The sequence below is a fragment of the Triticum urartu genome, chromosome 7A (assembly GCF_056163025.1).
Source record: "Triticum urartu cultivar PI428250 chromosome 7A, HENAU_Tu73, whole genome shotgun sequence".
In the NCBI taxonomy this organism is placed as follows: Eukaryota; Viridiplantae; Streptophyta; class Magnoliopsida; order Poales; family Poaceae; genus Triticum; species Triticum urartu.
Window position 1 is genome coordinate 300,027,894 of NC_141879.1, and position 72,089 is coordinate 300,099,982.

Genomic DNA, 72,089 nt, shown 5'->3' on the forward strand with positions numbered 1-72,089 from the left:
GATTCCATCAAGCTCACGATCTCTCGCTCTTTTGAGCTGAGGTGTACAAAAAGGAAAGAGAAATAGCTAGCTAGTGTGGTGTGGTGTGGGTGCAGTGCACTAGATTAGATAGACTATAAGAGAGAGTACCTGAGGAAGTAGTGGTAGGGGTGGTGGAGGAGGGCTGGCCGGCTTCGCGAGGGCGCTTGAACGGCTCGGCGGAGGTCTGCCCCTGCGGCTGCTGGTGATGTCGCTCGCGGCGGCGGGCGGCAGGGACCCACGTCGACTTGACGTGGGTGGCGCAGTCGAAGCCGCGGCTCTTGCAGCAGGTGCGGCAGCGCATGTGGGGGCAGTCCTTCTTGGCCTGGTTGCCGCAGTCCTGGCAGCTGATTGTGCCCGCGCCCGCGCCAGCGCCAGACCCTCTCCCTCCGCCCCGCGACGAAGACCCGGATGCGGCCGGGTCATCGGCGAAGCGGATGATGCTGGAGGAGGCGCCGCCGTAGAACTGGTGCTGCTGCTGCTCGTGCTGCGGCTGCGGCTGCCCCTGCCATAGCTGGAACCCGCCGCGCGATGGGGTGGTGGCGTAGAGGAAGGCGGCCGCGGAGGAAGACGAGGAGGGGTTGATGCCGGGAGGGTGGCTGCCGTCGTCGTCGCGTCCGCCGCGGCTGTGGTGGCCTCCTCCGCCTAGAGGGAATCCCGCCATGCGCCCAGATCCATAGATCGCGGCTGTATCGCCCGGCCTCTACTGTCTACGCCCGAGTCCCCGCGGCATGCGTGAAAAATCTGCGCCTTAACTACTCCTTGGCAGCACCTACGCGCCTGCTCTTCTCCGATGTCTCGGCGCGGCAGCTTGATCGAGCTGCTGCCTGCTGCCTGCTGCCTGCCGCGGCTACTGGTAGCTGGCTCGTGTGTAACCGCGCGCGGTGGGTTAAATTTTTGGCTTGTCTGCGCGTACGGTGGTGGTGGGGGTGGGGAGGACGGGGACGGACGGAGGCAGCTTTTTGGGGGAGAGGAGAGTGATGGAGGAAAGGGAAGGGAGGGAGTTAAGATAGGGGAAGGAGGCGACAGAGAGGGCCTGCCACGCCGCCAACGAGCCTGCTGCACGCTCCCATTTATTTCCCGAGCCCGCCGTCTCGCTCTCTCTCTACCTCTGATTCTCTGATGGTGCTGTCAACTTCGGAAAACAAAACACACGTCGCTGTTGCAAAAACAAATGAAAACAGGTGCGGTGCAGTGAAACAAAACAATTGCTCCGACTATGGAGCAGTACGTACGTAGTACCAGCTGAACAAGACCCGTTTCGGAAAATGAAACGTTTCCAACCGGCCGAGTGTTGTGTCGGTCGCGAGGGGCTCGTTGGATCTCTTCAGATATGAAGATCCTCGTTTTGCCATGTTTCCATTTGAACGTCCTACACGTTTCTTCCACGGTTTTTGCTGCAACCGTTCACAGAGGTTGCAAAACATTTCGTGTGAGGAATAGAGAGGAGCGGGGGCGGTGGGCAGCGGTGGCGCCTGGAGATCGGGTGTGGCGGTTCGTTCGCGACTAATGACGTCCCCGGAAGGTAACTTTTCTCGCTCTCCCCTTGTTTCTCCTCTCCTAACCCCCCCCCCCCCTCCCCCCTCCCCCCCCCCCCCCCCCCCCACACACACACCACCACCCATACTGGTGTTTCTGATGGTGGGGGTCGCCAACGTTCTGGCAGGGGGCGGAGATGATGGTTTCTGGTTATGCTCCATAGATTAGGTTTAAAGCAGAGGATTGGGCTTTCTGGGGATTTGTTCCTCCATGGTCCAGGGTTGAATAGATCTCGCTACAAGTAGGAGTGGGGTTTGGAGATTGTATTGCCAAAATAGATGCAACATTTTTTATACTACCTGAGATGATCTTCTATTTTTTGTTGTGATGATGTGATATTATATGTCAGGAATATCCTTTGTGCATAGAGTGTTTTGGATATGATTTTCTATGATGTTGAATCGTGCATGTAACATCCTAAATTTTCAATTTGGAATGTTATACATTAGGTCATCATGCATATCATATTTTATTTTTCTTTTGGTTTTGATTCTAGAAAATCCTAAGCAACTCAAGGACCCACGGAGAGAGTTGGGGATTTCGTTATTCACATATTTGAGTCTTCTCAAATTATGTAAACAAGATCATTTAATTTTATTTATTTTATCATTAATTATTTCTATTACAAAAATATGAGAGAGGGAATAAAATGACTTTCCCAAAATATAGAAATATTGAGGATTTAATAAAAAAATCAAATAAATTTTATTTCGGAGTTTTTCGGTATTTTATTTGAATTTAGGAAAAATGCGCGTTTTTCAAAATTGCATTTAGGGCCCAAATAAATGTTCACTTTTTCGGGCTTGATTTTAGAAACCCGGGAAAATTTATTTCGGGATTTTTGGAGTCCATTTAGTATTTCTTTTTATTTTTCTTCCGAGCGGAATTATTTAAAAAAACGCGGAACCGACTATGGGCCGTACTCGGCCAGGACTCCCTGGCCGGGGCCTTTATAAGTCGCCACCCTGGGGCGAGGGAGGCCAGCCGCCCAGCCCGAGAGCCCAGCCAGCCGAAACCCTAACCCTAGCCCAGCCCCGCCGCCGCCGCCGCCCGAGGTTCGCCGCCTCGACTTCCGTGCTGTTTAAAAAAAATCCGTTCATCATTTTTCTTTTTCGTCGGATTTTTCCGCGGTTATTTTCTGATCGCGATTTCTGATCCGATTTTCGTTTTAGTATAACTTTTCGCTCGTTTATCGGAATTAGGCGATTCAAGCGCCTGGAGTTTCGTTTCGAAACCCTCTTTCCGAATAATCAACTTAAACAAGTTTTTGCTACTGTAAAATTTGCCCTAGATCCATATTACTAGAACGAAGTTGTTTTCTTTCGTCGTTTGATTTCTTTTGCTTCGTTCGACTTGATTCTTTTTCCCAAACCAGGGTTCTTAAGTTGAACTTTCTGGTTAGATCTTCTATTTGAGTTTTACCTATGCATTAGATGAGTACTTATTGTATGCTTGTTTGTTTGTCTGCGATAGAATACCCGGAGTGCGCCGCCTGTTACTTCGAATCTCTAGGTTTCGCGAATCATCAGCAAGGCAAGTAACACCTTGATCATACCTTTTTCTACAACCCAGTTTTATTGCATTAGATCAAACCTCACACATTGCATGATTAGGAGCTAATTAAATTGTGGGATGGGAAGTATATGAGGTAGTACCTATTACTTGTTTATTATCAAACCTTTGGGAGTTACTTCTACGTTTGCTTATGCCATGCTATGCTAGTAGACGTGGATTGGGTGAGTGATATCCATGACAGATGTGAGATTGTTAATTAAGGGTTTATCTAAGGTGGCAACCTAAACACACATCTGGGTGGATTGAGGCACTTGGGGTTTCCAGGACTTGCCTGTTTTTCTTTGGACCGCCACCCAGGCTCAAAGGGATCATGAGATTATTCATACTAGAAACTTCCGTGTGCAGCCACAAGCCATTATGGGCTCTGGCATAGTTGAGTAAGTCGCGCGAACTCTTACAGGGTAGACTAGCAGATGTAGGGGAAATTAGGTGTACCAGTCTATCCATCGTAAGGTGCTAGTGCTTCTGAAAGACTGTGTCTCGGTCATCCGTTTCTCAAACACCATGTAGTGCGAGAAATCAAACGGAGGCGATCGAGTCTTGTGGGGAAAAGTGCGCAAACCTCTGCAGAGTGTAACAAACTAATCATGATTAGCCGTGTCCCCGGTTATGGACATCTTGAGTATCTAGTACCTGGATTATCATGTGAATCTTAACATGTTACTCTAAAGTTAATTTGTTGGGTTTAATGAAGTTATTTTAATTGGGATTGAGAATGCTGTCAACCATTCTCAATGTTTAACAACCACCATGATAGTAATTAAATTTATTCCTTTGAAGTAGGGAAAAATTGGCTGCGCAAAAACTATAACCATAGAGCTTTCCACCAGCCAAATATGCATATAGTATAGCTGTTGCATTCCATTACTCTCCATGTGTTACCTTGCCAGCATATTCCATGTGCTGACCCGTTTTCGGGCTGCAACGTTAATGTTGCAGACTTTTCATACGACGATTAAGGAGTTTTTAGGTCGTGGTTCTATACTCAGTGATGCCGTTGGAGTTGATGGACTCACTTATCTTCCAAGCCTTCCGCTGTTATCGTCACTAGATGGCCTTAAGCCATATTTATTGTAATAAGTTCTCTTTTGAGACACTCGATGTAATAAGTGTGTGATTGCTACTCTGCTATAAATCCTCCGAGTACTGTGTGGTGTCAGCATTACTGATCCAGGGATGACACCGGAGCACAGAGATCAGACTGTTTGAGGTCTGGTCACTACAGTGCAGCAGTGTATTGGTACATCAATTTTGTTGCTACCACAAGTGGTTTGTTTTCCATGCAGGTTTTTTGTGTTTTAGATGCACTATCAACATTCATCGATAGGGCTTTGTAGCTACTGTTGGTTGTGAATTAAAATTGTGATGACTTGTGATATTGTGAATCGTGCAGTAGCAGTGTGAATTCTGATGTAGTATCAGCATTCATAGACAGGGCTTTGTAGCTACTGAATCAATATTTTATGGGTCAGAATCATACAATAGTATCATTTTGAATTGTGCTGACTTGTGTTCATTTTGTTGTTGTTGTGGCTTTGTAGCTATTGTAGGTTGCTACAGTATTTTTGTGATCATAGGTTTCATGTATTCTCCGTAGTTGGTGGGGGAGGTGCTATTAGAACGAAGTTTTTGCTGCAATAATGTGGCTTTGTTGTTTTGATAGGATAGGTTTTTTTCAACTTGATTGCAGATGCACCTTTTTCTAGGATCTGTATTGTAGGCTTTGTTTGTTTTTTGATTGAGAGGCTCTGTTGTGGCTCTATTTTGATAGAAGTTCATTTTGTTCTAGCTACTGTATTTACTTTTATTGTAGGCTTTATTGTTATTGATTCAGTCCTTTACTTTTTCCTTTTCTAGTTGATGCAGGTAATTCTGGTGAGAATAAGGGGAATACGAAGAAGAAAGCCGCAGAGAATCTTTGCAGGTTCCAGATGAGATTCAACTCAAAATGGATGGGGAATCTTCGGAAGCAATTACCACCGGGGAAACAAGATATCATGAGGAAATGACCTTTTGAAAAATTATCGGATATCCAGCCCTTCAAAGTACCTCATGCTTATTGAGTTTGTTGTGATGCACGCAAACCACATGCTGCACCAGTTCAAATAGAAGAACAAGGTCATTAATTTTAGCAGACGTATGGTGAAAAGGATTTCAATGTGCCATGTGTTGATAGACCTGTTAACCTTCTCAAGGAGAGCGACATGTGCGACCTTCGCAACATCTACAAAGAGGGGAACATGGCCCCAATTGCCAGTTGCTGAAAGATTTTAGCAAGAAGGAGGAGGTTGGCCTTTCGTAGAAGCGGATTCGGTGCATGGCGGGCACCAATCCCCAGCACGATATGGGGGCTAGTTGGCTGGCTCTGCATGTGATTTCTTTGCGGTAAGCCTGCCTGTGGACCTAGTTGTGGCCGCTACGCCATCTAATGCCTTGTGCCCTCCTTCCCTGCAAGAGTGTGTGGATGCCTTCTGCTCTGGAATTCAGTGGGCCCTCGCACTCTGATATGTCTCCAACGTATCTATAATTTTTGATTGTTTCATGCTATTATATTATCAATCTTGTGTGCTTTATATGCAAATTTATATCATTTTGGGGAACTAACCTATTAACCTAGTGCCCAGTGTCAGTTCCTATTTTTGCCTATTTTATTCTTTCGCAAAAAAAAACAGTACCAAACGAAGTCCAAACGTGATGAAACAATGCGGTGATTTTTTCTGGACCAGAAGGGACCCTAGAAGATTTGGGAGGAGGCCAAAAGACTTACGAGAGGGCCACAAGCTCACATGGCACACCCCCAGGGGGCACCACCTGAGCTTGTGGGCCCCTTATAGCTTCTTTGCCCTAATTCCACTTCTATAAATTCCCATAAATCTTAAAACCACCAGGGTGAGACCCTAAACAATTTTTCCGCCACCGCAAGCCTTCGTTCTTCCGCGATGCCATCTGGAGGCCTCCGCCGGTACTCTGCCGAAGGGTGAATCAACCATGGAGGGCTTCTACATCAACCTTGTTGCACCTTCGATGATGTGTGAGTAGTTTACGACAGATCTATAGGTCCACAATGATTAGCTAGATGGCTTCTTCTTTTTCTTTGATCTTCAACACAATGTTCTCCCCGGAGTTCTATTCGATGTAATCTTCTTTTGCAGTGTGTTTGTTGGGATCCAATGAATTGTTGGTTTTTGATCAAATTATTCATTGTAAGTAATTGAGTCTTTTTAGAACTTTATTATGTGGGATTGTTATAGCTATGTAATGATCTCCAATATATCTATTTGGTTTGGCCAACTAGATTGATTTACCTTGAGCGAGAGTGGTGCATAGTAGTAGGTTATATGTTGCGGTGTTCTGACCTCATGATAAAAGGGATAGCGAGGCACGTATTTGTATTGTTGCTACTAAGGAGAAAACAACATGTTTCAATCATATTGCTTGGTTTTATTCTATCTACATTACGTCATCTTACTTAAAGCGTTACTCTATTTATCATGAACTTACTACCATAGATGTATGCTAGATAGAGGTAGATTGGTGGAGTAATAGTAGTAGATGCATGCTGAAGTCAGTATAACTGTCGGGGACGTAATGTCTATGTACATAATCATGCCATGAATAAAGTCATAACTATGCACTTTTCTATAAATTTCCCAATGGTAATTTGTTTACCCATTGTATGCTATTTTTATGAGAGAAGTCTCTAGTGAAAACTATGCCCCCGGGTCTACTTTAATCATATTACAAAAACCAAAAATACCTTGCTACTATTTTCTTACTTTTATTTTACATTGCAATTTATCTATCGCCTATTATCAAATTTGATCCTTGCAATTAACTAGTACAAGGGGATTGACAACCCTCTTGCCCGCGTTGGGTGCAAGTATTTGCTCTTGTGTGTGTAGGTACTGTCGAAGGTTGTTTGCGTGAATCTCTTATTGGTTCGATAACCTCTCTACTGCGGGAAATACTATCCGCTACTATATTATTTCACCCTTCCTCTTCGGGGAAAATCTGAACTCAGCTCACAAGTAGCACACCCATCCTCTCACGCCCTGCTGCACCAACCTGCAAGCCACATCAGCGCCGCCAGATCATTGGCACCGCCCGTCAAAGCGCTTGGATCACACAAAAAAGGAATGGATCAATCTCACAGCAATAGGTGATGCTCGTCAGGAGATTGGGTTTGGCACATGAAGGCGAGCGAATCGCAGACGAGGTCTACCGAACCGATGTGTTCTCTAGGCTAGTGTCTGCAAGATAGATCGCCGCGGTGACAAGCCTATTTGGCTAGGATCAGGACATCCAGCCCCTTGTGGAGCTACCCAAGGCGGTAGTAGCCGCAACATAGTGTTATCACCTATGGTGGTTTGTGGTCTTGTAGGTCTTGCATCATGTCACAACAACCTCTCAAAATACTGGTGTGGAATGTTAGTGGATTACATTCTCGAGAATGGTAGAATGCGGTGTATCAAATCATGGTTGCATTAGCCGCAAGTATCATCTTCTTCCAGGAGTCTAAGCTGGAAGTATCAAATCATGGTTGCATTAACTGCCTTGGGAATAGATTTGAGAATTTCTTTTACCTGCCTGCCATCGGGACTTGTGGTGGCATCATTTTGGCTTGGAATGCCGCGGTATTTTGCTAACCCAATCCTCATACCATAGATAATACTCTTACGGTGTCGGTGCAACAACAAGGCGTGGCACCGTGGTGGATCACTGGAGTTTATGGCCCCCAAGGTGACGCCACAAAGGTTGCTTTCCTCTAAGAGATTAAGGATATCCTAGATTTTCACACGGGGCCATGGTCAATCGTGGGTGACTTTAACCTAATTGTCAACCCCAAGGACAATAACAATGACTCAATCAACAAGAGGATGATGGCTAGGTTTCAGAGAACTCTAAACTCCCTGGAGTTGTGAGAGATTTACCTTAATGATAGGTGCTATACCTAGTCGAATGAGCATGAGCTTGCCACTTTGGAAAGGACCGATCACGTGTTCCGCACCACAGATTAGGAGGAAGCATTCCCTTCTTGCTTTCTCTTGGCAATGTCATCTGCAGACTCAGACCATTGCCCGCTACTTCTGTACCTTAGGGCAGATCTAATTGTGGGGAAATGGTTCTGATTTGAGAGCTTTTGGACTAAGGCTGAGGGTTTCGATGATACAGTGGCAGCCACATGGAACTCACCAGCATTGTGAAACCCCTACAAGTCTCTAGATGTAAAACTTCGAGCCCATGCCAAGGCTCTAATTAAGCATAGTGCTCACTGGATTGGTAACATTAAACTCCAGATTACCATCGCACTAGAGTTGGTCTTTAGGTTGGATGTAGCGGGTGACTCGTGGTCCTTGTTGGTGGACGAAATCAATCTCAGGAAGCTCCTCAAGTGAAAACTACTTGGCTTATGCTTGCTTGAGCGATCAATCGTGTGACAAAGGTCTCGTATGCTTTGGTTAAAGGATGGTAAGGCAAACATGCAATACTTTTAACATTTCACGAGCCCATGGAAGGAGGAGGAATTTAGTCACCGTGCTACATTCGAATGGCTTGGTGATCCGACCATGATTAGGTTCCCAATGAGATTGACACCTACTTCGAGGGATCCTTTGCTTTGTCCTAGAGAGGGAATACGTTGGATGCACTGCAGATTCCATCGACTGGTCTGTCTAGCCTAGAGAGGCTATTTATGACAGAGGAAATCGAGCAGGTGATTAAATCAATGCCTTTGGATAAGGCTCTTGGGCCCGACGGATTCACATGGCGCTTTTACTCGTCCTGCTGGCAAATCATCAAGGCGGATATGAGGCGGGCGATTGATCAAATATGCAGTGGATATATGTGAGGATTTGCAGCAATTAATGGTGTACTTGTCTCTTTGACGCATAAAAGGGACGATGCGGTGGAGCTGACTAATTTTCGGGCTAGTTAGTTTGATTCATAGCGCGGCTGAAATATTTGCGAGGGCACTTGTTACACGCTTCACAGAAGACTAGGCTCACCTGGTCGGCCCTCGGCAGAGTGCCTTTGTTCAGGGTCGTGCACTACATGATAATTTCATGCTTGTGCAATGCATGGCGCAACGCTTGCATGCCCTCAAAGCCCCCACCATTATGCTTAAACTGGGCATTTCAAAAGCGTTCGAGACTGTCAACTGGTCGTTTCTTCTGGAGGTACTACCTAAGATGGGTTTGGGCCAAGATGGATTGGATGGATATGTGGCTTGCTGTCTACTGTGAGTACCCCTGTCTTGCTGAATGCAGCCCGGGAGAAAGACTTCTGAACTGGTGTGGGCTCCATCAGGGCAGCCCTTAATCGCCCATGTTGTTCATCTTGATCATGGAATTTGATACGTCTCCAACATGTCTATAATTTTTGACTATTCCATGCTATTATAGTATCAATCTTGGATGTTTTATATAACTTTTTGTGGTACTTTATATCATTTTTTGGTACTAACATATTAGCCTAGTGCCAGTTGATTTTTTTGCTTGTTTTTGGTTTTCCAAGAAATCAGTACCAAACGGAGTCCAAACGCTACGAAACTTTTGGATGATTTTTTCTAGACAAGAGAGACCCTAGAAGCATCGAGAGGAGACCAAATGGCAAGTGAGGTGACGACAAGGTAACAAGGTGCGCCCAGGGGGGTGGCCGCGCCTTGTTACCTTGTGGGCTCCTCGTGGCTTCCTCTGACCTAATTCCACCTCTATAAATTCTCTAAAGTCAGGAAACCAACAAAGAGCCACCCAAAACACTTTTTCCACCACCGCAAGTTTCTGTTCTTCCGCGATCCCATTTGGAGGCCTATTCCGGTACTCCGCGGGAGGGGAACCGATCACGAAGCGCTTCTATATCATCCTTTCCACCCTCCGATGATGCGTAAGTAGTTCACCACAGACCTACGGGTCCATAGCTAGTAGCTAGATGGCTTCTCTATCTTTGATCTTCAATACAATGTTATCCTCGATGTTCTTGGAGTTTTATCCGATGTAATCTTCTTTTGCGGTGTGTTTGTTGGGGTCCGATGAATTGTGGGTTTATGATCTAAATATTTATGATAAGTAATGGAGTCTTTTCTGAACTTTATTATGCATGATTGTTATAGCTTTGTATTTCTCTCTGATCTATCGTTTGGTTTGGCCAACTAGGTTGATTTATCTTTAGTGGGAAAGGTGCTTTGTGATGGGTTCAATCATGCAGTGCTCTATCCCAGTGATAAATAGGGACAAACGTATTTGTATTGTTGCCATTAAGGGTAAAATGATGGGCTTTATTCATATTGATTGGGTTTACTTTGTCTACATCATGTCATCTTGCTTAAGACGTTACCCTGTTTTTATTAACTTAATACCCAAGATGCATGTTGGATAGCGGTCGATGGGAGGAGTAATAGAAGTAGATGCAGGCAGGAGTCGGTCTACTTGTCTCGGACGTGATGCCTATATACATGATCATTGCCTTGAATATCGTCATAACTATGCGCTTTTCTATCAACTGCCCAACAATAGTTTGTTTACCCATCGTATGCTATGTGTTCGAGATAGAAGCTTCTACTGAAAACTATCGCCCCTGGGTATACTTTTATCATACATACATACATATATATATATATATATATACATAAACACTATTCTGATCATGGGATCAGAATAATATTCTGATCACAACCTGACCTGCCCCGCTAGTAGTACGTTGAACTTCCCTGTGAACTAGGTTGAACTTCCGCCAACATTGCCCAAATGGGGCTTGCGATATACCGTTGGAAAGCTATGGACCCCAATATCATGACCCAACTTAATTTTTTGGCAAAATATAACGGTTTAAGAGCAGTTTTGAAAACCGTTTTTTCTTTGCACAAAAAACGTGAATCGTATTTTCGATCGCATTTCTAAACCGTTTGTCGGAATGAGGCATATAATACGGCGTTGGAAAGCTGCTGCAAAACCGCTCCTTCCACACGTTGAAAGTTTTCTCTAATTCCCTATGGTTAAAGAGTAATTTGAAAAAACATAAAATTTCGTAAACCGAACAACTGAGTTCGTTTTTTCGATGTCATTTCTAAATGGCTAATCCAATGGAGGCATATGATATGGCGTTGGAAAGCTTATGAAAATGCGCTACTTTTTCATATTGAAAGTTTTTTTTTTCTAATTTTGAATGGTTTAAGAGTAATTTAGAAAATGGTCCAAGTCCTACCGAGTTTGTATTTTCGAGCTAATTTTTTAACCGTGCATCCGAATGCAGCAAATGATATGGCGTTGGAAAGCTTGAACAAATGCGAAACTTTTTGGTATGTATTGTTTCTCCCAATTCTTTACGGTTTTAAGTCAGTTTCGAAAATGGCGAAAAATGTATTTTCGTCGTAATTTCTACAAACTTTATCGGAATTGGGCAAATAATATACCGTTGAAAAGCTACGGAAAATGCGAAACTTCTTCATGTTGATGGTTTTCTCTGATTCTTAGACGTTTTCAAGTAATTTCGAAAACAGCGGGATCATTCGTTCTGCCTCTATCGCGAAACAGATTCTTCGAAAATGCACCGCGTGAAGAACCTGAACTTCTCAGCATGTCTACCTGAACTTCACTCTGTTTTCGACATGCTTTTTTTGCACCCAGATCTCCATCCACTACTCGTAGTTCTCCATCCACTCCCCGGAATTCAACGAGTGATATACCGATGGAAAGCTGCTGTAAACACGCGACTTTCCCGTGTTGATTATTTTCTCATACTTGCGATGGTTTTAAAGGTTTTTCATCTGAAATTCATTCAGTGTAGTAGTTGAACTTTCTGCTGTTTTCACGTTGAACTTCCATGACGTATTTTTACTTTGTAATTTTCTCATCCATTTTCGTTAGTGTTACACAAATGATATTCCTTTTGTACAAACCTCTCTCACAATAATTTTTTTAACTTTCTTCGACCGACGACTTGAACTTATAACAACAAAACTTTAGCCTTTATTTTTTTATTCTTTTTAATACAAAATGCACACCGTGTAATACGTGAACTTCTGGCAGTTATCAATCTGAACTTCTCTAGGTTACGTGAATATATCTGAGTTTTTTTTTATGATTTTTAATCTGATTTTCTTAATCATTTTTATGAAATTTTGAAGCGCTCTATTATTAAAAGTAAAACTTCTTGTTATTTAATTTCTTAACTTCTTGTTTCCATTTTTTAATAACGAGAAAAATCTGAGTTTTCTATAATCATCAAACTTCTCCATCTTTTTAATATGGACTTCCTGGTTTTTTCTTAATCTTTTTTATGAAATTTTGAAGCGCTCTATTTTTTTTCTAAAAGTTGAACTTCTTTTTATTTAATTTTTGAACTTCTTGTTTTCCATTCTTTATTAACGAGGGAAATCCGAGTTTTCTATAATCATCGAACTTCTCCATCTTTCTAATTTGGACTTCCTGGTTTATTTATTTTAGTAAAGTAAAAAATCCTACTTTTTGATAGATATTGAGCCCCTTTGTTAAATTTGAACTTCTAGGTTTATTTTAATAGAACTTTTTCATTATCTCGAATAGAACTTATTGGTCTTATTCAGTTTTGTAATAAATGTCGAACCACTCAGTTTTAAATCTTGTAGTACAGCTCGAACAACTTTTTTTGAAATTGAACTTCATTCTTTTTTTACCTACAAACAAGAAGAATTCGAGTTTTTTTGTATATATTGAAGTACTCAATTTTTTTAATTTGAGCTTCTTATTTAAAAAAACTAATTGCTCCATTTTTAAAATTTGAACTTCTTGTTTTTACTAAGAAACTTGATAAGTCCATTTATTTATCTAATCTTTGTCATGCTCTTGTTTAACAAATTGAACTTCTTGGCATTTACTTTTCAGGCATGGGATAAATCTGTTTTTAGAACTATTCAATATTTTGAACTTCCCCATTTAATTCTTTAGTAATGAGAAAAATCTAAGTTGTTTATTACCTTAGAAGTTCTCTATTTTTACATTTGAGCTTCATAGTTTTCGTATACATCAAACTACTGCATATTTTCAATTTTGAACTTCTTGATTTTATTCTTTAGTAGAAAATCTGAGGGGGGTTTAAACATTGAACTACTCCATTTTTCTAATTTGGACTTCTTTGTTTTTATTTGTATTAGTAACGGAAAGTTCCTAGTTCGAGAATAAAAATCCTAGTTTTTAATAAGTATTGAGCCATTTCGTTTTTTAGATTTGAATTCCTAGGGCTTTTTCAGCAGAGAAAATCCGTTTTTAATAAATTTGTGTTGAGATGTTTTTTGTTTTTTCAATTTGACTTTCTTGGGATTGTAATAAATGTTGAACTTCTCCGTTATTTTAATTTCAACCTCTAGGTTTTTTTCTATAAATTTTTGAACTCCTCTATTTTATTAGTTTGAACTTCTTTGCTTTTTATTTATCAATGGAGAAAAATTCTAGTGTTGTAATAAACATCGAGCTGCCATGTTATTTAAATTTGAACTTGGAGGCTTTTTTAAGAAACAAAGAAAATCCATTATCTTTTTTGAACGATAATCCGTACATACAAAAGTCCCAACAAGATAAGTTGCTACAACAAATGAAAACCAACTCATAATTTTTTGTTCGTAGAAAAAATACATTCTCACATGAACATATAATCGATTCATGGTTCCCATTTTTCAGCGCCATTCTTTCTTGTACACTTTCAGAACATTTTGTTGGGGGAATACAATAATTAGCGCCATACAACATCCCCTTGAACCCCTAACATATATATTTATGAACTTCACCCATGTTTCATGTTTTTGTGCTCTGTGTTCTTCGTCGCACAACACCAAAAAAGCTTTTCACCGCGACATTTTGCTGCAAAATTCATTCAACAGTCATCATCAAATTCTAGAGAAATCACAGAATGTAAAGAAACAACGGGGAGTAAAATGTTCATACACACAGAAACGCATCGACACATTTGAGTACAAAAAAGGTCCCCGTCCCGGCCCTGTTCTTGGGCGGCAGCCTTCTTCCAGCGCCACCGTGATGCACCTCCTCCCTTGCCCTGAGCTCCACCCCCATCTCCACCACTCCGGCAAATCTCTCTGACCTCCAATCGACCTCGCGGCGGCGGGAGATGATCTTCTTCCACGGGCAGCGGTGGCGGTTGGATATGGTTAGATGCAGCAGCAGGGAAGAATCACGGATGAGAGTCTCCAGTGCCATGATAGGAATAAACTTTTTGAACTGCTCAATTTTTTCAATTTGACCTTCTTGATATTGTAATAAACATTGAACTTTCCCATTTTTTTAAATTTGAACCTCTAGGTTTTTTTGTAGAACAGGGAAATTCCATTTTTCTCTTTCGATAAATTTTATGTGTATGATTTGTGTTTTTAATACTTGGGGATGACCATACAAACATGTGAACATGTACTTCTTCGTACAACCTTTTTATTTTTCAGTACATCTTTTTAAGAAATACACCTTTTTACTCTATATGAACTTCAAGTTTTTTAATACATGAACTTCATTAGTATAAAAGTAACATTCTCCATTGGGTCATAAATACGATCACTTGTGGTGCACACAGCATGCTACATAATATGAAATTCTCTTTTCAATATGAGTGTGAACAGCACACATTTTCACACCAAGCAAGCGCATGCATGTATTTCTGAACAAATTATGTGATGGAAACACCACTGGTTCACACACACACACATACAGAGATTCGCTTGAATCAACAAGTACAATTTCAACAATTTTGACAGTTCAGACCATCAGTTGTAGAAGGAGGCGCCGACCGCTCCTTTTTTGTCATTGTAGGATGCCGGACGAAGGGTGTGGCGCGAGGATCCAAGCACTAACGGAGAAAGGATGTTGCTGGTGCAGTGGATGACCGCAGGAACATCGATGGAGGAGCACGGGCAACTGTAGGAAGGCAGAGCAGCCGCTGGCTCTGCGAAAGAAGATCGGAGCGACATATTCGAGGGAGGGGTGTAGGATGTGGGACCCGAGCCTCGACGGTGCTGGGGGGATGAGCCACGGGCGGTGGACAGCGCCGTCGCCCACCGGCAAACCCGGGATCCAGTGGTAGAAGGGATTAGGACCCACGCCTGGATCTGGGAGTAGGGGATGCACCACCGCGGCGCAGGACAAGGTCAGCTGACGGTGGTTGCTGGTGCCGCTGCGGTTGAAGCAGGGGGAAGCAGCCTCCATGGTTGAAGCAGAGGAGAGGCGGCCACCATAGTTGGATCCTGGTGGGGGACGGGGAGGCATGAGATCCTGGTCGGGGGCAGCACGCGTCACCGGCGCCAGGTAGTTGCGGGAGGGCGGCGGCCTCTGGGTAGGCAAGTGGGAAACATGGGGGTCGGGTTGGCTGGCGATGGGAGGCGCGACGGGGTCCCGGGGGCGGCGGCTGGCCTGGAGGGGGCGAGGAAGGTCGGGATCGGGTGGGGGTCGGGTGGGGATCGTGCGGGAGTGGTCGGGGGTGGGTGGACCGGTCGGTAGTTCGGCAGGATCCTGTGAGCCCTATATAGGGCGTGCCGTGATCCAAATAACTATTCTAATCCTGGGATTAGAATAGTGTTGTCCTATATATATAAACCAAAATATTCTTTGCTGCAATTTTTTATGCTTTATTTTGTTTTGCAATTTATCTATCTACCTATACAAGATTTGATCCTTGCAAGTCAAGAGTTCAAGGGGATTGACAACACTCTTGCCCGCGTTGGGTGCAAGTATTTGCTTTTGTGTGTGCAGGTGTTGTTCATGAGGCTTTGCGTGATTCTCCTATTGCATTGATACCTTGGTTCTCACTGAGGGAAATACTAATTATCTCTACAATGTTACATCTCCTCTCCTCTTCGTGGAAAGTCCCAACAGAGCTCACAAGTAGCACGAAGAATTTCTGGTGCCATTGCCAGGGAGACATCTTCAAAACCTATCAAGTACCTTCGCACAAACTATCATCTACTTGGTCTACTTTATTTGCCTTTTTATTTTCCTTTGCCTCTCGTTTTCATCTCCCCCACTTCTCATAAAAAAATTACAAAAACACAAAAATATTTGCCTTGTTACTTTGCTCATTTGCTTGCTTTTAATTGCCTTCATGTGAACACTCAAAAACAGAAAGGAAAAGTAAAGACATATGGATCTTCACCCACTTGCTAATCTTTTCAAAAGATCTAATTATGTTGAACCAATTGCTGGTGAGTTGAGTGCACTGATTATCTCTATGAAGTTTTGCTTGAAAATCATGAATCTATAAATTGTGATGAAGTGTTGAAAGAAGAAATCTATAAAGTGATTTATGATAGCTCCTTGAATGAAAGGCATGATTGCAATGATGTTAATATAAATTATATTAATGACAATTGTGCTAATGATGTGAAAAGCTACAAGCTTGCGGATGATAATTTTATTATGCCCACTACTCATTGTGATGATCATTGATGTGTACTACACAACTTTATTCTTGTAGACTCGTGTTGGGCCTCCAAGCACAGAGTTTTGTAGGACAGTAGCAATTTTCCCTCAAGTGAATGACCTAAGGTTTATCAATCTATGGGAGGTGTAGGATGAAGATGGTCTCTCTCAAACAACCCTGAAACCAAATACAAGAAATCTCTTGTGTCCCCAACACACCCAATACAATGGCAAATTGTATAGGTGCACTAGTTCGATGAAGAGATGGTGATAAAAGTTTAATATGGATGGTATAAATATATTTTTATAATCCAAATAAATAAAAACAGAAAGGTAGAAAATAGTAAACGGGCACAAAAATGATATTGCAATGCTTGAAAATGAGGCCTAGGGTCCATACTTTCACTAGGGCGACCTCTCAACAGTGCTAACATAGTTGTATCATATGATTATCCCTCAAAGTGCAATAAAAAATCACTGCCGAGTTCCTATTAGCGGATAACAAAAGATAGAAATTGTTTGTAGGGTACGAAACCACCTCAAAGCTATTCTTTCCGATCGATCTAATCAAGAGTTCGTACTAAAATAACACCATATGACACACATCAACCAACTCTAATGTCACCTAGATACTCCAATGTTACCATGAGTATCGGTGAGTTAATTCTATGATATGCATCAAACAACTTCATGATCATAATATTCAATCCACACAAAGAACTACAAGAAGACCCCAAAGTTTCTATCGGAGAAACGATAATAAAAATGTGCATCAACCCCTATGCATAAATTACCCCAATGTCACCTTGGGAATCCGCAAGTTGAGTGCCATAACATACATCAAGTGAATCAATATGATACCCCATTGTCACCTCAAGTATTCATATCGCAAGACATACATCATGTGTTCTCATATCTGAACATTCAATCCAACAAGACAAAACTTCAAAGGGTAAAGATTCAATTCATCACAACAAGAGTATAGAGGGGAGAAACATCATATGATCCATCTATGTTAACAAAGCCCATGATATAGATCACGAGAGAGAGAGAGATTAAACACATAGCTACTGGCACAAACCCTCAGCCCCGAGGGTGGACTACTCCCTCCTCATCGTGGTGGCTGCCGGGATGATGAAGATGGCCACCGGAGATGATTCCCCCCCTTCGGCAGGGTGCCGGAACGGGTCTAGATTGGTTTGCGGTGGCTATAGAGCCTTGCGGTGGCGGAACTTCTGATCTAGGTTAACCCCGAGGGTCTCTGGAATTTTCGGGAATTTATAGGGTAAAGAGGGGGTGCGGGAGGCCACCGAGGTGGGCACAACCCGCCTGGGCGCGCCTGGGGGCCCAGGCGCGCCCTGGTGGGTTGTGCCCCCCACGGGGCACCCCACAGGTGTAGCTCTGGCCCATTGGGTGTCTTCTGGTCCATAAAAATTCTCCAAAAAGTATCGCGGTGTTTGGACTCCATTTGATATTGATTTCCTGCGATGTAAAAAACAAGCAAAAAATAGCAACTGGCACTTGGCACTGGGTCAATAGGTTAGTCCCAAAAAATGATTGTAAGACATCCAAGAATGATAATATAACATCATGAATACTTCATAAATTATAGATACGTTGGAGACGTATCAATCATGATTGGGGTGATAATGCTTCTTATGGTCATGAAAATTTATTCAAGCCTCATGATGAATATGCTATTGATAATAATGTTTGCAATAATATTGAAAGTGGGTTTGTAAGATTGTAAACTTTAGGAAAAGAGAACCCCACATATTCAGAGAGTGCTCAATCTAATGAATTTTTTGATAAAGGTGGGTTTGGAGAGGTCATGACTTTAGTTGATGTTAATCCCACTACCTTGGATGATTATAATACTTTTATGCATGTGAATCATGAAGAATTTTTTTATATGATAGATATATTGTTAAATTTGATTATGATACTACATGTAATTATTATGAGAGAGGAAAATATGGTTTTAGAAATTTTCATGTTACTAAATTACCTCTCATTATGTTGAGATTGTCAATGCTCTATTCTTCTCCCTTGCATATGCTAGATATTCTTTGTCTTGATAATTTGTTTGACTATAAAATGCATATGCACAGGAAGTATGTTAGACTCAAATGTGTTTGTCACATGTATTATGATGCTCTCTTTGTGCTTCAATTCTTGTCTTTCATGTGAGCATCATTGAAATCTCAAAGCCTATCGTAATGGCTATAAAGGAAGAGCTTGGGAGACAACCCAATAGTTATCATTTATATTTTTTGAGTGTTCACACAATTATGCTATAGTTATGATTGTGTTTTTGTATTTTAATTAGTGTTTGTGCCAAGTAAAGCCTTTGGGGTGATTTGGTTGATAGTTGACTTGATTCTGTGAAAAAATAGAAATTTTTGCGCCCAGTTCTGGAATTTTTTTAATTCACTAGAACATGATAAAATTCTGAAATTTTTACACATGATTGATACAAATTGCCCACGTTGTCCTAATTTTTCAGATGTTTTGGAGTTATAGAATATTGTGTTTATTCATATCATTACAGATGCTTCTGTTTTTGGCAGATTCTATTTTTATTGCATAGTTTGCTTGTTTTAATGATGCTATGGATTATATCGGGGAGTATAAGTCATGGAGAAGTTAGAATACAGTAGGTATTATGCAATAATAAAATATGAATGGGTTTATAACAGTACCTAAAGTTTATGATTTGCTTGTTATACTCACTACTGCAGGATGCTGCTAACGCGGCACTATGATTAGAGACCCTTCGACGAAACTGTGTGCAATGCAATAATCACAAACGGTGATGTAAAAAACCCATCAAAAAAGATGCAAAACATTTGCGATGGCGGATACATCAAACATGGTTTGGATTTTAGTTGCGTGTGTGATGCGGGGCATACGGTTCAGTACAATTAATTGTTTTTGATGAGGCAGAACAATAGAAATATGCAGCCAGATGAAGGTGTGTGCGATATACGGCTTATAGTTCACTCAGATGAACTGTTTGTGATTAGGCGTAACAAAAGAAACGGTCAGCCAGATTAAGGTGTGTGCGATAGAGGGCAAATAGTTCGCTCGGATGAACTGTTTGCGTTGAGCCAACAAAACATAAATGGTTCAATTTAACAAGATGTGTGTGATACGCGGCAAACAGGTCTGTAATCAGAAATGTGTGCGGAGACCGATAATAACACAGACAATTGCTGCTAATAAGACGTGTGTTTTGTGCGATGGGATTGCATACAGAACAACAACACATATATATACACACTTATAAGGACATGGTTGCATAACCAAATTAAACATCCAATTACATAGGTGGCTACTACACAATGAAATTTTCACAAACCAAAGTAAGCTATTACATGCATAATTACATAGGTGGCTACTACACACATGACATTTCCACGCACCAAAGTAAACTATATATTACATGCATAATTAACCGGGATAAACGATCATCTGATCATCATCTACTTCTTGTGAGGCTTGCCGCTACTGCTCTTCTTGTGGCTCGATCCGACCTCGTTGATTTCAGTAACGAGGCACTTCCTCATGTCAACGATGTTAAGGCATATCTCTCTCGATGTAGTTTTGGTGATTGATGACAACATATTTGCAGACTAACCTTGTGCGTTGAGCGTTTCAGAGATTCATCCTTTGGCTCAAGACGATTTCTCTCCCCTCGGAGTGTTTTTCAAGACGGTGCAGCTCTTTGGTTTCTTTGTTGGTGGACTAGTTCCGTAGGAGTCTCCGTTCTATCAAGAGGGGGTTCACTTTGGTTTGGCTAGGGTGGAATCATCACGTACACTTTCGTTTCACACCCTCTGGGCCTTCCCGCGTCGTTGGAGGTCCTTTTCCCTGCAGATTGAGCTGTCTTTTGTCCCAGCATTAGTACCGCGGTGCCCAGCGGTAGTACCGCTTGTGGTCGTCAGCGGCAGTACCGCTGCAGTACCGGGCCACTACCGCCTCGACTCGAGGGGGCATTTCTCGTGTCGGGTTGAGCGGCACCTGCAGCGGTTATAGGAGCAGTAGTACCGCTCCAGAGCGGTAGTACCGCCCTGCCACCATGGCAGTACCGCGCCAAGCCCGTCCGACAGTACCGCGCTGGGTCAGTCTCTCCTCTGTCTTCTTGTCCTCTCTGCTGGGCAGTAGTACCGTAGGGGGGAGCGGTAGTACCGCTGGGTTCAGCGGTAGTACCGTTGCCCTCTGCGGTAGTACCGCCCTCTGTGGGGCTGTTTGGTGGGGTAACGGTTGGATTGTTACCCCCACTATAAAAGGGGCCCCCCTTCTTCCCCGTTGACTTACCTCTTCCCCCTCAAGCTCCATTAATGCTCCAAGCTCCATTTTCGCCCGATCTATCTCTCTAGCCAATCAAACTTGTTGATTTGCTCGGGAGTGGTTGAGAAGGCCCCGATCTACACTTCCACCAAGAGATTTTTGATTCCCCCACCTATCCCTAGCGGATCTTGTTACTCTTGGTGTTTGAGCACCCTAGACGGTTGAGGTCACCACGGAGCCATAGTCCATTGTGGTGAAGCTTCGTGGTATCGTTGGGAGCCTCCAATTGAGTTGTGGAGATTGCCCCAACCTTGTTTGTAAAGGTCCGGTTGCCGCCTTCAAGGGCACCAATAGTGGAATCATGGCATCTCGCATTGTGTGAGGGCATGAGGAGAATACGGTGGCCCTAGTGGCTTCTTGGGGAGCATTGTGCCTCCACACCGCTCTAACGGAGACGTACTTCCCTTCAAAAGGAAGGAACTTCGGTAACACATCCTCGTCTTCACTAGATCCACTCTTGGTTATCTCTTACCTTTACTCGTGCAAGCTCATTAGTGTTACTTATCTTGCTTGCATGTTTGTTTGTTGTTGTTGCTTCATATAGGTTGCTCACCTAGTTGCATATCTAGACAACCTACTTTGATGCAAAGTTTAATTTGGTAAAGAAAAGTTAAAAATTGTTAGTTGCCTATTCACCCCCTCTAGTCAACCATATCGATCCTTTCAATTGGTATTAGAGCCTCGTCTCTTTACTAAGGACTTTGCCGTCCGAAGAATATGGTTGATACCGTAGACGGTGTGGAGGAACACTCCGGTGTGAATCCGATCTTGTCTACGGGCGATGGGGGAACCTCGATCTCTCGTGAGGAGTTCAATGTGGCCTTGGAGACATTGAAAACCTCCATGACGACCGAGGTTGAAAGCATGTTTACTAAATTCATTGAAGGGCTTAAACTATCCACCGCACCGTTGAAAGTGGGTGATCCCATTGACAAGGTAACGGATGCTATCTTCGACAAGGGGGAAGCTAGTAGTGAAAAGGCTCCTTCTTCTAGTGGTAAAAATGGCACCGGCATCTTTGCTCATGTGGAACCACCACTTGCTTATGGTGGACCGGTTCCTTCCACTCATTTGAATCATGCCGGTCCTCCCCCTAAGATTGTGAAAAATGAGGACTTTGATTCTTGGGTTTATCGCTTTAAGAGTCATTTAAATCATGTGAACACTAATCTTTGGAGAATCATTGAAGAAGGTTTCCATCCGCACGATCCAAGAAACTTCACTCCTCGAGAAGCCGCGGATAATCAATTCAATGAGAATGCTCTCTTTATCATTCAAGATGCAATTCCACCCGAAGATCTACCTCACCTTTGGCCCTTCGCCTTGGCCAAAGATCCATGGCTTTGTGTTGTCTCTCTCTACCGGGGAAGCGCAAGCATTCAACGCTCCAACTATGAAGTAGTGCAAGATGAAGCCGGTGAGTTTGCAATGAAAGAAGATGAAGAACCTCGTGAGCTTTATCGGAGAGTAACCAAACTCGCGGTCTCACTCCGAGATCACAGGAGCAAGGACACGGATGACAATTGGATCAAGCGCAAATTCCTCAAGGCAATGATGCCTTACCACAAGGCCATGTCCTCCGTCATTCGTCAAAGGCCGGACTTCCACACTTTGACCTCAAGTGAAGTGTTGGATGAGTTTGTGGCTATGAACATCTTGGACAAGACCGCCAACAATGCGGTGCTTCGTTCTCAAAGGGCAAAGAAGCCCAACCTTGCATTGAAGGCCAAGGTTTGCGTTGAAGAATAAGAAGAGGAAGAAGAGGAAAGCAACCCCTAAGATACAAAGTATGCCTATCATGAACACATGGCACTTGCTTCAAGGAAATTTTGGAGTAAGAAAAACTCAAGGCCAAACTTCAACAAAAACAACTCAAGTGGCACGAAGAGCAAGCAACGTGTAAGGACTTGCTACAATTGTGGCAATGTGAGTCATTTTTTTGCGGAGTGCCCGTATGAGAAGAGGGAAGACAATGGTGGCAAGCTTATTCGAAAGGACAAAGCCAAGTCTTTCCCCAACAAGAGCAACTTCATCAAGAAAACCCCTCACAAGGCATTGATGGTTCAAGAAGAGTACCATGAGGATGATGATGATGATGAAGATGGTGAGTCGGATTCCATGGCCTCCGTTGCCATTGCAAAAACTCCACGACTATCTCTCTTCGACTCACCCAATGAGAACATCACCGCCAAGTGCCTCATGGCTAAAGCCACCAACAAGGTAACTCCCAACATCAAAACTATCATCATTAATAATCCTTCCTTGACGGATTGCATTGATGAATGTGAGGGATCTAATGTGGAGGAAAATGAGTTTGAGTCCTTTATGGGTAAACTCAAGGGTAAATCCAAGACGCATTTTGTTGCTCTCTTGGAACAACTTGGTGAAGCCAATGACATGATCGAGTCTCATGAAGATACCATCTCCAAGATGGAGAGGCATAGTCGTGACTATGCCGATGAGATTTCGGATCTTTCCAATGCCCTTGAGAAAGAGCGTGGTCTTCGTTTGGCTCTTGAGGAGTCACACAATGATTATCATGCTAAGTTAAAGAAAGATTTTGATCATGCTCTCGTGGTTTCTCGTGTGCTAAACTCCGAGAAGACCAAACTTGGGGTTGATCTTGCTAGACTCAAAGAGGAGTTTGATCTACTTGACAAGGCTCACAAGGTCTTGAAGGGTGCTCATGCTAGCCTCAAAGAGTCTCATGATCAACTCCAAGTAAAGCTAACCAAGGAGAAATCCACCTTTCCTCGTATGATGTTAATTGATAATGCAAATGCTACTAACCCGTGTTGTGAGCATGTGCATCTTGTTGAGGAGAACGCTAAGCTAAAGGTGCAACATGAGAAAGGTCGTGTGTCTTGCATACAAGGCGAGAAGAGCCTCAACGACCTCTTGACCAACCAAAAGGGAGTTGTGGCCAAGGAAGGGATTGGGTACGTATCCAAGTCCAAGAACGAGAAGAAGAATGACAAGGCCAAACGACCTCCTTCTCTCAAGCAAACCTTTGTGAGGGAGGGTGAGGGTGCTACTAAGGAGAAGGACAAAAACTCCATGAAGGGTAGTGATGCCAAGAAGGGAAACGCTCCCCTTCCCAACAAGGCCGGCGACTTTAACCCTTCTTATGTGTTGTGCCGCGCTAGAGATGGGCATGTTTATGCCAAATTTGTTGGTTCTCCTTATGAGTACATTGAATGGTGGGTTCATAAGACCCTTGTTACTAACATCAAAGGACCCATTACAAAATGGGTACCTAAAACCAAGCATTGATCTCTTGTAGGTGTTTGCTTCCGGTGTGGGATCATGGTTGCTCGATAGTGGAGCTACTAATCATATGACCGGAAGCAAGGACTTGGTGGTGGACGTGCAAAAGATTCCATCCATGCCCACCAATGTTGAGTGGGGTGATGCCTCGTCTTCTAAGGTATTGGGACTCAGCAAAGTTGTCATTTCTCATGATCTTACGATCGAGAAGGTCATGCTTGTTGAGTCCCTTGCATACAATTTACTTTCCGTCCATCAACTAGCACTCATGGGCTTTGCCACTTTCTTTGATATTGATTCCATGGCCCTCTTATGGAGCAAGACTCTTAAAGTAGCTTTTGTTGGGCATGTCAAGAATGGTCTCTATGTGATTAACTTTTCAAAACGACCCACCAAGACCACGACATGCCTAATGGCTAAAGTTGACGTGAGATGGCTTTGGCATCGCTGTTTAGCCCACGTCAATATGAAATCTTTGCAAAGTCTTCTCAAGGGGGACCATGTCCGTGGACTAACAAATGTTAGTCTTGCCAAATATCGTGCCTGCAGTGCTTGCATTGAAGGAAAGCTACATGAGAAGGCTCACCCTCCGATGACTATCATCTACTCGAAGAGGCCTTTGGAGATCCTTCACTTGGATCTCTTTGGACCTCCATCCTTTGATAGTCTTGGGGGTAGAAAGTATTGCTTGGTGATTGTGGATGACTATTCAAGATACACATGGGTATATTTATTCAAGAGGAAGAGCGAGACCCAACAAACCGTCATCGACTTTGCAAATGAAGCTCAACGGCAACACAATGCAAAGATTTTGACAATAAGAAGTGATAACGGCTCCGAGTTCAAGAACTACACCTTGGATGAGTTTTTGAGTGATGAGGGAATCAAGCATCAATATTCCGCAGCTTATACCCCTTAACAAAATGGTGTAGCAGAGAGGAAGAACCAGACGTTGATGGATGCAACAAGGACCATGATGGTGGAGTTCAAGTCTCCCTACAACTTTTGGGCCGAAGCCATCAACACCGCGTGCCATGCATCTAATCGGCTCTACCTCCGCAAGGACTTGAACAAGACTCCATATGAGATACTCACTGGTAACAAGCCCAACCTCCAGTACTTCCGAGTGTTCAGGTGGAAGTGCTTCATTCTCAAGAAAGGTGTCCGTTTGTCTAAATTTGAGGCTAGAGCGTATGAGGGCATATTTGTTGGTTATGCTACAAACTCTCATGCTTACCGTATTCTCATTAAGTCCACGAGACTTATTGAGGAAACGTGTAACGTGGAGTTTGATGAGAATAACGGCTCCCAAGTGGAGCAAAGTGGTACTTGTGATGTAGGTGGTGAAATTCCTCCCCAAGCCATAAGAAGAATGGGTACTGGTCATATCCTACCCATTGAGGAACCCCTTGTGGCCGAAGGAAAAGGACAATGTTCTACTCAAGTGGAACCTTCACAAACCCAAGACCCACACGCTTCCGAAGAACAAAGTGAGGGCCCTCAACCTAAAGAATAAGACCAAGGGCAAGATCAATCTCAAGATGGTGTTGTAACATCAAGTGATGCCCAAGGTCAAGCTCCCTCCTCCGAGCAAGTTCAAGATCAAGTCCCACGAGATCAAGAACAAGCTCAAGATGATCAAGTAACCACTCCTTGTCTCACCCCCGAGGAGGAATTGGAGCGTCATGCCGCCAAGGTTGCTTCCAAGATCTCCACCAAGGATCATCTCATGACGAATGTGCTTGGAAGCTTAAGAAAGGGGTAAGCACTCGTAGACAATTAGCAAACTATTGTGAACATCACGCGTTTGTCTCTTGTGTCGAACCCCACAAGGTCTATGAGGCACTCGAAGATCTGGATTGGCTCAATGCCATGCATGAAGAACTCAACAACTTCGAGCACAACAAAGTGTGGAGATTGGTGCCAAGATCGACGGGGAACCACAATGTCATTGGAACCAAGTGGATATTTAAGAACAAGCAAGATGCTCATGGGATTATCATTCGCAACAAGGCTCGTTTGGTAGCACAAGGCTACTCCCAAGTCGAGGGTATCGACTACGGTCAAACCTTTGCTCCTGTTGCTCGTCTTGAATCCATTGGCATGTTGATTTCATATGCTTCTCATCATAACTTTAAGTTACAACAAATGGATGTGAAGAGTGCTTTTCTTAATGGTCCTATTAATGAATTGGTTTATGTCAAGCAACCCCCCGGGTTCGAGGATCCCTACTTTCCCAATCATGTCTATCAACTCGATAAGGCACTCTATGGCCTTAAACAAGACTCACGTGTGTGGTATGACCACCTTACCGAGTTGTTACAAGACCGTGGTTTTGAAGTTGGGCTAATTGACCCCACTCTTTTTACTAAGAAGGTCAAAGGGGAGTTGTTTGTGTGCCAATTATATGTTGATGATATTATCTTTGGTTCCCCTAACAAAGCTTTCAATGAGGAATTTGCCGCTCTCATGACCTCAAAGTTCGAGATGTCTTCCATGGGAGAGTTGAAGTTCCTTCTCGGGTTCGAAGTGAAGCAAAGGAGAGAAGGAACCTTCATCAACCAAGCCAAATACACTCAAGACATGCTTAAGAGATTCAAGCTAAGTGATGTCAAGCCGGCGTCCACTCCCATGCCCACCAAGTGCCAACTTGACATTGATCCCAATGGTAAAGCGGTGGATCAAAAGGTATATCGCTCCATGATTGGCTCCTTGCTTTACCTTTGTGCATCTAGACCGGATATCATGTTGAGTGTGGGAATTTGTGCACGGTTTCAAGCCGCACCTAAGGAAAGTCACTATGTGGCGGTCAAACGAATCTTTCGATATTTGGCTCATACCCCAAACTTTGGCTTATGGTACCCAAGAGGAGCAAATTTCAAGCTTGTAGGTTATTCGGACTCGGACTGGGCGGGAGACAAAGTGGATAGGAAGTCCACTTCCGGAGGGTGCCAGTTCTTGGTTGCTCTTTGGTAAGTTGGTCTTCCAAGAAGCAAAGTTGTGTGTCTCTCTCTTCCATGGAAGCGGAGTATGTGGCTGCCGGTAGTTGTTGTGCACAACTTTTATGGATGAGGCAAACTTTAAAGGATTACGGTGTCACTTGTGAAAAAGTTCCTCTTTGGTGTGACAATGAAAGTGCCATCAAGATTTCCCTCAACCCAGTGCAACACTTCAAGACAAAGCATATTGAGATTAGGTATCACTTCATCCGGGATCACATTAGGCGAGGGGAGATCGAGCTCAACTATGTCAACACCCATGATGACCTTGCAGATATCTTCACAAAGCCTTTGGATGAAGCAAGATTTCGCGAGTTAAGGCATGAGCTAAATATCATTGATTCGAGCAATGTGACTTGAACCCTTGCACACCCCACCTCACTCAACTTGTTGTCTAGTTTAGGTGTAGGCATGGACATAGGGGGAGTGTTGTTCTCTCTATGAACTTTCCCTCCCCTCATAATGCATAAAATAACCAAACTCTTTCACTTTAGCCATTTCTTTATGGCACTTGTGCTTCAAAGATGAGTGTTGGTCATGGGCCCAAGGTTAAAATCTTCGTAGTGCCATACCTCTAAACTCAAACATAGGTGGCCTCGGCCACCGCCCTCTCTTGGAGAGGTGTGTATCTTCTTTCTTCTTGTTGGTTTTGTGTGTGTGTCTTTTCGTTTTGTCTCGGTTTCCGCTCGTGTGTTCTATCTGGTTTGGTCGGATCTTTTTGCGGCAGAGCGGTACTACCGCTACGTGAGCAGTACTACCGCTGACAAGCGTCAAGCGGTACTACCGCCCACCCAGCGGTACTACCGCTGCGGGGCGGGCGACTGTGGGGGTTAAGTCGGGGCAGGGGGAGTTGCTTCTCCCCCATACCAATTCGCCCCCACTCGTCTTCTTCATTGCTCCTGCTTCCTCTCGCCACAGGAGGGGCCCGGTCGGCCACCGTTTTCGTGCCGTCCCTCTCCATTTCCTCCGATGGAGTCGATCCCCACCTTGTCCTCTTGCCATGGATGTCGGTATTGCCCCCGTTCTCGTTCTCTCTTTGCCTAGATCTTGCTTCTAGTTTTTAGGGGCAATAAGCACTGTTATTCTTGTCTTTTGGCTAAGGCAAGACTTGAGTAGGATGGAGATGGCTTCTAGGCTCTGTGGATTGAAGTTTGGTAGGATTATTTTTGAATTTGGCATCTCCGGTAGTGCCAGATCTGACCACGGTAGTGAAGAACCGCCGTTCCCCATCTGGCGCGGTACTACCGCTCGCCTCGAGCGGTACTACCGCTCAAGCGGTACTACCGCTCTTGTTTCGCGGTACTACCGCTGGGGCGGTACTGCCGCTGGTTAGTCGCAGTACTACCATTGTATGCCCAGTTCCGTCTTTTTCCTAGCATGCTTTGATCCTTGTTGTTTTGTTTGGTGGCTTATGCTCTTTTCTTTCGTGTGTTTCGTCTGGTCGTGTGTTTGGTTCCAAGTGATGATCATCCTGAGCAGCAGGTCCGCCGTGTCAACCCCGGGCGTGCAACGTCAAAGCGCTACCGCACCTCTGAGTCAGCAGGTGGTTCCTCCAGTACTCAACCGCCACCAGCAGGCGCAACCTCAAGTGCTCCACCACCACCTCAACAGTCGAAGAGATCTGCCACCAAACCAAAGGGAAAGACTGTGACTGAGATGACTGCCAAGGAGTTTTGGGCAAAGCGTCGCCGCAACCCCTATGAGGAAGGCCAAGATCCCACTTTGGTCAACCGCCCGTTCTGGAACCGCTTTCAGTTTGCCATCTATTTTGATGTGATCAAGGCCAAGAAGAATCTCTATGTTGATGTACGCTCCATCGACACATATGCTATGGAGAAGGACCCTGAGTACTTTGGCGAAGCCCTTTAGATGTGTTCTCGGCTGAACATTCTCAGGATCATGCAGTTCAACAAGGATTTTGATGCAGATTTGGTGGCTCAATTCTTTGCTACCGTTCATCTTGGAACTGATGCCGACAGAACTCTGACTTGGATGACCAATGGCAAGTTGCTTTCCGTCAAGTGGCAGGCCTTCATGGAGTTACTTGATGTGGAAGATCACAGGCTTGAGACTCTAGTTGGCTTCCGCCCTCACCGCAATGCTACATCCACTCACAAGCAAGCCCTTTGGCCCTATTGTACTGTGAAGGTTAACCCAGTGACTAAGAAGGAAACCTATGAGCTATCTGCCTATCTGGACATCCTTCATCGTGTCTTCCGTGAGACTCTCTTCCCTCGCATCGAGAATCTGGATATGGTCCACTCCTATCTCGTGGACATGCTTCTTTTCTGCCAGCATGAGAAGGAAGCAAACACTAGAGAGAGCCTAGACATTCTCATGTTATGTGGTCTGAACTTCTCTCTGTCGTTTCTGAGCACAAGTGCCCGATATATGGTGCCTTCATCATGAGGCTCATTGAGAAGGTCTGGGTACGTGTCTATCCTAGAGTGATGTTGGAAACTGGAGAATTGGTTTCCCATGAGATCAAGCGTCTGAGGAAGAAGGACAATTGGGGCACCCCTACGCCTAAACCCGGGGGTCCATCTACTGCTATTGACATGGAGACCGAGGGTGGGGCTGCAGCCGATGTTCAAGAGGAGGACTTTGGGCCCTCTAGTGCAGAACCTTCTTGGGCAAAGAAGCTCAAATGCAAGATGAAGAAGCTTTTCTGCACGGAGTCTCATGGTCAGTACATGACTCATGTGGATGAGAAGCACACCAGGGTGCGTCACAAGGAGCTCATGCGTCACCTGGGTGCGACTGTTGCCAGCGGTTCTGAGGGACAAATCAATGAAGAGAAGGAATGGATTCACCAGCATTGCCCTTGGACTGATTCAGACGCCGAGCAGTTTCCGACCAACGACGGAGGTGCAGACGATCACGATTTGATGTGATGTTTGAGATCCTCAGCTTGCCATCACCTGGAGCCGTAGAAACGCTCTTTGCCCTTTTGGCATCTCGATGCCAAAGGGGGAGAGAGTTTAGGGATTTGCGTTTGTGTTGTTTCCTTGTTGCGAGTGTCTTTGTGGTTTGTGCTGTCTTGTGTTTTCTCGTTGTCTTTGTTTGGTTTGGTTTGGTGCCAGTGAGACCTAAGTTAGTCATATGGTGTGAGACATATGCTTCCCTATCGTTACCGTATTATCTATGTCTATTCAGTACTGTAGTATCTTATGAATTGCATGCTTATCCTATTTTATACTGAGGGAATCCTGAATTAGGGGGTCTCCGAACAGCCGGACTATCTCCATTGACCGGACTGTTAGACTATGAATATACAAAATTGAAGACTTCATCTCGTGTCCGGATGGAACTCTACTTGGCGTGGAAGGCAAGCTAGGCAATACGGATATGGATATCTCCTTTGTAACCAGCCTTGTGTAACCCTAACCCTCTCCGGTGTCTATATAAACCGAAGGGTTTTAGTCCGTAGAACAACAACCATAACATACAATCAGACCATAGGCTAGCTTCTAGGGTTTGGCCTCTCCGATCTCGTGGTAGATCTACTCTTGTGCTACCCATATCATAAATATTAATCAAGCAGGACGTAGGGTTTTACCTCCATCAAGAGGGCCCGAACCTGGGTAAAACATCATGTCCCCTGCCTCCTGTTACCATCCGGCCTAGACGCACAGTTCGGGACCCCCTACCCGAGATCCGCGGGTTTTGACACTGACATTGGTGCTTTCATTGAGAGTTCCTCTGTGTCGTCGCCGTTAGGCTTGATGGCTCCTACTATCATCGATGGCGATGCGGTCCAGAGTGAGACTTTTCTCCCTGGACAGATCTTCGTATTTGGCGGCTTTGCACTGCGGGCTAATTCGCTTGGCCATCTGGAGCAGATTGAAAGCTACGCCCCTGGCCATCAGGTCAGATTTGGAAGTTTGAACTACACGACCGACATCCGCGGAGACTTGATCTTCGGCGGATTCCAGCCATTGCCGGGCACGCCACACTGTCACGATGGGTATGACCTAGCTCTGCCGCCGAACAGTACCCAGAGGCCGCGCCCGCATCAGCTCTGACCCTTAGCTCGGAGTCAACTGCGCCAATCGAGGATGGTTGGCTAGACACCGCCTCAGGGGCTACAGTCTCAACGGTGATCGAGCCGAACACCAGCCTAATCCTCTGCGAAGCCCGTGACTCCAAGGTGCCGGACTCTTTTCCGGACTCCGAACCGACCGCGCCCCTACCAATCGAATCCGATTGGGTGCCGATCATGGAATTCACCGCCGCGGATATCTTTCAGCACTCGCCCTTCGACGACATTCTGAATTCACTAAGGTCTCTCTCTTTGTCAGCAGAGCCCTGGCCGGACTATGGCCCACAGGATTGGGATGCGGACGACGAAGAAATTCGATGCCCACCCACCACCCACTTAGTAGCCACTGTCGATGACTCAACCGACATGCTCGACTTCGACTCCGAAGACATCGACGGTATGGACGACGATGCGGGAGGCGAAGAGGAACCACCGCCCACAGGGCACTAGACGTCCACCTCATCATATGACGTATACATGGTGGACACACCAAAAGAAGACGACAACGAGGAACGGAAGGACTCAACGAAGGCTTGTCCCCTTGAGGAGCAGTCAAAGCGGCGGTGTAAGAGCTGCCCCAAATCCCGCCTCGGCAGAAATAACGATCATACATACCCAGCGTTGGAGCAGGGCAAACCACTGCTGGACCACGGCAATACGGAGAATCAAACCGAACAAACCAATTTTGTCAAAGATAATAGTCCGGATGACATAACGCCGGACAGGCACCCGGAGCAGCAGAATGCCCGTCAAAGGCTTGTTGCCACCGCGAGGAGTCTGAAAAAGCAGAAGCAAAGGCTCAAGGCTGCGCAGGACACACTCCAAATCAGATGGAGTAAAATACTCAACACAGCAGCGAAGTATGGCGGTAATCGCCGCACCAAGAGCTACCCGAAGCGGAAGTTGCTACCCGAATTCGATAAGGAGGCCCTAGATCCCCCACAACCAAAAATCAAAACGGCCACCTGGCCGGATAGACGACCTCACGGCCAACATGGAGCGGCAAATAACTCCACTCACAAGACAATAAGCGATCCACACGAGGGCTCGCACCAAAAGGACGGCGCAACCAGATCCATCTATGGACCACGCAAGCGCACCCGAGCATATGATGTAACACAACAAACATCAGAACAACGCGGTACACCCAGATACAGGGGCGCCGCACACCCCCTATGTTTTCACCGATGAGGTGCTGGACCATGAATTTCCAGAGGGATTCAAACCCGTAAACATAGAGGCATACGGCGGAACAACAGACCCTGGGGTCTGGATTGAGGACTATATCCTCCATATCCATATGGCTCGAGGAGATGATCTCCACGCCATCAAGTACTTACCCCTCAAGCTCAAAGGGCCAGCTCGGCACTGGCTTAAAAGCCTCCCCGAAAACTCCATTGGAAGCTGGGAAGAGCTCGAAGATGCTTTTCGGGTAAATTTTCAAGGGACTTATGTCCGATCCCCGGATGCAGACGATTTGAGTCATATAACTCAATAGCCCGGAGAGTCAGCCCGAAAGCTTTGGAACAGGTTTCTTACTAAGAAGAACCAAATAGTTGACTGCCCGGACGCCGAAGCCTTGGCAGCTTTTAAGCATAGCATCCGCGATGAATGGCTTGCCAGACACCTTGGCCAAGAAAAGCCGAGAACGATGGCAGGATTAACAAGCCTCATGACCCGCTTTTGCGCGGGTGAGGACAGCTGGCTAGCCAGATGCAGCACCAGCAACAAAGCACATCCGAAGTTAGAGATGAAAACGGGAAACCACAACGCAGCAAAAATAATAAGCGTCGGAATAAAGAAGACAACCTGAAGAGCACGGCGGTACACGCCGGATTCCGAAGCTCTCGGCCAGGTCAGCAAAAGCCGCCCTCTAAAGGCGCTAGAGATGAACTGTCCAGCCTGAACAAAATTCTGGACCAAGTATGTCAGATCCATAGCACCCCTGGTAAACCCGCTAATCATACCCACAGAGAATGTTGGGTCTTCAAGCAGTCCGGCAAGCTCAACGCCGTACACAAGGGGGAGGATACACCAAGCGAAGATGAGGATGATCCTCTCAAGCAAAACACTGGGGAACAAAAGAAGTTTCCATCAGAAGTCAAAACAGTCAACGAATTACACGTGATCAAGGGAAGCAAAGCGGCCCTCCCAGATAAATATGCCCAAGGGCCTATCACCGTGAAACCCTGCCACTGGTCGTCTCAACTAGTCACTTTCGACCATCGTGATTACTCAGCAAGTATCCGGCGGGCAGTACGGGCGCCCCTGGTATTAGACCCAATAATTAACGGATACCACTTTGCACGAGTCCTGATGGACGGTGGCAGCAGTTTAAACCTGATATACCAGGATACAATCCGCGAAATGGGGATAGACCCAGCGAAAATTTGCCATAGCAACACTACCTTTAAAGGAGTAATGCCAGGCCCAGGGGCTCACTGCACGGGATCCCTACTACTAAAGGTTATATTCGGCTTCCCCGATAACTCCCGCAGCGAACATTTAACCTTCCACATTGCTCCGTTCCAATGTGGTTATCAAGCACTACTTGGACGCGAAGCTTTTGCTCGCTTTAATGCAATACCGCACTACGCTTCCCTCACGCTCAAGATGCCCGGTCCACGTGGCATCATTACAGTGAACGGAAGTATTAAGCGATCTTTGCGCGCCGAAGAGAATGCGACTGCCTTGGCAGCCGCACACTGAAAACGGCCTCACCAACTAAAGCATTTGATAGGTCGTTAAGACCACGAATGCGGTTAGACGAGTCCGGTGCTGCTATATGTAATTTGTACCGGATTGATGGCCACACCCCTATTACAAATACAAGGGGCTCAACACGCGCAGACAGGTGGCAATTTCTACTCATTTCTAGTTATACATGGTTTCTTTAAAAACTATCTTTTTGCACGACAACTTTTTCACCTAAGTTCCTCTCTTTTACAAATGATCATCGTGCTACACCCATCCAGGATACGGCACAATGGAGACACAGGCGCAGACGTGCAGCAGGGACCCGCTCCAAGGATTCTTTTTAGATTAAGACCCTGCGCAAACCTTTTTTACTGTCTCTTGTTGATACACATCCACCGAATTCTCAGCACATTTGAGAAGGATGCTGACGTCTTGGCATGTGGCCACGTCAGAATAATGCACGTACCTGGACACAAGGGGCTTCTTACAAAGGGCACTATTTAGGCCCGGTTTATACCAAAAGACCGAATACCTTAGGGAGTGTTCGGCGTCGCGAGTTTGGCCTTATATGCATTAGCTCCGAATCATTGTCTTTGGTCAAATGTTGGGTTTGCCCGGCTCCTATATTTTGGTGCCTTACTTTCCGCTTTATCGGCTAAGGCAGCACCAGGAGAACTACTGCGATTGTGCCCTGGTTCATCCGGACGAGCACCTCAATAGAGAAAGCCGAAAACTGACTGTCATGATATAGCGTGAGACTGGTCAACCACTTGATAACCTATAAGGATGTTAGAATTCCTCCGCCTTAACGAAGGGCCGTTTCCCGGCCAGGCATGTACGCACCCCAAGATCGGGAGAGTGCGGAGCCACCAGGGGCTATCTAGTAGCCCCACTGTCAAACTCCTATGGCTAAGTGAAAGTGTTAAAGCATTATAGTTCGGTTGCCTCGTTCGCTGTGCTATCACCTCCTTAATAGGACTAAGACGTTGGGTTAAGTGTGAACACGCATTTTTTGCGAGCACCTCCGCATTATATGCGTGGGGGCTGAAGCCGACGACTGCAATCTTTCAGGTTATACACATGTATACATAAACGGCCGCACAGGAGGCATCATACTACTTTCAGGCAAAAGTATAAACACAACCTTATAAAATTTCATAAAAACATTGTGAGAATACATATCACTCAAACATAATATTCTTCAAGCACTTGGCCTCTATCAAATGAGCACACTCGGGAACCTCCTCGAAATAGTGCTCGGCAGCCACTCGGCCTATGGCCGAACCCTGTGCCGCAACAGTGGTAGCGTCCATCTCCGCCCAGTATGCTTTAACACGGGCAAGGGCCATCCGCGAGCCTTCTATGCACGCCGACCTCTTCATCGCATTAATGCACGGCACCGCACTAAGGACCTGCTGCACTAAGCTAAAATAGCTGTTCGGCTTTGGCTTTTCCGGCCATAGCTGATCCATGACAGACCTCATGGCGAGTCCAGACAACCTATTTAGTTCGGCCCATTCGGCTAGCTGATCAGTCAAAGGAAGCGGACGCTATGGAACGTTGAATTGTGACCAGAACAGCTTGTCCACCCCACGATCTGCTTGACCTTGGAAGTATTTGGCTGCATCAGCAGCGCTCGCTGCCAAGTCCATATATGCATCTGTCGAACTCCACAGCCGATCCAAAGGGGCATACCGTGGATCTCCGAACTTCCTCCGTAGCATGAAGGGCTTCCCAGCCGCAATATCCCTGGCTTCCCTCAGCTCCTCCTTCTTCGCTCTCATAGCAGAGCGGGTGTCTTTGTCCGCCATCGTGGCCTTCTCAAGGTCCGTTGCCTTCGCTCGGTTTTCTTTTTCAAGAAGCCGGCAACGGTCGGCAGTGTCTTTTAATTCTACGACCATCTTGGCCATCTTCTCTTTGCTCTCGCAATGTGCGGCCTTTTCGGCTTTCAACTCTTCGGCCGCCTTCAGAGCAGCTGCATTACTAATCCTCGCTTGTTCCTTGGTTCGGGCAAGTTCTGCCCGCAAGGTTTCCACGGTGGCAGCTCCATCTGCAGTCACAACATATTAAAGATACTGGCATCATGCTGCTCTTACTATGTGGCGTTCACCAGATAATAACACTTACCCTGTGCCTCGTCAAGCCTCTTGTTAACAAGCTCGATGTCGGCGTTTGCTGCATCCAGTTGCCGTTTTAATTCGGCAAACTCACTAGTCCGGCTAGCCACCGGAGCTTCCACCACCTGCACATAAAGGCAGTCTGGTTATTGCCTGGGACTATGATCCTCTGTTCGCCGCCGTTCTCGACAACAACCAGAGTATCAGGGGCTACTATCTACACAGGGCACACCTAACATGTGCGGTACTATCACATATTATCTCACGTACCTCAAAGCTTGTCAGTAGACTCATAAAGGCTTCATGTAATCCGCTTTTGGCAGACGAAATTCTTTCCATCACCGTACCCATCAGCGTACGGTGCTCTTCTGAGATGGCCGCTCACCCCAATAGCTCCCTCAGAACGTCCGGCCGCATACCAGACGGTGCCGGACTCTTTTGTTCGCTCTCCTCGAGAGCCGGACGCTGGGGACTTCGGGGGTCTATGGGATTATCTTCTGACCTCGCCGGATCCGGAGAGGCCCTCCGTGACGACACTTCGGGGTCGCCCGCTTCTTGAGCGGAGGAGTCCGAGGGAGGCGTTTCGCTCTCCATCATCTCTGGAAGAAGATCCCCCGAAGACGAGCTCAGCTGAGAGGGGCTAAGGCCCGAACTGCAAGATATATGCGGCGGTTATTTTCTCAGAAGAAAGGTAGTATACCTTCACTATTAAAGTATTTTTTGGATCACTTACGACTCGTTGGAGGGCTGATCCCCCCGCGGACTTTGTGCGGCAAGAGCACCCCCCAAGGCAGGACCCTCTATTGGAGACTTCTTCTCCCGTCTGGAGGCCTCGGCTTCCGGATCCACGGAAGCAGTCCTCTTCCTCCCCCGGTTATCCTCCTTTATGGAGGCGCTCGTTCCCTTGGTTGGAACTAGCAGCGATGGGGGCCCGCGTCTGCCCGTATTATTCCCCCCTGTATCTTCCTTCGAGGGCTCTGGGCAAGGTGCGAGCTCGAGCATATTTTCCAATACCGGATTTTCCAAACCCTCAGGGAGGGGGGCCAAACACCGAATCATCTTCGCCTTTGTTAGCCAGTCCTGGTCAAAGAGCAAATTCTCAGAAATAACTTCATGATGAATAAAATACGGTGTGTTCGGCTAGAGGATTTCTTACTTGTTCGGCGGCGCGGTTACTGCTTAGGCCCACGTCCTCGGTAGTATCCGGACACTCTATTTGAGGTCCGAAGAATGACTTGTACATCTCCTCGTGCGTCAGGCCGAGGAAACTTTGAATGGCACGCGGTCCTTCTGGGTTGAACTCCCACAAGCGAAGGGGCCGGCGTTTGCAAGGCTAGACTTGACGAACCAGCATAACTTGCATTACCACAACCAAATTAAAATCTCCCTCAAAGAGATCTTGAATGCGGCTTTGCATTATAGGTACGTCCTTGGCTGGACCCCAACTCAGGACATTAGTTGTGGTGGGGGGCCCGAGCGGAAAGCGGGGGCAGCCGCCCACTTGGCACTTCTGGGAGCCGTGACGTAAAACCACTCCCGTTGCCATAATTCGGGTACCTCTGGAAAGGAACTTTTCGGCCATGGAGCTCCTGCCATCTTGCCTATTGATGCGCCTCCGCACGCTGCATGTTGCCCCTCGATCATCTTCGGCTTCACTTCAAAGGTCTTGAGCCACAGGCCGAAGTGATGGGTAATGCGGAGGAAGGCCTCACACACGACAATAAATGTCGAGATGTGGAGAAAGGAGTCTGGAGCTAGATCATGGAAATCTATCCCGTAATAGAACATGAAACCCCTGACGAAGGGATCCAGGGTGAGGCCTAGGCCTCGGAGGAAGTGGGAGATGAACACGACATTCTCATTTGGTTCGGGAGTTGGGACGACCTACCCTCGAGCAGGCAGCCGATGCGAAACCTCGGCAGTCAGGTATCTGGCCTCCCTCAACTTCTTGACATCCTCTTCCATAACGGAGGAGGGCATCCATCGGCCTTGAAGGCTGGATCCGGACATGATTGAAGATCCGGAGCACCTGACCTGGGTTTTGGGTGTTGGAACTCGAGGCGGGGGAGGGGTTCGATTGAGCACGAGAGGGAAAAAGCGAAAACCTTGTCCCTTTATAAAGAGGGTGAATATCAAGCGTCCTCTCCGTAGCCGTTTAGGACTTGCCTATAATCTAGGAGTCCTAGACACGGTTGGGTTACCCACGACCGTATTAATGAGAATCCCGTAATTGGGGGAACACGATCTCTGCTTTGACAAGACGTGTCAAGAAACCGCCTCACGTTATGTGTGGAGCTGGTTGAAGAAAAACGGTTCGAATAATTACCGGGCCATGACATAACGTCATGCTGCCAAAACAAGTCAGCAAATTGGATTTGCGAAAATATTATTCTCTCTACGGTGGTATGTGGAACTTATTTCGCAGGGTCGGACACTATCCTCGTATTCAAATTCTTCTGTGATGTATTCGGAGAAGGAACCCGCCTTGCAATGCCGAAGACAATACTGCGTGCCGGACTCATCGGCATTGAAGTATGGTTCAGGGGCTACTGAGGGAATCCTGGATTAGGGGGTCTCCGAACAGTCGGACTATCTCCATTGACCGGACTGTTAGACTATGAAGATACAAAATTGAAGACTTCGTCTCGTGTCCGGATGGAACTCTACTTGGCGTGGAAGGCAAGCTAGGCAATACGGATATGGATATCTCCTCCTTTGTAACCGACCTTGTGTAACCCTAACCCTCTCCGGTGTCTATATAAACCGAAGGGTTTTAGTCCGTAGAACAACAACCATAACATACAATCAGACCATAGGCTAGCTTCTAGGGTTTAGCCTCTCCGATCTCGTGGTAGATCTACTCTTGTACTACCCATATCATAAATATTAATCAAGCAGGACGTAGGGTTTTACCTCCATCAATAGGGCCCGAACCTGGGTAAAACATCGTGTCCCCTGCCTCCTGTTACCATCTGGCCTAGACGCACAGTTCGGGACCCCCTACCCGTGATCCGCCGGTTTTGACACCGACATATACCCTGCTCTTATTTATCCTGTGCTTAGAATCTTTGGACTATAAAATATAGGGGGAGTGTTGATCTGAATGTGTATGTATTGCATTCCATTGGCACCACTAACTAGGTGCACACATTCAGGGGGAGCCCATCTATATTTTGTAGTTCTAAGTATCCTTACTTTTATGTCTTTTCCGTGTGCAAATCCCTGGTTGTCATCAATCCACCAAAAAGGGGGAGATTGTTAAGGCATATCTCTCTCGATGTAATTTTGGTGATTAATGACAACATATTTGCGGACTAACCTTGTGCGTTGAGCATTTCAGAGATTCATCCTTTGGCTCGAGACGATTTCTCTCCCCTCGGAGTGTTTTTCAAGACGGTCCAGCTCTTTGGTTTCTTGTTGGTGGACTAGTTCCTTAGGAGTCTCCGTTCTATCAAGAGGAGGTCCGCTTTGGTTTGTCTAGGGTGGAATCATCACATACACTTTCGTTTCACACCCTCTGGGCCTTCCCGCGTCGTTGGAGGTCCTTTTCCCTGCAGATTGAGCCGTCTTTTGTCCCAGTGGTAGTACCGCTTGTGGTCGTCAGCGGCAGTACCGCTGCGGTACCGGGCCACTACCGCCTCGACTCGAGGGGGACATTTCTCGTGTCGGGTTGAGCGGCACCTGCAGCGGTTGTAGGAGCAGTAGTACCGCTCCAGAGCGATAGTACCGCCCTGCCACCACGGCAGTATCGCGCTAAGCCCGTCCGGCAGTACCGCGCTGGGTCAGTCCCTCCTCTGTCTTCTTGTCCTCTCTGCTGGGCAGTAGTACCGTAGGGGGGAGCGGTAGTACCGCTAGGTTCAGTGGTAGTACCGCTGCCCTCTGCGGTAGTACCGCCCTCTGCGGGGCTGTTTGGTGGGGTAACGGTTGGATTGTTGCCCCCACTATAAAAGGGGGTCCCCTTCTTCCCCATTGACTTACCTCTTCCCCCTCAAGCTCCATTAATGCTCCAAGGTCCATTTTTGCCCGATCTATCTCTCTAGCCAATCAAACTTGTTGATTTGCTCGGGAGTGGTTGAGAAGGCCCTGATCTACACTTCCACCAAGAGATTTTTGATTCCCCCACCTATCCCTAGCGGATCTTGTTACTCTTGGGTGTTTGAGCACCCTAGACGGTTGAGGTCACCATGGAGCCATAGTCCATTGTGGTGAAGCTTCGTGGTATTGTTGGGAGCCTCCGATTGAGTTGTGGAGATTGCCCCAACCTTGTTTGTAAAGGTCCGGTTGCCGCCTTCAAGGGAACCAATAGTGGAATCACGGCATCTCGCATTGTGTGAGGGCGTGAGGAGAATACGGTGGCCCTAGTGGCTTCTTGGGGAGCATTGTGCCGCCACACCGCTCTAACGGAGATGTACTTCCCTTCAAAAGGAAGGAACTTCGGTAACACATCCTCGTCTTCACCAGATAAACTCTTGGTTATATCTTACCTTTATTCGTGCAAGCTCATTAGTGTTACTTCTCTTGCTTGCATGTTTGTTTGTTGTTGTTGCTTCATATAGGTTGCTCACCTAGTTGCATATCTAGACAACCTACTTTGATGCAAAGTTTAATTTGGTAAAGAAAAGTTAAAAATTGTTAGTTGCCTATCCCCCCCCTCTAGTCAACCATCATTACAAAAAAGATACACTTCCGTGATGATACGTGTTTGTCACAGTAGGTCGCTTTTTTTGTCATGCATGTACATCCATGACAAATTTATGACAAAATCAAGATAGTTATACCTGTGCTGTCGTAGAAGTGTTCCATGACATTACCAAAATTATCATCACGGAAGTGTCCACTTCCATGACGATAAATCGCACGTCACAGAGGTGCTTTCGTCAAGGGCGACCGACACGTGGCATCCACCGTAATGGAACGCCATTAAGCTATCGGGTCGGGTTTTGGATCCGATAACCCGTTAACAGCCCCGACTAATGGGGATTTTCCACGTGTAAAATCATTGGCTAGAGGAAACACGCGTCGGCTCATCATCGGGACAGATGTCATCTGCTCACTGGACAGAAGGCGCCTATGATACGTCGACACGTGGCACGACCCAACAAGTTTAAATGGGCCGGCCCAACTAAAGGCCCATAAGATTTTGCGGACCATAATGGGCCGGCCCAGCTAAAGGCCCACGAGATTTTGCGGACCATAATGGGCTGGCCTAGCTAAAGGCCCACAAGATTTCATGGGCCATAATGGGCCGGCCCAGGTAAAGGCCCACAAGATTTTTGTGTGCCTTAATAGGCCGGCCCAGGTGAAGGCCCACAAAATTCTTGCGGATCATAATGGGCCGGCCTAGCTAAAGGCCCACGAGATTTCACCGACATTAATGGGCTGGCCCAGTTGTAGGCCCACAAGATTTTGAGGACCCTAGTAGGCCGGCCCGTTAACTGGCTGCCATGTTTTGGGCCAAATGCCGGCCCATGTTTGATACGGTCTATTAATGGCCTGCCACACTCCGGGCCTAATAGTGGCCCATATGAGATCCGGCCCGTTAAAAGCCTACCACGTTCTGGGCCAAATTACGGCCCAGATCAGGTCCGACCCTTTAAGAGGTTTTGGGCCTAATTATGGCCCATATCAGATTCAGCCCCTCAACTAGACACTATGCTTTTGTGCCCACTTGCTAAAGGCCCACTTAGTAATTCGGCCTGATATTAGTTTTGGCCTGTTAAGGGCCCGTTTAACATTTCGGCCCTATATTAATTTCAGCATGTTAAAAGCCCGTCATATAGTTAGGCCTAACTACGGCCCGGTTTGCATTCGGCCTGCTCGCAGCCGATATCTGATTGGGCCAAACAAGGACCGAGACAATTTTCGGCCTGTTAAAAGCCCGTGATTTGATTCGCACAATCATGGGCCGGGGTTCATTTCGGGCTGCTGCCGGCCCGTGAGCTGATGGGCATGTTTCAGGCCCAACCTACATCGTGATTGCATGACGGCCCGATTATGTACCGTAATTTTACGGTTTGGCCGGTTTACTGCGAAGACAAGATATATATACAGTAAAATAACTGCAGCATCATGAATAAGAAAAAACCTATACTATACAATAAAGAAATTACGGCATATTACATCCACTGGGCATCAAAGTTCGCCACTATGATAATAAAGCACAAGCATACAACAGATTACATACACTGGGCATCAAATATCGCCACCAGTGCAAATAAACACGCCGACAAAATAATATACAAAACCAACAACACTTCAATAGAGTTCAGGAAAGGTTAGCCCTGCTGGGGAGCTGCAGCGCAAGCAGCTGAGCAAGATGATGAGACTACGCTTGTTCAACACTTATATCTTCCTCACTCTGAAAGATAAACAAGCAGACATATGACAGGTTTGCACATAAAAGTATCAGTGCTGACAATTCATCACATTTCTTACTGATGAATAAAGTGACACAGTTTAAATTTACATTAACACAATATGGTATTGTTCAAGTCAAGACATGGCAGGAAATGACATTGTGAAGGAGTTGGCAGCTTCACGACACCACTGGATTACAGATCAAGAACTCATAAGTATCAATGGTTAGTGTGCTGTCAATTTATACCATTTCAGATTGGCAAATAAAGAGATGGTTTAAATAATAGTAGAATGATATGACATTTTTCATAGTTAAGACATTGCAGAATATGACATTGTGCTGTAGTGGGTAGGTTCACCACACCACTGGATTACAGATGAAGAACAGGAGCATACATGCAGTGCAAAAGAAGATCACTTGCTCTGTATAGTTTAATTTACATGGTATGAAGAAGGAACTTGGTTGTACAACTGAAAACTTAAATTGAGAAAGGACGAACTTTTGTTTATGAACTACATATAATAAACTTTAAACAAGCAATTTGATGCAAACACCAAAAATAAACAGCTATTGCAGTCATGCCTAACCAAATATATACAACAAAGTTTGAAAGCTTGAGATGGAAAAACTTACATTATTGGTGAAGACAAGCTCTATAAAGGCCTTGTCCATGCTGATGGGGGGGGGGGCAATTCAAGAAGTTTACCACAGAATCTTCTTCAAAAGCATTGCCTTTATTCTACATTTTGTTAAGAGTAAATATAGATGTGATAATATACGAAAAAATGGAGAATATTTAAGATAAGATGAAGAGTGATGCTACATAACCAAGTAGCTATAAATGTAAGTGCAGCAATACAGGCAAAAGGTACAGCCAAGAGCAATGCACAACTAAACTTCTTCAGTACCAACCTTATGGTAAGAGTACATATAGATCTGATGTGTAGAAAATGGAGGGCAAAGGAAAATAAGATGCAGAGTGATGGTACATGAACAACTACCTGTCATTATAAGTACACTAATAAAGGACATCATGTACTTACAAGAACAATGCAGAGCTAAAAAACATTTGCATTGGATATATTCTACACTAATGTAACCATTCATACAGATTAGATAATTTGGAGCGAACAATTGATAAGCAAGCTATCATGCATACTGCTGTCACATAATGAACCAGGTATGTATGCAAGTACAGTGATACAGGAAAACAGGTACTAACAAGAGCAAAGCAGCGGGCAACATATTTGAGATATCATGTCGTTCTTGTCAAACCGGAATTCTTCTTCGAGCAGACTTCCTACAAAAAAGATCCGTAAGGCACATGCGAAAAAGTAGAAGTTCAAATTTTCATGTGATTTCATAGACAGTACCTCGTCCTGGGAACGAGACCAGTGCATAACAAGGTTTTTCCATTCAATGTCTTCTAAATTTAGCACAGGAGACTTCACCAGAAATTCGTTTATAGACTTGCTATCAAAGTGTGATTTCCTCAGGTAACACCGATACTGCTGCAATGCTTCCTTGAAAAGCACAAGCAAGCTTTGCTCGTCATGACTATCCAGATTGACCCTCGCCTAGTGTAACGCCCCGAGACCGATGTGCCAGGTGTCTTCCTATTATTCGCTATTGTTGCCATGTCATTTGCTTGCGTGTTGCATCTTGTCATGTCATCATGTGCATTGCATCATCATGTTTTCAAAACTTGCATCCGTCCGGGTTCCCCCAGTTCCGTCCGTTGTCCGTTCTGAGCCCAACAACACTTGCACGCGCCCGCGGCAGGTCCGAAATAGTATTTTATAAGTGGCCGGAAGATGTTCTCAGAATGGGATGAAAGTTGACGTGTGGTCTTATTATAGTGTAGATAGACCGCCTGTCAAGTTTCATCACATTCGGAGATCGTCTGTTTCCCCAACGGATAACTATAGCGGTAGTATAGCCGGTCTAACGTCGGACGTTTTCGGTCTCCGAAAACTGTTGCCGAACTTTCCCTCTCTTTTCTCCCTAGACCGTCTTCACATTTCACTACACACCCTCATGCCCTACCTAACCCCTCTTGTCAGCCCGCGGCTCTCCTCGCACGCGCGTCCGAAAAGCTGTCCCGGACCCGACTCGGACTGTCGCCACCGTTGTGTCCGGAACATCCCCAAACATCTACAAAACGTCACCGTTTTCTTATTTGGACTCCCTAGCTATTTTATTCGCGACCGTCCGATTTTGATCGGAGGCTCCAGATAGTCCCTAACCAAAAATCCAATACTATAAATAACCAGTCAAACACTAGCCTATCCTGTCCAATCCACCAATCCTCCTCCTCGCCGCCGCCACTCTCTTCATCAGGATCCTCCCAGAGCCATCCACCCATTCCCAGTCGATCCCGACCAACCCCCTCGTTTTCAGCACCGGTCCAACATTATCCTACCCTTGATCCACCCAATCCCGCAACCTCCTCCTCCCGAGAGCCCCGGCCAGAGTACCACCGAGCAGAGCATCGGCCGACCCCAGCGCCTCGTCTCTTCGAACGAACCAGGGACGAATGCCTCGCCGTGCGCCCCTGCTCTTTCTTCTCTTTCCCTCTCTTCCTCCCTGACCCTTTTCTCGTGCCCGTCTCCTGCAGGAGCTCATCGCGCGCCGACCGTCCCGAGCTCCAATCCGCGACTCCCCCTTGCCGGAGTTGAACCCAGGCACCTCCCCGCTACTCCCCGTGCCCTCGTTCCCAAGCTCCATCGAGAGGAGAGGAGCCCCCGCAAGCCACTGCTCCGCCGCTGCCCTCGTGCCCGTGCCCGAGCTCCTCCCGATCCAGATCGACCCCGCCGCCTCATGTCGCTGCTCCAGCCACCAGGCCTCGCCGGAGCTCCGACCTCGTCGGAGATGAGTAGCCGCCGCCCTGTTTCCTCTCCTCCTCCCTCTGATTGTCTCTCCTGACCACCCACTCCCCTCTCCTGTTTCTCTCTGTCAGGAACCGAAGCATGGCCGCCGCCCGTCCAAGGACGCCGCCGCCCCATGGATCCTTCTCCGCCTGGAGCTTCTTCACCTGCATCCGCCCCCTCCGTCCAGATCCGCCATCTCCGCCTCCCTTCCTTCGTCTCCGGCGAGCAGCCGTGCCACCGCGGCTCTGCTTCCTGTCGAGTAGTAGCGAGCGCGTCAATCGACGAGTCCTGCCCATGTTGACCGAGCCTTGACCCCCTCCCTTTGCTTCTCTCGCGCGGCCCAACGGCTCCTCTTCGCCTGTTGACCCCAGCACAAGCCGGCCCACTCCTCCACCGACTGTGCTTGGCCCGATGTGAGCAGCTCATGTCCTTTCCTCTGATGGGCCAACCAGATTCGGCCCGTGTTGTTTTTTTCCTGCCAGGACGAATTTTCCTATTATCTAGAGAACTGCATATTTACATTTACCCCTCCATGTTCATGCATTAATAACTCTTGAACCGTGCATCGGTTTAAAATGGTTTAAATATGTAAAATGCTTAGTTTTTCATCTAGTTTCATAATATGCCACTTTCATCTATGTTTAAAATGTTTAAATTGATGTTTGCTTATATTTGCCGATTGCCATGTTAAAATGATTTAATTCATAACTAAATAACCGTAGCTCCGTTTTTAACAAACTTTATATGCAAATGGGGTAGAAAATTGCCTAGTTTAACATGGTGCACTCATCTTGTATGTTTAACAACTATAAAATTGGGTATAGGGTAGAACATCACCAAACCTAAAATATGCACAAGAGGAGTTTCCGGACTTGTTGCTTGTTGTTCCGGCCTCATTTAAACTTGCCTAGATAGGTAGTTTTGTTGTGTTTCACCCCTTGCCATGTTAAGAACATTTAATATTGTTGGGTACATAACGAGATCGAACTAAATAACTTGTCGTGGTGTTTCGTCAATATGCAACTCGTTGCATATTGCGCTCCACTTAATTTGTAGGGTTGCTTGTGCATTTTGCCATGCCATGCTCCATTAAACCGGACATGCATCATAATTGTTTGTGCATCATGCCATGTCTATGTGTTGGTTGTTTACTATGTTGTTTGCTTCTTTCCGGTGTTGCTTCTTCGGGTTGGTTCCGATAACGTTGTGTTGTGAGGATTCGTTAGTCTACGCCCGTTTGTCTTCTTCATGGACTCATTCTTCTTCCTTGCGGGATTTTAGGCAAGATGACCATACCCTCGAAATCACTTCTATCTTTGCTTGCTAGATGCTCGCTCTTTTGCTATGCCTATGCTGCGATACCTACCACTTGCTTATCATGCCTCCTATATTGTTGAACCAAGCCTCTAACCCACCTTGTCCTAGCAAACCGTTGTTTGGCTATGTTACCGCTTTGCTCAGCCCCTCTTATAGTGTTGTTAGTTGTAGGTGAAGATTGAAGTTTGTTCCTTGTTGGAACATGGAGATGCTGTTCCTTGTTGGAACATGTTTACTTGTTGGGATATCACAATATATCTTATTTAATTAATGCATCTATATACTTGGTAAAGGGTGGAAGGCTCGGCCTTATGCCTGGTGTTTTGTTCCACTCTTGCCGCCCTAGTTTCTGTCATATCGGTGTTATGTTCCCGGATTTTGCGTTCCTTACGCGGTTGGGTAATAATGGGAACCCCTTGACAGTTCGCCTTAAGTAAAGCTCTTCCAGCAATGCCCAACATTGGTTTTACCATTTGCCACCTAGCCTTTTCTTTTCCCTTGGGAGTCACGCTCCTGAGGGTCATCATTATTTTACCCCCCCGGGCCAGTGCTCCTCTGAGTGTTGGTCCAAACTAGAGTCCTGTGCAGCGCCCCCTCGGGGAAACTCGAGGTTTGGTTTTAGTTGCATGGAGCGCTCATCTGAGTGTGCCCTGAGAACGAGATATGTGCAGCTCCTATCGGGATTTGTCGGCACATTCGGGCCGTGTTGCTGGTTTAGTTTTACCCTGTTGAAATGTCTTGTAGAACCGGTATACCGAGTCTGATCGGAACATCTCGGGAGGAGGTCTATTCCTTCGTTGACCGTGAGAGCTTGTCATGGGCTAAGTTGGGACACCCCTGCAGGGATTTGAACTTTCGAAAGCCGTGCCCGCGGTTATGGGCGGATGGGAATTTGTTAACGTCCGGTTGTAGAAAACCTGAAGTTGACCTTAATTAAAATACATCAACCGCGTGTGTAACCGTGATGGTCTCTTTCCAGCGGAGTCCGGGAAGTGAACACGGTGTTGGAGTTATGCTTGATATAGGTTGTCTAGGATCACTTCTTGATCATACTTGTATCGACCGTGCTTTGCCTTCTCTTCTCGCTCTCATTTGCGTATGTTAGCCACCATATATGCTAATCGCTTGCTGCAGCTCCACCTCATACCTTTACCTTACCCATAAGCTTAAATAGTCTTGATCGCGAGGGTGTGAGATTGCTGAGTCCCAGTGGCTCACAGATACTTCCAAAACCAGCGTGCAGGTGCCGATGAGTCCGTGCAGATGACGCAACCAAGCTCAGGAGGAGCTCGATGAAGATCTTGTCCTTTATGTTGTTTCATTCTAGTTGATCAGTAGTGGAGCCCAGTTGGGGTCGATCGGGGACCTTGTCGCATTTGGGGTTCTTCTTTTATTTTGGTTCCGTAGTCGGACCTTGATTGTATCTGGTTGATGTAATGCTTTATTCATGTAATTGTGTGAAGTGGCAATTGTAAGCCAACTATGTATCTTTTCCCTTATGTATTACATGGGTTGTTTGCGAAGATTACCTCACTTGCGACATTGCTTTCAATGCGGTTATGCCTCTAAGTCGTGCTACGACACGTGGGAGATATAACCGCATCGAGGGCGTTACACCTAGTTACAACAATGTAATGTAAATCATTGATGTGTTCAATCAGTAGAAAACAGGAAAATAATAGCCATGAATAATAGCACTTACACATAAGTTGGACAGGAAGATGTGAAAATGGTGTTTGTCTTCACAATAATCTTCCCATGATGGGAATATATGCACGTAGTCCCTAACAACATTGAAAGCATTGTCTTTTAAACTGGGAATAAATGGAATGGGGTTCCAATCTGCAGGAATTGGCCGTCTCTGCAGTTGGGATAGGTCTTCGGCCGGTGGACTTGCTGTACTTTTTGCTGGAGTGGGATTTTTCTGTGGTACAGCTGGTGCTATGGCAAATGAAATTGGTATACCTTTTGCTGGAGTGCAGGTCCTGTGTGGTGGGGCTAGTGGTGTGGCCAGTGAAGTATGAGTACAGTCTGCTGAAGTCGGTCCTACATTTTGTGTCACTGGTTGTACAACCAATATAAGTGGGGTGCTGTCTGATTTCTCCGACACCACCATGTTTTTCAAGGACTTTGCTGGTGCTCCTTCAGGTTCGGCAATCACCCTCTTCCTTTTTGATGTCTGATGCACAAGAACAACATTTGAGTGGAAAATATGGTATGATCACAGATGGAATATGTATTGATAATGGATGGGCATGGCATCTCGACATATATGATGAGTAAACTAAGCAGATGGCGGTGCAACAAAGTAGAAGAAATGCAAGACAACATATGCAAGATACCCGCAATCAATAAAACATTGCCAAATTAGAACAGGCACCTTGATGGGTGAACAGGACATGCCATCTGCCTTTGACTCCTCGAGGTTAGAATAGTCATTAGGATCATATTCTGAACCAGAATCAACAGGTGGGGAGCGTATGAGTTTCATTGCATCCAGAATGGCACTCAATGCCTTGTTGCCTAGTCATTGCAGTGTTTAGCTTCAAGAGTGGACTACTGCTAGTGCGACACAAAGCAGCTACACAGATCATAGTGTAGCTATAACGGGAAAACCTTAAGCATCAGAGTAAAATCAGCAAAGTGGAACTTGCTGGAATGTATGTGCTAGTATTGCCGGTACGGCTAGAAAGGCTTCGGATACCAGCTCTCTTCAAGTGAAGGTGCGGTACTGTTAATATCAATGTAACTCTCAAAGGCGACACAGCTCCCCGCATTTCCTTGCTATTCTTATAGGATTCAAGTGGGCAGGCCACTACAAACCCTATTCCTATGTTTACAAGATCCTACGAATCAAAGAGGCTCAAAGTGTCCAGCACAACCGACCATATAGACCTCTACACTGCAAATGTCCCTGCACATCTTCAGTACAAGGAACATACTGTACTACTATCATAGTCCCTCCGTTCCAAAATATAAGTCTTGGTAGAGATTTCCATTATGGATCACATACAGATGTATCCAGGTACATTTTAGAGTGTAGATTCACTCATTTTGCTCCATATGTAGTCCATGGTGGAATCTATACAAAGACTTGTATTTAGGAACGAAGAGAGTACATATTAAAGAAGAACGGAAGAGGAACATGGTAAAGAAGAGCAAGTAGATTTTGGATAATATAATGTTGGTTGCACAATGCCCACACATGATGAACTAGAGCGCACTAAGAATGCAACTCCTAGCTGTCTCTCGACCATTTCAGGTGGTTGGATGAAGATCCTATGTCTCCTAACCCTTCTTCTTCCTCGTCTCTGATTCTTCCCATACAGAACACCGCACGGGCCGCCGGCTGGACCACCGACCCCCACCGCCTGTGTTCCTCCACCACCCCCACCCCCACCCCACCCCAACCCCCACCCGCGTCGATTTTTCTTCGTTTGGCGAGGCCCCACAACCACCCGAGCCCCTTCGATCGCACCGGCGAACTCCGGCGAGCTCTGAAAAATCGACTGACCCGATTTTGAAATTTAGTCTACTGTGATTTAACTAGTGTGGAATATAAAAGGGGAAAACCATAAGCATTGCGAGTATGGTATTGAGCATGCCATGGCGGATCTGAAGGTGCAAACCGGACAAAGGCAACTTCGCAACCAAGACAAGAAATCAGAGTAAAGCAGTGGCGATCTATTTTCTTGCTGTGATAAATAAGTTGAGCAGATACGAAAGAGTATCGCCTCTGGTGTGGCGCCGTGTACGCATCTGCTGAGAATTTGACGGTGCTGCGGTAGCGATGGCTGTTGGCAGCGTGGAAGCAGATCCAGGAGGGTAGGCGGTGGCGGCGGGGCGCGGTGGACGAGACGGTCGTAGGAGCGGCGCCGGCAAGGTGGACGACGTCGGGGATGAAGCGAGAGGGCAGGATGCAAGGATCCCGGTCCGAAGCCTTGGATGAGAGAGGTCGATCTCTTGTAATGGACGGCAGTGTCGGGGTATCAGCTCCGGCATGGTGGAGGAGGACAGTGGTGGATAGGGTGGCAGACAGCGGTGGACGGAGGAGGGTGGGGTGGAGAGGGTGTTTTGGTGCCCACGGAGTACGAATGGGGAAAAGGGAGGTAGAGAGGAAGGGGGAACCATGTATTCAGGGCGCGCTTGTCTCAAATGCGAGGAAATTTACAAACTTAGCCCCCGTTTCAAATTTCTACTACATCACAGCAACACTAGTCGGTTGGGGATAGGACGGTAATGTCGCATACACCGAATATTTGCCGACGAGAGTTTGTTTTTGGCACCCACCGTGTATGAATATGAATCGGGGAGGGAGTCGATTTCGGCCGAGGACACACTGTGTTTTGGCACCCACCATGTATGAATCCGGGTGAGAGGCGGTTACGTCACGTTTGGGTGAAATTACAAACCTACCCCTATCGAAACCTATAGAAATCCAGCATATAGGCTTTGCGTGGCAGGGATAGGCAGTAGTGATTTCCATCTCGTAGATTTTTGTTTCGGGCGGTTACTGCGACTTTCCCCGCTTCGTTCAAATTTTGCAGAGTGTACGTTTACCGTGCCAACTAAATTCGAATCCCGTTTGTATTCTATTTTTTTCGGGCAGGATCCATTTTCAATTGGAATTACATTCTATATACATCATTTATATATATATACTTTCAAAAGCACAACAAAGAATTCTGCTCCTTTATATGTATAATATGATTTACAAATACAACGATCTCGAAATCTTAAGGTTGAATTCGAAAAAATTTAACCAAATTATGTTCTACTAAAATGTATTGATCAGTAATATCTACATATTAAATAATGTGGATGTGCGTGAATTCATATGAGTATGCATGTTTGATAGATCAATTTTGGTTCGAGTATGGATTACATGTAACATCATCTCGAATTCAAATATTTGAATCCCTTTTTTGTTCACTCCTTTCACGCCCATCTCTCTCGCATGCATGCTCCTTCAGGTAGCTATCACTCTCTTTTCTCCAGCTCACCCGCACGCTCACTTCATGTTGCTCCTATCCTCGCAAACATGGTCTCTCGACGTCTCCCTTGAGAAGTCTCACACTCTCCCTATCATTATAAATTACACGGTTTTCATTATCTCTCACGTCTCTACTGTTCTCTGGTATCACTCGGTACCTAAGCTTTCTTTTTCATCGCCAAACACACAGTCTCCACTCGTCTTTCACTTTGTCTTTCTCTCTATGGGATTCTCTCACACACCCTATATGTCTCTACATATGACTCATACCACTAAAATTACTCTCTCTATCTCTCCTGTAGACACAACATTTGTTGCGATCTCCTTTTTGTCTCCATCCCAGACTGACATTATTCATTTGTTTACCGATCAGACAACCCCGACTACCGTCTCCTCTCTCTCTCACAGACACACACTCACAACTCCTACCACTAAAATGTGAATGGAAAACGACATTTTGTTATACCCAAACAAAAAAGGACTGGAGGGAGTGATTGCTCTGACACGGACGCGACCTTTCATAGCGCAGGCATTGAACCGGCGCGCCGGCCAAGAGGGCCGCACTCGCTGTAGGCCTGGCTGAGCAAGCCTCCTCGCCGCGTGCAACCAGCTTAAGACTGCCCCGCCTGCCTTCATTGAATCCGCGCGTGTGCCGGCAACACGTCCTTCCGCGAGCCAGCAGGCATTTTAGAACACAAAAAATGACTACAATATAATTAATTTACGCATGGTCTTGACTTGTTGTGCTTGCACTGGTAGCAGGAACTAGTAGAGGATTTTCTTTATTTATAACTCTCCTCACATTTTTTTGGCTTTGAAGTGAATCATGGTTGTGGACATTATGTATGAATGTGCAGATATCTGTGAACATCAGTTTGATGTGGAAGTTGAACTTGGAATGTCGGGCTTGCGCGTGATCTATACCATGTCCAATGCTTCGTCTGTTATTGTTTGGAAAGTAATTGCCGTTATTACATGACCCGAAAAAAACATTTTGTGCCACATCAGTAGATGCACGGACATCACAACAGGCATGCTGACTGGATAAACATTTGAACCTAGCTATTATGAAGGAAATTTTGTATTGTCAACAATTTTAGATAGCAGGAGATTCCTAGCCTGCTCTGCCTCTGCTAGCTTATTTCTGGCTTCTTCCATCTCTTCTTTGGCTTGGGTGAAGAGAGCATCTGATTGCTCTTTTCGCTTCTTCAGGAACTCATCTACATTCTCAAGGGCTGCTGCACGCTTTCTTTCAGCCTTTACTAATGCCACGAGGACACGAACAGCTGACGACTCCACCTGGCTTGTGTGTAATCCAGCATCATCTGGGAATTTGCACCTTGTGTCTAATCCAGCATCATTAGGGAACTGGCACCTTGTGTGTAATCCAGCCTCATTTTGGAAACATGATCTCGAGGTTGACCATACTTCCCTCCTCGCAGGAACTGCATCCTAACATGAAGTTACTTCTTTTTTAGATAAATACTCAAAGCAACCTAGATCCATTTAGTAGAAGCCAGATAAACAGAACTCGGAGAAGTGAATTCAAAAGGAATAAATAAAAACATACTACAAGGTGAGAACACCCACTTCCTACATCAAGCTAAAAACGAAAGCATTAGGACGATTAAGACTCTTCTTATAACAACAGAAACAGAAACTACAACATATACACATCGAAGAACACGAGGCTACACGAAAGTAATTGAAAGGGTGTTACTTACCAAAGCTCGTTTTACAGGTTCGGTGCGGCTCCTCTTTAACTTGCCACGCTCCTTGAAGATGTCCCGAATATCTCGTGTTTGATCTTCATTGCTCCTCTACATGTTCGCACTCGTGGTTTTAAAATCTCAACATGGCAAGAAAAATATAATACTAGTAATACTCGCGCATCTTGTGGGCAACATTAAAGCACACATCTGCCATGTTAGAGCATCTCCAACAAGATAAACTACTCATACAAATGCATCTTGATGCGTGCAATGCATGGGCATTTTGCTAGTTCTAAAAACCTTTCCATCATTTGCCACACTACTGGTTGCAGATGAAAAACCTACCCAAGCACAGCGCGAAACATGAGCGACGCACAATTACAAGCTGATATTCTGTTGGACAATGGAGGCTATAACCAATTACTTTTACGGGAACAATAGCACCCAGGAAATTTGAAGGGTAGGTATGAACAAAATTGGAACTGCACATGTACTGCTGAGTGATTCAATACACACATTACCGATCGAGGAGGAGAACGATGGTCGCGGCGGCCTCTGTGAGTCATGGTCGGCAATGGGAGTCAGTTCATTGTCCACGACGGTGGTACTTCTGTGCTTGGCGTCGGCTTCTGGGAAGCAGATATGAGACCGTGGAAGACGATGCCGGGGAAGAGGCTCTGTGTACGACGACGACGGTGGACTGGCTCCAGTGCGGCGTACGAGGTCGTCGATTAGGCAGATGCACTGCAGTGGACGAGTGCGCCGATGTAAAGGGGAGGAGCACAAAGGCTGCGGTGCCGTGGAGAAGCCTATTTTGTGGTGGGGATAGAAATTGGGGAGTATTCAGGTGTACTACTCTGGGTGCCGGGGTGGGGTTGGCTGGGTAGGGTGAACCTGAAGTTACGAAAACAGCCCCCTACTAAGCGTCATCCATAGGCCTGTTCCGAAGGCTATGATGGTAACTTCCCACTGCTCGAATCAGGGTCGCGGGAGATTTTACCGCCGACCTCAAAATTTTGTGACACTTGACTCCCCGTGTGGCGTGTTGAGTGATTCGGCTAAGCAACTAGCGAGTAGTAGTAGTAAACTCTGCATATTAGGTTTGACCGAAGTCAAACTTCCTAAAGTTTGACCAAGTTTATAGAAAAAATATAAACATTTACCATAACAAATACGTATGATGTGAAAGTACATTCAATAATGAATCTAATGGTATTTATTTGTTATTGTATATGTTAATATTTTTTGTTATAAGCTTTCTGAGAGTTTACAAAACTGGACTTTGACCAATGCTAATACGCGGACTTAAATAAAAACGGATGGAGTACACATTTGTTTTCTTAGTTTGTAGTGAACTAATCATTTGTTGAAATTGTGAAATAAATATATTAGGCTATTGACTTCGAATGTAATGGTCTATACAATTCAATAGTTACAATCATTGTCGAATCCCAAGATGTATACAAGGTCTATAGTACTTCACAACATGCTCAAACTCACATAATCCCAGTCAAATGAGAATCTAAATGCATTTCATAGTTATTACTTTGTAGGATGCAACAAGAACAACCATAACTCTACATCAGCCATTATAGAAGCAACATTTTGACATATCCCAATGTGTGAATGAAACGTGCAGAGAGAGCTTTTGAAGATGGAGCAGATAGGGCGGGAAAGTTTGTATGTATGTGGATGAGAGAGTAGGAGACAAACCTAACGAGACAGAGAGAGAGAGAGATAGAGAGAGAAAGAGAGAGGAAGAAGTTAGGTCTGTGAGAAAGATGCATACATGTAATATACATGAGATGCGTGTGCATCTAGATTCAGTATACGTGGAAGGAGAAGAGACAACATGTTTGATGAGAGAGCAGGAAAAACATGGATGAAAGGGGAATGATCTCGTGGGTTGAGGGATTGACAATTTTGTGTGGGGGAGAGAGGGATTGGTAATTTTGTGCAAGAGAGAGAGAGGGTGGGGGGAGGAGTCAGTCAGCCGTCGTCACATCACCTTGCTTCCAAATGACCCCGCATTCTCTAGTGCGGTGTGGTCGCCGTCTTCGATCTGCTCGTTGCCCTCTTTGAAGATTGATGTGTTGTGCATGTTGGGGTGCAAAGAAGCACAAGCGAGAGTGGTCGCCATATAACCTTGTATGGGGATGAATTGTGTGCTCTGGGGAGTGTGTGTGTGTGTGTTGTGCTGCGTGTGTCTCTCTCTGTGTGTGTGTGTCAGATATTGAGAGAAAACAAACCTAAGGAGAGAAATGGGTATTCAGAAGAGATTGTGTGGGCCTTGAGGTGGGCAGGGGCCGAGTGAGGGTGTTAAAATGTGCGCGTTGATGCATGTGTTGCATGCGACCGTGCGAGGGACGGACGAATCGAGAGAGATGGTTGTTGTGTTATGGATGCTCCTCTGTCTGTCTCTCTCTCTCCCTCACACACACACAGACACAAGTAAACTAGAAGACCGTTCTCTCATGTATACATAACATATCGGCATCTGTCTATGTCTCACTCATGCACGATCATGTGCACATTCACACCTCTCTATGTCTGTATCACACGCACACCGTCTCCACATTGCCCTTCCGTCACAACACACATATGGACACATACACACGTTCTGTCTCAGTCACACACACAAAATCAGTATTAAAAAAAACTAGGGCGCACCTAAAACGTCCAAATCCAAATAAACACGAACTAGAGCTAAATTCAAATATATGGAAATATTGCAGCGTCAAGAACTTTCACAGGAAAAAAAGTTGAGTAATATTCGAGGATTGTTTTCACACACACAAAAAGGTTCGGTGGATGTCCTTCGAGCGCGACACGGTGACGCACCATTCAATCGACCGCGCGGCCGCGGTTCACGCGCTTGCACATGATTCGGTATCGTGGCTGTGGTACTAAGGCTGGTCACAATGGGCAAGAACATAAGCTAGTAACTAATAAAAGCGCTGCCTAAGTCTAATGTTTACGTGTACTAGTACGGTTTTGTTTTAAGTTTGACCAACCTTATATATAAAACTAAAGTAAGCTCCCACACGCACACTCATCAATATGCCGCCGCCGCCGTTGCGCATGCCGGCGCCCTCCTGCTCCGGCCAACAATTTCTCGCCCATCACCGCCGTGTCGCCGCCATCCCTGTGCCATGAAGCCGAAGGCTCGCCCGCTCACGTCGTTTGCAATCCCTCCTCGCGATGCCACCGCGCTACCAAGCATGCGGGCAGCTGGTGGAGCCGCGTCTATGCATGCAGCGTACGAAGAGGAGGACGAGTGCGTGCTCCAGCACGCCGGCGAGGAGGAACTAGCGTGTCATTATCGTCTCCGCCCGCGCAGAGGAGGCGCGCATGGTGGCTGTCGCGGCGGAAGCCGGTCGCGCGCGTGTCGAGCCCGCAAACCGGGTGCGGACGCGGAATCTACCTTCGAGACCTTGAATGCCACGTGGATCCTGCAATCTGAAGGAGCAATTTGGGTCAGTCGACTCATGTGAGCCGTTTGATGCAACATGGATGGCTAGAAGGGCTTCTTCCACCTTTTCTACCATCTTCTTCCTTCGCTCCGTCGAACTTATTTCACAAATCGACTCACCCAAATTATACTACTAGTATGAACGTATTAAGTACAGTAGGAACACGAAGATACGAGCAGTAGTACCAACTGCAAGAAGAATAGTAGTAAGACATAGTACTAGTACTATTGTACGTACTAAAGAGTTCAAATAACGAGAAAGAACATAAACATAGTTCTGCTAGGGCCTCAGCACAACACACCCTTGAAAATAAACTAATAAGCAACTAGTCCGCTTAACACTACAGTAGAACCAGCATGAGCGACGTAACTGCCACCTACTTGGAGTCCGAGTCCACGTCCTCGACTTCGTCCTCGTCCCTCTTCCTCTTCCTCTTCGCCGACGCTTCTCTGCTTCTTCATACAACCCATGTAGATATTTAAACAAAGGTAGGCATCCATTGCTGCGTACAGGATGTGATCTTCATCTAATGTCTTCGACTCCCATGCATGATGAAACTCGTGATGAGGTTTCTTCAGTTTAGCGTACGAAGGATCAATCATGGCTGCTGCCAGGGTCAGCATTGAAGGTTGAGAGGAGGACACCAGGCTTGCCTTTTGGAGATCGAAGGGCTGGCCTACAACGAGACCTATCCGACGCAGGACGTCACTGTCGTTCTTAAAGCCTACATTAACAAATTTCACTCTTTTGTCCTTGAGGAAGTTCTTAAAATCCTGGCACTCAACGTTGGCATGGCATATGTGGTAGACCAAGAAAACGTTATGTACGCAAACCTGGATCACGGCGGGCTTCTTCCTCTCTTCGTCCTTTAGATCCTTCTCTCGTCCCAGGACTGTGGTGTACTCAACATCTAGCTCAGCGACCCACTCATCCGTTGAACTGTTGAACATGCTTTCATCGTCTTGGATCCACGTGTGTAGATGACGATGAACTGATCGCCAGTGATGGCTCTAACCTGGTACTCAGCGGCGGCCATGGAGATTTGGGAGGCCATGGATTTTGGAGGAGGGTTAGGAGAAGTTGAACTTTTGTACCCCGCAAAAACAAACAAGGAGCGAACTAATGTGAAAGGACGGGACGACTAGGAGCGAACTGTTGTAAGGTAGAAGACGGGGACGAGTAGGGCGTGCGAACGGCGTGGGGTTGCTGGCTTGCCCGGTGGATAAACGGCTGCAAGCCCCCAAAGAGTTCACAAGAACTATGCGGGACCCACTAGATGGCATGTCTACTAGACCCATATCATAGGCCTGACGGTATAGCTTCTGCCGGTTCGCACGCCATGTCGGCGCGTGGATGTAACTTCACTTAATTCCGTCAAATGTCGCACCTCCCACGACCTTCGCCTCCCTCGCGCGGTCGCTCCCTTTGAGACTTCGACCGGCTATAAATGAGCAATTTTTTGCCTTTTTTTAGACAAGCAATTTTTTTGCCTACTCTGCATGCATGATACTCCCTCTGGTCCTTTTTACTCCCGTCAACCATTTGCAAAGTGTTTGACCAAATTTATACTTTTTTTGAACACCACCTTATATTAATTAACCAGCCACACCAGTACACTCATTCGATACAATATTCACCACACAGGGCGGTACATTATTTACAAGAATACCATCTAATCTATTGTCAAAGCTATACTTAGCGATTAAGTGTGCCACCTTATTGGCCAAACGGCTAATATTTGATAATTGAAGATTGTTGATCAACTTCGAGATGCTCAACGCTTTCATCTTCAGGTTGCGCATAGCAGACCTGTCAACGCTTTGACAGGCATCAATGAAATCCCACGACCAAATTTATACTAAAAATATCAATATTTACAATACTCCCAAAACACTTAGGCGCGGTGCATTAACTTCTACCTCATTTCTTGTTTCTTGACATATCAACCAATAGGAGATGTGGGTGTGCATGCTTTTAATGACTTGAGACTACCAAATACGACATGCAGTGGTTAGTTCATTGCATGCAATGCTATTAATTAGCAAATAAACATTAAGATCTCTCGTTTTCCCCTCCTCCCTGGTCACAGTGCACAATCTAAGATGACTTTCTCACCTAGACGGAGGGAGTACTGATTATAATGAGTACTCCCTCCTTCCATCTATATAGGGCCTAATGCGTTTTTCAAGACCGCCTTTGACTATTGATAAAATTAATACTACATGACATGCATAATGTGAAAATTATATCATTGAAAGCTCCTTTCACATACGAATTTGATGATGTGCTTTGTGTAAGTTGCATGTCATATATTATTGCTCTAACATTTGGTCAAAGTTAGCCTCGAAAAACACATTAGGACCTATATAGATGGAAGGAGGGAGTATAAGAACTACGTTTTATAATGAGTGTAAAAATATTGATTGGACATTGTGAATGTTGACACATTGTGGAATAGTTTTTGAAGTCTACAAAAGTACTCAACTAGTGTTGTCGTTCTCCAAAAAAAATGTGTTTACCAATACATGCATGAACTCTAGTTACTCTAACCCCCCTCTCTTCTTTAATTCTTTGCCACATCAGCATGTTTGCTATTCCCGTGTGCATGATACCAGCTAAGATACCACCATTATGGCCAGCCTTAATCATCGCATGCAATAATTTAGTGCACCTTGAAATATGAACATGTTTGGGGCGTGTTTGGTTTTAATGACTTGAGACTATACCTAGCCCGGCATGCAAGATGACTTATTATGCACCGTTCCCCATACCTGCAGGAAGCCCGTTCGTCTCCAAATTTTTTCCTCTCCATGTGTGGAAACAGTATGCCTGCCAAACTCTCCTTCTCCCTCCGGCGGTCCAACCACTCCACCCCGTGTGAAAAAATCTGCATGCATGACTCTCCTCCCCCCACGCTCGTCCAATCCATTGTGACCAGCAACATTTCCACCCCTTCGCTCCCCCGTAATTTACTCCAACAAATATGCCCATGTAGCTGTTACTTAACTGCAGGTGCATTCGGTCACTGACATATGGGCCCAACAGGGGTGTGGCCCACATGTTAGTGACGCAACTGGACCAGCAGTTAAGTCAGTGCAGCTCAGTCCATATCTTACGTAGGTGTGCCATTGCTCGCTATAAATACTATGCCTCCCACGACATCGCTATCTCCTCCCCCTCACCTTCACGTTCATCGCTATCTCCTTCCCTCCCTCTCACGTCGACCACCATGGCATCGCCCCTCCCAAGCCCTAGGAGCCCCTCGCTGCACCGCACAGACGATCAGGCGTCGTCGTTCCGTTCCTCGCTGCCACTAGTCGAGGAGGACGCGTCGGTGTTCCGCTCCTCGCCGCTACGCGACGCATTGCTATTCCATTCCTCGCCGCCACTAGTCGAGGAGGACGTGTCGACGTTCCGCTCCTCGCCGCGACGCGTCGAGGTGGACGCGTCGGCGTTCCCAATCTCGCCAGCACGCGCGCCGGAGGACGGGTCGGCTCCCCGCTACGAGGAGAACCCCGCGCCGCCCGCCGAGCGCCCCAGCCTTTAGGAGCTTTGGAAAGAAATGGATGTCACCTTGTGGGAGGCTTTGCCTCCAGTAGAGTGCGCCAAAATAGAGGCGGAGAAGAAGCCTGAGGAAGAGAAGCGCACCGCGGAACAAGCTGCCTAGGAGGCCTATGTCGCGTCCGAGAGAGTCAGGCAATTGGCTCTTTGGCAGAAGGCTCATGCGAGGGCCGTGAGGGTGGCAGAGGACGCCTGTGACGACGCCCTGAGCATAGTCGGGCCCAAGCGCCACATCTACGTTTGGTGGTACGTGGACCGGGTGCACGCTTCCAGCGAGGAGGAGTACCTGTTGGCGCCGGATCACCACACCGGTGAGGTCGCGCTCGCCCGCCGGCAAGCCGCCAATCAGCACCTCGCGAGTTGCGAGGCTGAGGAAGAGGCGTTGTGTCGGTGCGCTGGGAAACGGCCGCGCACCAGGGCACTCGTGGCACCGCCGCAAGCGCTCCTGCGAGCGCCGTGGCGCACCGTAAGGCGATCTCATTAGTCTTGGTACGCAAATGATAAATCCCGAACGTTCAGGAATTTTTAGTGTCCTTAATTAAGTATGTAAAAGGGAAAGTTTAGAAACCTTGTGTATTCGTACGCATTTTGCAAGTACGTGCATATAGCACAAACTTTACTATATACTATCGCAGGATAAGAATTCTATGAGACCAGGTCTCACGCGAGACCCATCCTGATGGATGACACGCGGCATTCACAAATCACAAAGCATCCCCCACCCCCCACTTAAAAGCCACGTGTCATCCATCAGGACGGGTCTCACCTGCTAGCCGTGAGACCTGGTCTCATATACGAGTAATTTTTTTCCACTATCGCACTAACGTCTCTCTCGATATATGCTTGCAGAAAGTGCTACTCCCTCCGTCCAGGTCAATAAGTCATCTTCGGTTGTGCACCGTGAGCAAGAAGGAGGGAAGACTTATACACCTAGACGGAGGGAGTACTACTATTACTTATGTACGTGCAAATGCACATTTTAACATTACGATGCGGTTTTTGTAAAACTAGAAAAACAACACTAGTCAAGCTTGTGAAACGATTCAATGCAAAACATATGCAAAAATGCTCGTTTGATTGTTTACTTTTAGCTTCCTTCTCTGTGGTTATTTCTCTGTCGTACTTTGTATGGAGTATCTCACTGGTTGGAAAGGCATGCAAATTCCCAAACCGCTTCCTACACCCTCTATCTCACTGGTTGCCGGCGTTGATGTTGTCGCCCATGTCATCGAGGATGAGGTTGCCGAGGTCGGGGAAGAAGTCGTCGTTCGCAACTAATCATGTGGCCTAGCATAGTAGTAGGATACAGAGTAGAAACATGAATTTTACCATGATTTCGAACAGGAAGGACATAAACACATACGGTGCAACGGGAGCAGCACTGTTGCGTTGAGGTTGTCGCCCATGTCCAAACACCACGTAGACACGGTCTTTGAGCACGGTTCGTAGTCGTTCCATGCTCGGGCATTGAAGTTTGTAACTATTTTAGATTAGAATATACTACTCCTCCGGTGCTAGTAGTAGAGCAGAGTCCTACTCTACTACTCTACTCAAGCAAGTTAGGGCATAGCATTGTAGGGAGTACCAGTACTGTGATCACTCAAGCAAGTTGTCTGGCATAGCATGACCCTACGCTGCTGGTATGTGTCTCGTAAGTCAAGCGGCATGCTGTAGTCATCATCACCTGTCCACTTCCCGCAGCACATATTCTTTTCTCCATCTTTGTCCGCACATAATCTCATCCAATCTTCCATCCCCGCTAAGGCGCCTCCCCCCTCGTTTGAAACCCAAGCACTAACAATGGCAGAAGCGAGCAGCGTCCGCCGAAAGAGTGGCTGGAATTCGCTCCCCACAGAGGTAATCAAGCTCATTGTTTCACGTGTGGACAATCTCAGTACCATGCCACTCGCCACGTGCTCGTCGAGGCTGTACCATTTACTTAAAGCCCTCAGGCCAGAGCTTTTTAAGCCAGCTCCTTGCTTGCTGATGCCGCCTGATCTTCAGCAACGACGTGTCATGCAGCATAAAGATCTTAGGGTGGCGAGCATCAACCCCCTTGACTGCGATCCGATCCCCGTCAGCCTCAACTACATTAATGGTATGTACTGGGTCTGCATGAACACGTCTTGGATGGTGCTCGTCGACGGTCGCGGCAGCTGGATGCTCGTGGAGGTCTACACCCGGGGATTGATCCCCCTTCCTTCGATTAACACTGCACTGCTTTGGCACCGCGTCCCAGAATACTCAGAATCTTACAGTAGCCAACATGATACCAAGTTTGATTTGCTCAAGGTTGTAATCTGTCAAGTGCCCACAAGATCTGCGAATTATAAAGACTTCAGGCTAATTGCGTTCTTCAACCGCGGTCTCGCCTATCTGACAGGTCACTGCGGTAAGTGGATAAATCTGCACGTCCATCGCAGGATCATACATCCTCCATGGTTCTCTGATGCCATTGAACACAAGGGCTTCATTTACGTTGTCGACTCCTTCTATGGCTGGACGTATTGCTGGCCTACTCCAGTCATCGCTACAAACGGCTGTTACAGTAGTATGTAACTTTCCTATGATATCATGATGGCTTGCTTATATTACTGTCAACATTTGCTGAAAAAATATTCATGCTCATAACATGCTGTTCTTAAGATTGACTAAACCAAGAGCCTTTTTTTATTTGACTCCAACTTGATATGATGTTGTAGGCCGCCTGGTGTCCCTACCCTTCCTAATCCCAGAACCTTTCAAAGAAAAGCGGCATGGCAGCAGGTGGTTCCTGGCTCGATCAGACGACGGCGCAAGATTGATGATCGTTCACACGTACAGGACGTGTTGTTTCACGGAATACAATCACAATCACTGCAAGGTCTTTGAGCAGGATCCCAGCTTCTCTGGGCCTTCAGGAATTTTTGACTGGAGGCTGGTAAGTTGCCTTGGTACATGCTCTCTGCTTGTCGGACTGAATTATCCGATTAACCAGGAGATAACTGTAAGTGCATCTAGTGCCACCCCTAGTTGGTTTTGGAGTATTGACGACAAACCTAGTTGAGGGACTAATGTGTTTGTGAGAATTGCAGGATAACACAGGTAGAAGTCCCTCATTGATTCGGTTTTCCTACCAGAGATGACCCATAAAAATGTATGAAGCCATTGAAGCCAAAGGTGGTATATGAAGATATTCACATTGAAGACTATGACAAGAGAAGACACCACATGAAGCCTATGGAGCTCGAAGACTTAGATCTTTCGTAGTTCTTTTTCTTTTGTGTTGAGTCACAGGAACCACCGTACTGTTAAGTGGGGTCCAAGAGAACCAGTCAGAATGACTGAAGTGATGCCTAAACCAAAACCTATGTCTTCGAGTGAAGACTATGAGAGCGAATCTTGTCCAGAGTCGGACAAGTCAGCTTTGCTTGTAGCCCAAGTAAAGTTGCCGTGTGAGTTTGAAATCTGACCGTTGGAACACGTGTCAGTTCCTTAGTGACCCAGGGTCATTTCGGACAAATCAGGTCGGGTTGCCAAGTGGCTATAAATAGCCCACCCCCACAACCATAAACGGTTGGCTGCTCAGATTGAGAGAACGGCTTTTGTCGTGTGAGAGCAACCCACCTCGAAGCCTTTGAGAGAGAATTCCTTGCGAGGATAAAGCCCTAACCACCCAGAGCCAAAGAGAATTGGGCATCACTTAAGTCTTCTTGTCTGTGTGATCTGAAGACTTATTACACTTGAGGACTGTGCATCCTCCAGCCGGTTAGTCGTCGCGTTCTGAGCATCCAAGAGACATTGTGGATCGCCGGTGAACGAAGTCTGTGAAGGTTTGGGAGTCTACCTTGAAGACTTACCAGAGTGATTGGGCGAGGTCTGTGTGACCTTAGCTCAAGGGGAATACGGTGAGGACTGGGTGTCCTGAGCTGCGTGTTCAGGACTGGGTGTCCGGGACTGTGTGTCCTAAGGTTTAAATACCTTGTCGCCCCAACCAGACATACAGTTGTCACAGCAACTGGAATTGGTCCAACAAATCATTGTCTTCAACGAGTCACTGGTTTGATCTTCCCTTTCCTTAACTTACTGTCACTCGTTGTGAAGTCATTGTATGCCTGCACTATCTTTTATCTTCACTGAGTGACTGCGTGTTCTGTTAGGCCTCATAATATCTTCCTACCTGATCCTTACTACATTACTGCTATTAGTCATTGTGCTTTCACTCTATTGAATACTTGACTATGGCTTGCCTAGTGTAGTCTACCTTCCGCTGCATGGTAATAGGATTATTTCTACCGTTTGTCTTCATAACTTCCACGTTTTGAAGACTTTCATAGAAATCGCCTATTCACCCCCCTCTAGTCGATATAACGCACTTTTAATTGGTATCAGAGCAAGGTGCTCCCTTGTTCTGTGTGATTCGGTTTAACCACCTGGAGTTTTAGCTATGTCGACGACAGGGATAATTAAAGTCTCCGCTGCATGCCCCGTCTTTGATGGAACTGAATATCCCTACTGGAAGAATAAGATGCGCATGCATCTTGAAGCCATTGACGTTGACCTATGGTATGTCGTCGAGAACGGCATTCCCAAGGCTGGAGAAGGTGTCACTGCTGCTGATGTCAAGAAATTCGTTCAACTGGACTCTACTGCCAAAAATATCATCTGTGGTCATCTGACCAAAGGACAGTATGGCCGTGTGAGTGCTTTGAAGACATCTAAGCTGGTCTGGGACTGGCTCACCAAGGTCAATGAAGGCATCTCAACCCAGAGAGATCAGAGAATCAGTGTCCTTCGCAATCTCTTCAACCGCTTCAAGCGAAATGACAATGAGAATGTCCAGCACACATTTGACCGACTCACTGACATCACAAATGAGCTTCAAGCCCTCGGCGCTACTGAGATCACCAAACATGAAGTCGTCAAGACACTACTGAGATCACTTGATAGTTTGTTTGACATTCTAGCACTGATGATTCAAGAACGTCCTAATTTCAAGACACTCGATCCATCTGACATACTTGAGAGGCTCAACACATATGAGTTTCAGCTTTCTGAGAAAAGAGATATCTACGGTCCAAACTATGGGCGAACTCGTGCCTTGAAGGCAAAAGCTGTCTCCTCATCTGAAGAAGAATCTGACAGCAGTTCTGATGATCTCGAAGACATTGGAAGGGAACTTGCTATGCTCGTGAAGAAGTTCCAAAAATTCACCAAGAAGAAAGGCTTCAGAAAGTCTTCCCGATCAAGCTCAAGGAATGATGAAGCTTCTGCTCATGACTACAAGAAGAAAACATGTCACAAGTGCAAGAAACTTGGCCACTTCATCTCTGAGTGTCCATAGTGGGACAATGAGAACAAAAAGAAGAAGAAGAGCAAGGAATATGACTCTGACGACAAGAAGAAGAAGAAATACTCAAAGTCTTCATCCAAGTCTTCCTCAAAGTCTTCATCACACAAGAAGAGCTCATCTGGCAAGGCACGTGCGTTTGTTGGCAAGGAAATGGATTCAGAGGAGGAGTCCGCTTCTGAGGAGGCGGAGGTGGATTCTGAGGAGGAGTCCGACTCAGGTGTTGCAAGTCTGGCTACAGCACACGTTGCCAAGTCTATCTTCAATACTGAAGACAATGACCTCGTCACCGACACCGATGCAAATGACAAGGACTACTCCGCTTCTACCTACTGCTTCATGGCACGCGGTGCCAAGGTAAACACACGCACTACTCACTATCAAACATCTAGTGACGATGACTCTGATTGTGATTCAAAACCCAGCTATAGAACACTTGCTAAAATTGCAACTGAACAACAGAAAGCTATGGAACATATTCAAAAACTGTTAGACAGAAGCGATGATCTGTTAGGTGCTGAAATGACTCGATCTGAATCCTTAATTGAAGACATAAAAATCTTCATGTTAAGTATCAGGAACTTGAAAGTCGTCATGAAACTCTCTCAACAACTCATGAAAAGCTTTCCTATGATTATCTTCAAAGGAAGCAAGATCTTGAGAAATTGAGAGCGGTTCATGAAGATCTTCAAAAGGAAAACGAGTCACTTCGCACCAAATAGACCAGTCCCGCTCAGGAAGGATTTGAACCACCATGTCTTAAATGCATTGAGCGTGATAATGCTACTTCTGTTGCTGAATATTCTACTGCTACTACTGTTGCAATATCTTCAACTGTTGATGTGGTAACTAACCCCTCTACTGAGGATACCACTGCTATTGCTGATGAGAATGCTAGGTTGAAGACATTGCTTGAAACAGGGATGTACAAAAGTCTTAAAGGGCATCAGACACTATGTGATGTCCTCAAAAAGCAGATACTGAACCGAAACCCGAGGAAAGAGGGTGTTGGGTTCGTAAGGAAAATGAATGCTGATGGCTCTTACTGGAAACCCGAGCAGTACCCCAAAACCATGTGGGTTGCTACAAAGGAACCTTCAGCAGACCCATCCAATCTATCTGGATTCACTTGTGCTAACCCCATAATCATTGATGAATCCTTTGATGCAAACTATATACTGTTTAAGAATCAGAATGGTGAAGTGTTTGCCAGGTACATTGGTACTAACTGCAGGAATGGACCGCCTATGAAGAAGATCTGGGTTCCGAAAAGGTGTCTGGAGAATCTTCCTGTGAATGTCATCATGACACCTCACGTGAAGAAGACAAACCTCAGACCCAAGGCTTCATACGGTCCAAAGGCTTCATACAGACAGAGGACTCACCTGAGTCGCACTAACGCAAATGTTTTGCAGGGAAACCATACTCAGGCATATGAATATGAGAGCGGTTCATCAAACCGCCATGTTCATAAGACCAAGAACTATTATGCTTATTCTTATGAGTACTATTGTCCGCCTGCAAGACTGTTTGCTAGGGCTCCAATGCCAAAATTCTCAGATGCTGCACTTAGACTTATTGCTTCTCAGCCACCCTTGAAGATGTGGGTGGCTAAGAAAGCTTAACTCTCTTTTGCAGGGAAAGGTCTCCAGCAGAAAACCAAAATCGTCTGACGCCATTGCTGGGGACCTGAAACATCTTGTAGGGCGCAAGATTAAATGCCCGAATGGTATTACTATGTACTTCGTTCCTGAATCACTTGCTACTCTCCCTATTAGTCCTAATCTGGATCTAAGCTTTCATAACCCATTGGTTCGTCAAATGTTTTTGCTTCACAATGCTCTTGGTGAAGCCTATCCCCCTAACTGCACTGTAGGGTACGACACCAGCGTCTTCAGAATGGATTATTGATAGTGGGTGTACAAATCACATGACTGGCAAAAGAAGTCTTCTTATGGACTCAACTTTACGTCCATCCGACAAGAGCCACATCACATTTGCTGACACTGGTAAAAGCAAGGTATTGGGTCTAGGTAGAGTTGCAATCTCAAGGGATCAACACATGGATAAAGTCATGCTTGTTGAATCCCTTGGCTTCAACTTAATGTCTGTCTCAATGCTTTGCGATTTGAACATGATCGTAATATTTGGAAAATATCGTTGCCTTGTACTAATGGAATCTGACAAGTCTCTAGTGTTTGAAGGGTATCGAAAAGATGATCTGTACGTAGTAGATTTCTCAGCAGGGCCACAACTTGCCGTATGTCTTCTAGCAAAAGCTTCAGAATGCTGGCTCTGGCATCGGAGGCTTGGGCATGCTGGCATGAGGAACCTCCACACCCTGGCAAAGAAGAAGCATGTCATAGGCATCGAGGGCGTCAAGTTCAAGAAAGATCACTTATGCGGTGCTTGTGAAGCAGGGAAGATGACGAGGGCCAAACATCCCTCGAAGACAATCATGACCACTACTCGACCCTTCAAACTGCTTCACATGGATCTTTTTTGTCCCACTCATTACTCAACTCTTACTACTACTGCTGGCCTCTATGGCTTCGTTATTGTTGATGATTATTCTAGATACACTTGGGTGCACATAATCCTTTACAATACTGAAGTGCAGGATGTCTTCAGACGCTTCGCAAATCGAGCTATGAACAATTTTGGCGCCAAGATAAAGCACACAAATCGAGCTATGAACAATTTTGGCGCCAAGATAAAGCACATCAGAAGTGACAATGGCACTGAATTCAAGAACACTGGCCTTGATACATATCTTGATACCTTGGGCATCACACATGAATTCTCAGCCCCGTACACGCCACAGCAGAATGGTGTCGTCGAACGCAAGAACAGAACACTCATTGAGATGGCCAGAACGATGCTAGATGAATACAAGACCCCAAGAAAATTCTGGCCTGAAGCCATTGATACTGCATGCCATACAATCAATCGTGTTTATCTTCACAAGCTTCTAAACAAGACATCTTATGAGCTCCTTACTGGCAAGAAGCCAAATGTCAGTTACTTCAGAGTATTTGGCGCAAGGTGCTGGATCAAGGACCCACATCACACCTCAAAGTTTGCACCAAAAGCACATGAGGGTTTTATGCTTGGATATGGAAAGGATTCGCACTCCTACAGAGTCTTCAATCTCTTTCATTACAAATTAGTTGAAACAGTGGATGTGCGGTTCGATGAGACCAATGGTTCACAAAGAGAGCAACTGCCAAATGTGCTAGATGAAGTTCCATCCAGTGAATCAATCAAGGTAATGGGAACTGGAGAAATTATACCTTCTGAAGCTCATCCTAAAGAAGAACTTATCATCTCAGCACCTGATCAACATGAAGACAATGCTCAACCTGAAGACATTCCTTCTAACAATGACAATGATCAGCAAGAGCAAAGTCTTCGCCCTGTACATCCTCACGTTGTAAATGAAGTGCAGATTGAAAGAATAATTGATAGCATCAATGCACCCGGTCCACTCACTCGTTCAAGGGCAACTCAGCTAGCAAATTTCTATGGGCACTTCGCATTCGTCTCAATAACAGAACCCAAGAAAGTTGAAGAAGCCTTCATGGAACCTGAATGGATTCAAGCTATGCAAGAAGAGCTTCAACAGTTTGAGCTGAATAATGTATGGGAACTAGTTAAGCGTCCTGATCCACGGAAGCACAATATAATAGGCACCAAATGGATATACCACAACAAGCAAGATGAGCATGGTCAAGTTGTCAGAAACAAGGCTCGTCTCGTTGCTCAAGGATATACTCAAGTGGAAGGCATTGACTTCGATGAAACATTTGCTCCTGTGGCTAGACTTGAAGCCATATGCATACTGCTGGCCTATGCAAATCATCATAACATACTTCTATATCAAATGGATGTGAAGAGTGCTTTTCTCAATGGCAAGATTGAAGAAGAAGTGTATGTTGCACAACCGCCTGGCTTTGAAGATCCAAAACATCCTGACATGGTATACAAGGTCAACAAGGCACTGTATGGACTCAAACAAGCCCCTCGGGCCTGGTATGACACACTCAAATACTTCCTGAAGAGCAAAGGCTTCATACCTGGTTCCCTAGACCCCACTCTCTTCACGAAGACATATGACGGTGAACTATTTGTGTGCCAAATATATGTGGATGACATTATCTTCGGCTGCACCAATCAGAAGTACAGTGAAGAGTTTGGATATATGATGCAAGAGCAATATCAGATGTCCATGATGGGGGAGCTGAAGTTCTTCCTCGGTCTTCAAATACGACAACAACGCAACGACATCTTCATATCTCAGGAGAAGTATATCAAAGATTGCCTGAAGAAGTTCGGTATGCAAGACTGCAAAGGCTTCACAACACCAATGCCAGCCAAACATCATCTGGGTCCCGACGACAATGGTAAAGAGTTCGATCAAAAGGTATACCGCTCCATGATTGGTTCTTTACTTTATCTATGTGCATCTAGGCCAGATATTATGCTTAGGGTTTGCATGTGTGCTCTATTTCAAGCGGCACCAAAGGAGTCGCATCACTTAGCTGTGAAGCGAATTCTTCGATATTTGGCTCACACCCCAACTCTAGGATTATGGTATCCAAAGGGCTCAGAGTTTGATCTGGTTGGATTCTCGGATGCTGATTATGCTGGTGACAAAGTTGATCGCAAGTCTACATCAAGCACATGTCACTTTCTAGGACGATCACTTGTATGTTGGTCTTCAAAGAAGCAGAACTGTGTATCTCTCTCGACTGCTGAATCTGAATACATTGCTGCTGGATCTTGCTGCACTCAGCTTCTGTGGATGAAGCAAACACTCAAGGACTATGGCATTCATTTGAAACAAGTGCCACTTTACTACGACAACGAAAGCGCCATCAAGATTGCCAACAACCCAGTTCAGCACTCGAAGACAAAGCACATTGAAATTCGTCATCACTTTCTCAGAGATCATGTTGTGAAGGAAGACATTGATATCATACACGTCAACACTGAAGATCAATTGGCAGATATCTTCACCAAGTCCTTGGATGAGAAGAGATTTTGCAAGTTACGGTGTGAGCTAAATATCCTGGAATCCTCAAATGTCCTGTGATCAGGCACACATCCTAACCCTTATGCATATTGATGACTTAGATGTGCAACAGACAAAGTAAAGTATATCTTCAATCAATGAAGACATACATTCTAAGTGTGAATACATTAATGTGGAATTTGACTTCGGAGCGCCACGATAATTGTGCGCCGTGTCTGGGTCTAATACTTCCTATACGGTGGGTAACGCCACCACCAAATGTTCTGTTTTGAAGTGTTTCACTCATGGCGTTACCTTGCAATGTCTTCACATTTGGTTTGGCTTCAATCTCAACACATCTTCATGATTATCTTCACTATGTTGACTATATATATATATATATATTAGTGTTCTGTCCTCTACAACATTCACTTATAGCTATGTCTTCATTGTTGAATCTTTTGAACTAAGTGAATGTGATCGGACCCTAACCTCTCTATGCTTTCTATCTCAAATTCTATCTCTCCAAATCATATGCATTCTATTGAAACTGTCGAATGTCTTCTCTGTGTCCTTGTCAGCAGAAGATACAGAGACAACCATTAAGTCCGTTTTCAATGCTCATTCCTCCACATGAAACCCGGAGAAGTAGGAACGACCACCCGACAATCAAGGCGTGCGTGGGACGTGGAACAAACCCCAAAATTTCATATAATGGCCACGTGTTCCTCAGATGCAAATCGCCAGGGGCACCTGTGTAATAGCGCAGTGTCGCCCATGTACCTATAAATACACACTTCACAGCGGTCATTATCTCTTCTTCCACTCTCGCACGAACCCTAGCACCACCGCTAGCCCTCGACGACGCCGGCGATGAAGCGCTTCGCTGCCGCAACCTCTCCGACGCCGTCTTCACGCCGACCGTGGACATTGTTCTCTCCGCTGTCGCTGTAGGTGTCCTCCGTCGCCAAGTTAGGGCACGGAAGATCGAACTGCTCGGCCTCATCTTCCACTTCGTCTAGCAGTTCTTAGTGTAGTAAATAAAACTTCCTTTTTACAGCACCGTTGATCCTATGGATTTGTCACTTTCTACCACAAGCAGTTTCTATTCACACAAGTTAGATCTCTCTCATACTGCATCTCATAACATGCCTAGTATATTCACTTATGCTTCACAAAGTAGTTAGATTCCTCACTTGTACTGATCTGTGGATTCGTACAAATCTGGAACCAACTCCTTATCTATGAGTGAATGTCTTCGCACGATGAGGTCAATGTCTTCTAAACTGATTTATCTTCAAAATCTTCTGAGAATGCATATGACCTCTTCCCTTCCCTCGCACCTTAATGCTGTCACAGGTACATGTCCGTGGGAGAATCCTTTGGTTCTCATAGTCTGCATTCATTTGCAGAATTCTTACAGCATCACATAAATTCTCCCGAAGCCAGTTCCTGTTGGTCCAGCAA

At 45.8% G+C, this 72,089-nt stretch overlaps 1 protein-coding gene across 1 annotated transcript in view; it reads right to left on the bottom strand.

Moving 5' to 3' along the window:
- LOC125524406 (protein SHORT INTERNODES 1-like) overlaps window positions 1-1,061 on the bottom strand; it is a 4,277-nt gene extending 3,216 nt beyond the window's left edge. The window contains exon 1 of the mRNA XM_048689459.2: window positions 130-1,061. Within this exon, the coding sequence (XP_048545416.1) occupies window positions 130-682 (553 nt within the window). The 5' untranslated portion in view covers window positions 683-1,061. The remainder of the gene's footprint in view (window positions 1-129) is intronic.
- Between the last annotated feature and the right edge of the window lie 71,028 nt (window positions 1,062-72,089).